This window comes from Macrobrachium rosenbergii, chromosome 8 (genome assembly GCF_040412425.1).
Source record: "Macrobrachium rosenbergii isolate ZJJX-2024 chromosome 8, ASM4041242v1, whole genome shotgun sequence".
NCBI classification, from domain to species: Eukaryota; Metazoa; Arthropoda; class Malacostraca; order Decapoda; family Palaemonidae; genus Macrobrachium; species Macrobrachium rosenbergii.
This window is the reverse complement of record NC_089748.1, coordinates 40,238,271-40,310,359: the sequence shown is the minus strand read 5'-3', so window position 1 is coordinate 40,310,359 and position 72,089 is coordinate 40,238,271. Positions and strand designations below refer to the sequence as shown.

The 72,089-nt window shown below is 37.8% G+C and overlaps 2 protein-coding genes and 2 long non-coding RNA genes across 5 annotated transcripts; 1 reads left to right on the top strand and 3 right to left on the bottom strand.

Moving 5' to 3' along the window:
* Positions 1–5,434: 5,434 nt before the first annotated feature.
* On the top strand, positions 5,435–11,728 carry LOC136840739 (uncharacterized). 2 transcript variants are annotated; one of them, XR_010853721.1, is made up of 4 exons: positions 5,435–5,942; positions 9,972–10,089; positions 10,486–10,669; positions 11,149–11,728. It is a non-coding gene; the product is annotated as an uncharacterized lncRNA (long non-coding RNA). The 2 variants fall into 2 exon arrangements; XR_010853720.1 differs by having other exon boundaries at positions 5,438–5,942; positions 11,155–11,726.
* A 57-nt stretch (positions 11,729–11,785) lies between these two features.
* LOC136840740 (uncharacterized) lies at positions 11,786–12,545 on the bottom strand. The gene is made up of 2 exons (XR_010853722.1): positions 12,436–12,545; positions 11,786–12,372 (listed from the first exon to the last, which is right to left on the bottom strand). It is a non-coding gene; the product is annotated as an uncharacterized lncRNA (long non-coding RNA).
* Positions 12,546–30,212: 17,667 nt separating this feature from the next.
* Ufd1-like (ubiquitin fusion-degradation 1-like) lies at positions 30,213–37,159 on the bottom strand. The gene is made up of 4 exons (XM_067107564.1): positions 37,010–37,159; positions 34,236–34,356; positions 33,797–33,951; positions 30,213–31,403 (listed from the first exon to the last, which is right to left on the bottom strand). Exons 1-4 carry the CDS (start codon positions 37,010–37,012, stop codon positions 30,771–30,773), a joined length of 912 nt encoding a protein of 303 aa, XP_066963665.1. The 5' UTR covers positions 37,013–37,159; the 3' UTR covers positions 30,213–30,770.
* Positions 37,160–39,446: 2,287 nt separating this feature from the next.
* LOC136840737 (mucin-2-like) lies at positions 39,447–68,500 on the bottom strand. The gene is made up of 2 exons (XM_067107563.1): positions 68,245–68,500; positions 39,447–45,777 (listed from the first exon to the last, which is right to left on the bottom strand). The coding sequence occupies exons 1-2, from the start codon at positions 68,250–68,252 to the stop codon at positions 40,410–40,412; spliced, it is 5,376 nt and encodes a 1,791-aa protein (XP_066963664.1). The 5' UTR covers positions 68,253–68,500; the 3' UTR covers positions 39,447–40,409.
* Positions 68,501–72,089: the final 3,589 nt, after the last annotated feature.

The window sequence follows — 72,089 nt, the reverse complement described above, 5'->3', positions numbered from 1 at the left end:
GAGATTCTGCTAAGAGAAAAGATAATTAACAGTTTGTGCAAGTACAGTTCATGCTGCGAACCGTGCCCTCACTGGTGATACCATCCAGCTCAATCTAGCCACTGGGCCAGAGATGAAAAGGGGTAGTCAGAGAGAAAGTGTTATAGCAGCAAGTCCCAGTGAGTAGGAGAGCCTGGAGAGGAGGGGAACAAGTTCCCTTTGGATAAAGTGGCAAGCTTAAGATGAAGGCACACCAACAGCAGATCGTAGTCTCAGTCTTGAGATGAGGAGACTGAAAAGGAAGGGAGGAATGTGAGAGGGAGAAAAAGCAGGTCATGGTTGACCTTAATGAAAGAACAGGGGAATGATGGTGGTGACTGGTGGGTGATGCTGGTTATGTTTAGTGAATGGCTGATGTTCTTCGCTTATACGTAAGATGGCTGTCTGCCATCCCAGCCTTGCTTATAGAGCAGCCCGTACATCTTTTGTTTTAGTGGAATGTGGTATGAATGTCTGGGAGGTGCTTTTTGAAGGGAATGGTTGGGTCACTGTGGATGAGAGGGAAAAAAAAATTTATAAAGATGTAAGTAAAATCAAGGAAATTTACAAGTATGAAAATACTACTAATGATAATAATTCTGAAGATAAGAATAATAATGATTGACCTCTTAATTAAAAGAAAAACAATATGCGTAAACAAGAGATGAAGGATCGGTTGCTGCGATGTTGAACCATTTGTCATCTGTGCAGGCTCTGCAATTGGGAAGAAAGTAGCTTGCTTAGAAATCCAGTGCAAAAAAGTTATGTATATCTTAGATTAACCAGACCACTGAGCTGATTAACAAAAATATTAAATCAGCAACAATACTGGTAACTATGGTATTTTTTTAAAGTTTTAGACTTTATTACCTCGGGTCAAATCAATCACACAATTTTGGTTTGTTTTGCTGAAAAATGTGGGGCATAAATCACAGAGAATGGTAAAATGAAAAATACCAGAATCTAGCGCTATCATTTGAAATGTAGTTTCTAGAAAGTTAATGTATGACACAATGCTGAAAATAACAAAGTGAATGTGAAATAATTACACATAGTCTTACCTGCCTAGTGTATTATATGTAAAAAGACTTTAAAATTGCAATAGGCTATTCAATGCAACTTTCAGCGCTGAATAATCCTGATGGGTTCCGGCACTTGGTCTTCAAGACCTAAATTTCATATTCAATCAATGCAACTTTACTTTTTTGGGCGACCGGAACTGTTAGGCTTTGCTGTGAGGATAATCGAAAGTACATGCTTATTGAACTGTAACATTTTTGTATTTTTTTCTATCTAATATGTGATTAATAGAGGGTAATTTTAAAGCATTTATGGTTAGTACGATCAGAATGTTCCCTAATGCAAGATTTTCATCTTCGTTCATGCTTGAAAGAAGAAGAATACTTTCAATGACGATTCCACAGCTGGCCTAAGGGTAGAATGTAAGTATTTCAAAGAGGGGTATTGCAAATATGGTAGAAACTGTAGGTACAATCACAGAATAAGAAGTCAAAATAAGGAGATAATAAATGAAAGGGGAAATTACTCAGAAAGAACCAAGAGCCAAAACAAAAGAATGAGATGGGATGAGGATGAGGACATGTGCCAGTACTACATAAATAGGGAGCCATGCCCATGGACGAGAGAGGGTGCCGTTTCAGGTGTTACAACACACAAACCCTGAAAGGAGTAGCCAGATAAGGAAAACAACTCAAGAAGACACTACAAAACAAGAAATGGAAAGACTAAGAGAGAGAATGGAGGAAGTGGCGCACAAGATCCATTTTTTAGAAATGAGGAATATGCAAGTAGAGAAGCCAAACCCAGCTTCATGGGCAGAAGTACTAAGAAACCCCATAATAGACACAACACGAGAGGGCAATACCTAGAGAGAAGACAGTAGAGAGAAAAAGAGGACAAGACAAAAACAAATGTAAGAAGACAAGAAGAAGTATAAAGAAAAAAGACTATATACGAACTGTAGAATATACTATGTAAATATTAGGCATAAAGTCAAAATTAGAATCCCTAAAAGAAATAATCGAAAAGGTGGACCCAGTAATTGTGTGTTAACAGAAACTCACTTACATGAAAATGAGTATGTGGAAATAACTGGCTACAAAGTATTTCATAACAATAGAAAGAAAGATGGAGGAGGAGTCATAATAGGCATTAAAATGAGCTGGCAAGTGTCACACTTCAAACCAAAGGAGAAAACATATCTCACGAATCCATCTGGGTCAGCATTAACAATGGCACAAACAAGATAAGACTAGGTGTCATATATGCCCTCAGGAAGGGAAGTGCAAAATGACCAGCTGAAAAGTATGTACTCCTCAATAGAAGAAGAAATAAATAAAGCAGAAGAAAACAGTGAAAAGTCATGATCCTTGGGACTTCAACTGCAAAATAGGAAAATCATCTCTAACAATAAGGAAGAAGTAACAAAAGGAGGAAAAGAATTGCTGAAACTTATTAGACAAAATAAACTTATGGTGATAAATAATCACAGAAAGTGCAAAGGAACATGGACAAGAATACAAACACACAGAAGTCTATTATAGATTATGTAATGATAAAAGAAGACGATGAAGAAGGAATACAGATAATGGAAATAGACGAAACAAAAGAAATAACTCCCTACAGAATAACATCTGAACTGTACACTCTGACCACTGTGCTGTGAGTGGTCATGAACTGAGATTAGTGTGGGAGAGAAGCAGGAAGAAAAAATACAGAGTAGACATAAAAAAGCTAAAAGAGTGCAGAGACAGACAAGCCTTGGTAGACATAGCAAGAGAAAAAGGTGACATAAAAAAGAAGTACACCAAATGGCAAACAGAACTAGACAAAATATTAAGCAAATGCATGAAAAGATGCAAAGAGAAAAAGGAAAGAAAAAACAAAAGTATTAAGAGACCTAATGAGGGCCAGAAGGAGGATCAAAAGAGAGAACAAAAAGTCTAGAAGTACAGAAGAGAAGAGGCTAAGGCAAGTACAGGAGAGATTAATAAGTGAATATATTATTAGAGAGAAAAAAGGAAGGTAGATGGAATCAGGATTAAGGAAACAGCAGCCGAAATAAAATCGAAAGGGGGAGTAAATGGAGCAGCCTTCTGGGACGTCAAGAAAAAAACTTGACGGCACAAAGTCAAACAACATGGTGGCAATAAAAAATAAGGAAGGGAAAATAATAGAAAACGTGAAAGAAATTAGAAGAGAATATGAGCAATATTACAAAGATTTGTTCATATTAGACAAACCTGAAGATAAAGTAGGGAAACTGGCAGAAGAAATTAATATACAATACCAGAAATGGACGTCGCTATGCGGGACGAGAAAAACGGAAAAAATCCAGATCCAGAGGTCAAGAAGCATTCAAGAAGTAGAAAGAGCAGTAAGCAAGCTGAAGAATAAATATACCCCGGACAGCCAAGGAATAAATAACATAATGATAAAAAGTATGGGACAGAAATGACCGAAAGCCTGGCACTCTTAATTGGGCAAATAGAAGAGGAGTTAAACACTCCTGACGAATGGGAGAAAATGAAAATACTATCACTTCACAAAAAGGAAGCAAATTAGAATTAGAAAACAAGAGAGGAATATTTATCACGAGTAACATAAGCAAGGTATTTGAAAAAGTGAGGTTGGAATTAACAAACGAAAAATAAACCAAAAGATAAGCCGATTCCAATGTGGTGGCATAGAAGGAAGATCCACAGTTGATCACCTGCTAACCCTGAACGCAGTGATTGACTACAACACAGTGCTTGGAGCCCGACGTACATATGGTTTGGAGATGCGTATAAATGTTTTGACAAACTAGACCTGAAGGACTGCATTAAAGAGATTGGGAAAATGATAGGATGGAAAGATGCACTGTTGATAAGAAAGATGAATGAGAACGGCAAAGCAGTCATAAGATGCCCTGTGGAGAAACAGGCGCTATCGAAATTACAGAAAATGTAAGGCAGGGTACAATTTACGGCCCAAAACTATGCAGCATAGCAACAGACAAAGTGAATGAAATAAGCAGGAAGAACATAACAATCATAAGGAATATAGAAATAGAGTCCCTAATATTTGTTGATGATATAATGTTCCCCCACCAGCAGGAAAGAAGGTATAGAAATGGCAATTGGCAACTGCCGCAGCCTGGAGCAACTGAAAAGTTCAAATTTAACACTAAGCCAAGCAAGTCAGCAGTGCTGATAATAGATAGAAGAACAAAGGCCAGACAGTCCACATAAGAACAGAATTAAAAACGGCCCAATTAGTAGTGTAAGCGAATATAAATACCTAGGAGAGTGGTACAACCAAAATGGTTCACAAGAAACAAGTATTAAATCGAGAAAACAAAAGTAGAGTACCTACTAAGAGAAATAAGAAAATATGAAGACGTAAAGAAAGTTGGAAATATGGCATTAGAAGTAAGGAAAAGTTCTATGAAACAGTGGTGGTCCCAACATTATTTGCCAACATAGAGACCTGGAGCAACTTAACAGAAAACGAGTCAAACGCTCTAGAGCAAATGCAATACAGGATCCTCCGAGGAATGTATGAACAGCCAAAGGGCACGCCCTACTGGGGAATTTTAAGGAGTCCGGCATATGGCCAGTTGCCTATAGAATTGAATACAAGAAAATAATGCTATTCCACAATATTATAAATTCAGACAAGAAAAGGCTAATCAAAGAAATAGTAGAAGACCAGTTAAGAGCTTCACGGGCTGTAAAGGACAAAAGGCATAGAAAAGATAGGTAAAAAGTACAATATAGATATAAATGGAATGGGAAAATACAAAAAGAACTGAAACAGGAAGTTAAGAGAAGAATAACGCAAGATATCGAAAAGACATTGGAAAAAAGAAGAAAGAAATGAAGAAGCTGAGATTCATAGATAACTTTGAAGAAAATAAGTATCTAAGGGAACTAGAGACAAAGGGATGCATGCTTATTAATGAAAACCAGGCTGAATATGTTGGACCTGGAAAGCTAACTACCGGGGAAGATATAATGATGAGGTCTGTGATAACTGCAGAATAGAGGAGGACAGCACAGAACATTTGTTCAGGTAAAACCGTACAAAAATAGAAAACTTAACATTAGAGACTCTGAAAGCCCTGAACAGAAAACTAGTGAATACATAAGAATAGCCATGAAAATAAAGGACGTCACCAACCCAGAAAACAACGGCACCAGTTAAAAAGCAACAGTAACAAAAAAGGAGGAGTCATAAAAGTAAATAAATTGAAATATTAAGGATCATTTGGGAGGTTAAGGGTAGGGTGCTAAATTAAATGAAAAACTGTTAAATAATATATATAATGTAAAGAAAAAATAAACTGAGAAAAATTGTATTGATATAATGTAAAGTAAAAATAAAAGTGTAAAAATGTATTCAAGGGAATAAAGCTTCGCACCTCATGAGAATCGTGTAGTGTGCCCGCAACTGTGTTTGCGGAGTGAGCGCTTAGGAACCAGAACCTAATGCTCAAGATGTTTCTATTTGTAGTTTCTTCATTTCGATGTAGTTGATAAAACAAAGTAATATAAAATAATTTGTTATAAGAAGTTTAAATAAAACTATATTTCGCTGATACAGTTTCGATAGTTCAGTATCTGTGGGTTCCGCATCTCGGCAGAGATAGTCAATCACTCGTTTTCTATTCATCTTTGTTCAAGACCATTCACCCATTTCCTTCTCAAGATGAACTGAAATAATGAGGGTCTCAGGTGGCGCTACCTGTATCCCAAGGACATTAAAGAAAACTTCGGAACTTTGTAGTATCATAACTTTTTTTTTTCGTCCTTGACTATTTGCTGTGAGTCGCCTCCAAGAGTTTCTTCCATTCTACAACTTCGTGTCGCCGGCTAGTGATGGAAAGTTTCTTATGTGTTTAGTGCCCTTTTGAGATATTGGTAAGTCCTCCATAAGATTGATTTTGTATACTATATAAGTATGGGTATTGTGAAATGTGTTTGCTAGTTTTTACATTGCGTTGAAGATTATTCCTTATCGATGCTGTTCCATGGGACTGTTGTAGATTTTTTCATGAGTGTCGGGGGAGACCTTTTTTATTAGTTGTGTAATATCCACTGGACTTGCGTGTATTTTTTAGACTTCAGATTTGCGAAAGAATGGGAATTGAATTTGAGAGATAAACTGTTGCAGGAAGTCGAACTTCACACTGTTTTCAGTTTGTATTGATGAATAATTTTTATAGGATTTGAGAACTTCAATCTAGTTGACTGGTGTTTTAGGCTTCCCTGTCTAGTTTCGATTAGTTTTACTCGGCCGAAGGCTGTCTGCAGGATTCGATCGTAAATATATCCTGCATATACACGACAGGTTATAGCAATCTTAGTGTTTGGTTGAGGTATTCGACGTTGGAAAACGTGATTTTAATGGTTTTGTATAGTATGGCACCGATGCGGACTTTGTTTTGGAGTGTTTCTAGAGTAAAGATCACGTCAAAATGACTCGTTTAAGTTATTTTTAGTTTAATGTAGATATCCTTACCCGTGTAATATCAGTTTAGTCTGCGACATACCAATAGAATACTGAAAGGTAACGATAGTTGTGTGTAATTGGGAACTCATTTTTTTATTACTTAGATTGGTTATCTCTATCCCTACCCCAGTGTCCGAAATTCCTCAAGATGGTTCGAGTCTCCAATTGCATTACTTGTTATAAATTGAATGAGTAAAATTAACAATTTTGTCATATCCATATTGCAGACTGATAATTTCGTAGCGGTCTTGGCTATGTCGATCAGCAAACCCTTCCGACCATTTTACGTTCACGTCAGTTTATCGGCTCTTACATGTTTTTTGATGGTAAAATACTTTCTGATCAGACTTTACGAAAGCTTATGATGATTTATGATCACGTGATTATAATTGAATTCCGTTTTTGGTGCAATACGACTAACTTCGAGTTTTAATGCAAATACATTAGTACTAAGGAGTCGGTGTTTATAGTCTCAGTGAATTAGTGAATGGATGCGTGATAAGCTTCAGAATATTACTACGAAAAGTTATGTGAAATATTTAACGAAAAACATGGGTTTATTACTGGCAGAGACTTTGCAGTTCAGAGGCATCTTGACCTACATGGAATAGCCTAAGACAATGGTCTCTTTTAAAATCGCTTAATGTAACGGTAATTTGAATGGAATCTCGGATGCGTCTAAGTGTAGGAGCATACTTTTTAAAATTTTTAGGACTGCTTCAAGAATGTCTTAGTGTAAGAACACTTCGGCTAATATTAGCTTGTATTTAAAAGCTTTTCAATCAGTGGTGTTCAGTCAGTTACTGTGATGTTCGGAATTTTAACATTTTTGCCTTGACAAAAAGCATGACGGTGTTTGACTTTTAACTTCATGTAGGCTGCGGTCGGGCTGTTCTGGGTTATAAGTCCAGCGTAAATGGAGTACATAACGAATGTAGAAGCAATGCTAAACTACTATTACTTAGAATTTTTACTGTATTTCACGAATTGCCAGAGTTCTTATAAATTTAAAAGAAAGCTTTTAAATGTGGCAAAAGTGTTCCATAGGCTAATCACATTTAGTGCGAAGTATCGAGATTTTTGGTATTAGATTCAATTTCAAATTCTGGGTTCACTGGTATCAGAATAGTGGCTTTGGATCACTTTTAGTAAATTTTAGTTGAAAATTGATCGGCCAGCAGATGCAGTATAGGACTCACAATACTGGAATGCGTTTTTTTGATAAGCTGCAATTTTGGTAGCCCGTGGTAGTTACCTAACACGAGGAGTTAAAAGAACATGCCTAAAATTAGGCTTTTGTAAATTTTGTTACAACTTTAGGCTTAAAATAAAATTTACCGTCAAAGTTAAAATGACTCATGAGAGAACATTTGCAGTATTATCGTGCTAGAACAAACAATATTTACAGGTGTCTGTGATACGTGACGCCATGATGAAAAATACCGTGGTTAATGTACAGCACCAGAAAGCGATTTAAACTACTGGACGTACTTATAATGTTGTGCTGGGCTAGAACTTGCTAAGCATTTGCTAAGTTTAATTGCCGGAATTCTAAGCATTCACGAATTATGTTAAACCGTTGATGAAAAATTAAGAATTACCGAATAATTTAGGTTCAGATGGCTGTTAAGGTGATTTTGGCCTAGTTATAGGTTGGCTTTACACAGCATTGTTGACAAACCACGACCCCTACATAGTAAGCAGAAGGCTTTGTTAAAACAGTAATTTGTAATTTAGAAACATTTAAAGCAGGAAAGGAATTTGAACTTGCAAAATAGGTAACGAAGTTGATCATCTGTGATTTGAAGGCATGCTAGATATGTCTTGAAAGTGATTTGCTGACAAGCACAATGTAATATTTCGTATCTAAATACTTTTAAAGTCCTCAAGTGCATGCAGAATTGATGGTTGTGGTATTACAATTAATAGCTTTGATTAATCATTCTTGAGAAGTACGTTGCAGAATTGATGGTTGTGGTACTACGAGTAATAGTTGTCTGGTAAATCATTCTTGAGAAGTACATTGCGGAATTGATGGTTGTGGTATTACGATTGATAGCTTTCTGGTAAATCATATTTGAGAAGTACTTTGCAGAATTGATGGTTGTGGTACTACAGTTGATAGCTTTCTGGTAAATCATTCTTGAGAAGTACATAGCAGAATTGATGGTTGTGGTATTACGATTGATAGCTTTCTGGTAAATCATATTTGAGAAGTACTTTGCAGAATTGATGGTTGTGGTACTAAGAGTGACAGCTTTCTGGTAAATCATTCTCGAGAAGTACATTGCAGATTTGATGATTGTGGTACTATGAGTGATAGCTTTCTGATAAATCATTCTTGAGAAGTACTTTGCAGAATTGATGGTTGTGGTACTACGAATGATAGCTTTCTGGTAAGTCATTCTTAAGAACATTGCAGAATTGGTGGTTGTGGTATACTACTAGTGATAGCTTTCCGGTAAGTCATTCTTAAGGACATTGCAGAATTGAGGGTTGTGGTACTACGAGTGACAGCTTTCTGGTAAATCATTCCTGAGAAGTACATTGCAGAATTGGTGGTTGTGACATTACAACTGATATCTTTCTGGTAAATCATGCTTATGAAGTACATTGTAGAATTGAGGGTTGTGGTACTACGATTGATAGCTTTCTGATAAATCATTCATGAGAAGTACACTGCAGAGTTGATGGTTGTGGTACTACGAGTGATAGCTTTCTGGTAAAACATTCTTGAGAAGTACACTGCAGAATTGATGGTTGTGGCTTTACGGTTGATAGCTTTCTGGTAAATTATTTTTAAGAATATTGCAGAATTGATGGTTGTGGTACTACAAGTAATAGTTATCTGATAAAAACATTCTTGAGAAGTACATTGCAGAATTGATGGTTGTGGTACTACAAGTAATAGTTTTCTGGTTAGTCATTCTTGAGAAGCACATTTCAGAATTGATAGTTGTGGTACTACGAGTGATAGCTTTCTGGTAAATCATTCTTGAGAAGTACATTGCAGAATTGATGGTTGTGGTACTATGAGTTAAAATTTTCTGGTATATCATTTGTGAGAAATGCATTGCGGAATTGATGGTTGTTGTACTAAGAGTGTTAGCTTTCTGGCAAATCATTCTTGAGAAGTACATTGCAGAATTAGTTGTGGTATTACGAGTGATAAGCATCTACCAGAGTCATTTAGATGAACTAATTTTCATGTGTTAAGTTTTCTGTCAATGTTTTTAAACCATTACAACTCAAAATTAGACATAATGCTTTATATAAAATCCTAAGACACCCTTAGTAAAATGCAAGGATCACTCCTTAATGACAAATTAATTGATGGTAATATTTGACTGTCAGTCTTTCACCCTGAATTAACATTACTGGAACAGTAATACATAACATTTTGATGTGAATAACTAATGCTCCTTGAAATTTTGCAGAGCTAAACTGCTGTTCTCACCAATGCCTGCTTTAAGCTTTGTGACTACTGGTAACGTGGCAACTGAATATAGTACTGCAAAGAATATTGCTAAACGCTTGTGGTTTCGGATGCTTAAGGTAATGTATCACTTCACCCTAACAGGCCCTTAGGCCTAGTCAGTATCAGTTTCAACAGTAGATATGCCCTACAGTGAGGCAGAACTGCCAGAATGAGTAACCGGTTGGGTAAACTGAAGTAATCCAGTGTTTTCTTGTTCAAATTCATACACAGTATGACCAGAAATATGCTAAGAAATATTTAATCATCTCGTAAGTCATTTAAAATTGTTTTAAGAATGTCAGTTTTAAAATTCAGACAAAAATCAAAAGTAGATCTTGTTTCATCTGCTGCTCATGAGCTGAAGAGAATATGCTGCATTCGATATCATCAGTCGGTTCGTCATTCAGAATTAACATTAATACATCTTTGCCAAATATTTTCATGGATGACTAATGCCCTTTGAAATTTTGCAGAGGAAGCTTTTCTCACCAACGACTGGACAGTTGACGTGAACCTTCGTGGGTAATGCTTTGAAGATATGGAGTACAATAGCAATAGAATGTTTACGAGTCAGTTTCAAGTAATTTCCTGAGAAGGATCAGATTGGTTTTCATATTTCTACGTTGCGTTGATTTCTGCTGTATGCTTTGAATCAAGGTAATGTGTAGTTTTCCTGGTATGAGGTTTATTTTACATAAAGTGTTCATTGTTATCTATGTCATTTTAACAAGCTTGGCAAAATAATGTAGTTTCTTGAACATAGCTGAAGGAGGCAAACTTAACTTTAAATTTGATTGTGGAAGAGCTATTTGCCAAATTCTGGACATTAATAAAGTTTGGTAATTTCTTAAATTTTTTAACTTGTGATTATATCTAAAATTTCCATATGCTCATCTTTTACATTTTCATAAAATGAACAGTGATATGCACATGACAAAGATTTTACGGTTTTCTCTCCACGAAATAATTTTATTATTGACAGAGGTAAATTTACATGAGGGGTAAGTTGTAGCTTAAAGCCGTGGGAACTTGACAGTGCAAAGATTTTTCAAAAGCCCTGGAAATTTAAGACTTAACATTTAAATTCTAGTGTACAAATGTACTGAAGATCTTAAAGATATTTTTACTCATTTCAGGCTCAGGCTGTTGGCTATACAGAAATGGAACGGAGCATTTGGCAAGTTGTCTATCACATCTGTATTGCTGTGGCTTTTCTAGGTAACCTAGAGATAAAAGACGGTTGCTCAGCGCTGCTGCTGTTAACGTGCAGCAGAGTTCTGCAGGTGTAGAAATCAATCTCCGTTGTTCTGGCTCATCTTCAATCACGAGATAACATATCCTCAGCGCTTCTGCTGATAACGTGCAGAGGAGGAGACCGGCAGATTAAGAAATCTGCTCCTGCAGCAGTGACCTACAGGCGAAGAAACCTGCTGTTAACTGCATTGTTCCGGCTGCTCGTCATCAATGAAGCTTTTGAACGCTGCTGCTAACGTGCAGCAGAAATTTCTCAAATAATTGAGATTATCAACTGAGGGGGAGTTTAAGAAAATTCGTGGAGTGGGGAAAACAAGGACGTGGTCATCTTTGTAAGGGAAAACCTTATGATGACCACGTGGTTTTTACCGTGCTTCAGTTATTGAATACTCTTTAGTTCACCTGGAAACTTAATACACAGCTATTTAGAATGTTAAATTCTTTAATGGGAGACTAGAACCGTCAGCGTTTTTGATGTACCCCGACTATTCTAGGAGCTAATAAATAAAACCTTGGATATTGCAACTTCATCTTTTATTTGTCCATTCATATAATACACCTAAATTAAGTATGTAAGTAACGACAAAGAGGAACTTATTCCCAAAGAAAAAGAACCTGCAGGATTCTTCCTTAAAATTGGTAAAAGTCTTTGATTGGTAAAAGACAAAGACTTAGATATCATCATCACACAGGAACTGTTGTTAACTGATACTCAGTCTGGATCTCTGTCTGGAGAGATCACATTCTTTTCTTTTCTGTTGAAGTATTAGCAATCGGTGTTATCTTCATTCGTAGGACTAGACTGGGGAGGAGTTTCTACAGTTGGGTCCCTTTATACTCACAGGACCACATTCGCTGCTTGACAAGTGTAACTTCAAAGTAGGCTCATTAACCCCCTTCACTCGGACATCGAGGATTGCTGGGGGCACCTTTCAACTCTTAAGTCTTGATGTGGATTTTCAAAGACAAGGAAATTTCTGCCCCTTCAGGCTGTTGGAGTGGCATAGCCTCAAGTATTCAGCCTTTCCGAAGTGCAGGGCATAATCAGTGGCCCTCTCACGGGATTTGTAGAACCGCCTACGCTGCTCCTTAAAATCGTTCATGACCTCAAACTGGCCCTCTGACAGGATTGTAGAACCACTTCCACTGCTTCTAAAATCGTTCATAACCTCAACTGTCTAGACAACCACACAGCATGCTGACTCTTAGGTTTGCTTGAAGGTCTCTGGCTGATCATGGTCCTGCCTCTTCAGTTTACGCCCCGGAGATCCAGACTTTGATACCTGGTGTTAAAAAGGTAGCTTTTAGAATGTGCACGGGGCTAACTGCAGTTGTCTATTAAAGACTGAATTAAGGACAAATTTGACTTTGTATTCAAATTCCTTACTAAATGAACATTCAAGTTTAACAATTGAAAAGTTCACGCAATAAATCTCAAGTTTGAGAGTTGAAAAGTACAAAATTCCTTACTAAATGAACATTCAAATCTTGTTTAACAATTGAAAACTTCACGCAATAAATATCAAGTTTGACAATTGAAAAGTACAAAATTGAGGTAATGTTTTTCAAGAAATGCAACAAAAACACACTACATGCAGCCAAGTACAAGAATACATGAACCTTAATACAAACCAGTTCGTTTGACGGCCTGATTAATGAAAAGATTAATGCCTACTAACTTTTAAAACTGTTCAATGACTACGCCATCTACCTACACCAGTTGAGTCTACTTACACTTGTCTACGATTTTGTAAGTAACGTAGCCAAAAGGAACTCTCTACTAAAACTAGTTTCAAGGTCCACGATACTTCCTACCATATATTTATTCAGTGGGTGAGGAGGAGCTAGCCGCCTAAGTGATTCTCATTCTTTTAGGTAGTTGCTTTAGCTGAAGTGCCAGGCTGCCTCCTATTTTCATTTATTTCTGTGATTGAGCTTTCGACTCATGATGTACCAAGCACAGGTTGGATAAGACTTGAATCGACATGAATAGAAGTATAAACCAAATCACTGTCTATATAGCTGACACAAGCCAAGCGAGAGGTATGTTTAAGACTAAGGTTGCAATCAATCAGGTGAATTACCCTTAGGAAGCTTGACCAGACAAAGCAATATTTTACCTCTCCATAAGACAACACTCAGTGAAATGGAGTCACTCCTTCACGAGGTGAAAGTGAAACAGTCTTACTAGCTAGTTCAGATTACACTAGCCTTTATTAGCACAGGTACCCTATTCAGAGGAGAAATTTCCATGATGTAATCACTTGGAGAATCCAGAACTGTGAAGACAAATACTGCAACTCAACTGTATGGCAAAAAATGAAATCCATTACAATAAGCTTGGAACTTTAAAAAGACTAAGCATGACTGAGGGAAAAAAAAACCATTTCAAGAAATCTGCATGAAACCGGAGCCTTAACTGATATGACACCATAAAACGGCATACAACAATATCCCATAATTGAATCAACCTGGAAACTATACATCAAGAGTTCTTACATCATTCTGCAAATAAGGCGCAAGATAAAACCGTAAGAATGTGTCATTTCACACATTGACAAGAGCAAAAGCTAATGAGAACATTTCACAAAGCAGCCTACGAAGATTTACATGAAGTCTTGGCAATAAAGCCTATTTAGAGAATCACAGCAGTGTGTATACCAGCAGAGAAACGCCATCAACTGTACATATTAGTAAGGACACCAAAGCCAAAACCCATTACAGCATTTTACTTTAGAAATATGTAAACCACGTAAACATAACCCGATACCACCCCTAATGCAAAGAACCATTTATTTACCTTGAACCTTTATTGGAACACAGTTACGATTTAAAAATGCAATTTCTATTTTGTCCATTGGTTACCCTCAGCTGGATATAAAATATACTTCTTTGCAAAATTAGATAATTTTAAGACGCCATACCAAAAAGCCTTCGGTCCAATCTGATCTATAAATGGCAGTGCAGTGGTTGTGATGCCACTTACAAGAACTACCAGATCAACTAGGATGAGATGGCTTGATCATCTCGGCAAGTCATTTTGTATGGTTATCTTTCAAGACCTAGTTACTGTGCAAATTAGAGTACACTGCGAGTACAGTAGACTGATCACTTTACAGATTTTTGTTTTAACCACTGCTCAGTTTGCTGCAAACCTCGAAATTTAAGAAGTACTATACTCCAAGATAAAAGCCTTCCTTGGCTAGAAATGGGGCCTAACCTCACTTTTTAGTCTGCGTTTTACAGGTTTGTATACTAGTGATTTTGTCTCACCTTTGTGAAACTATTTTGCTTTTATTTTGATTAGCCATCTTTTAAACCTTTTATATTAATTCTCCTGTGTTATGAATTTTATTATAATTATAATTTAATTTTAATTTGTAGACAAAGTACTGCTCGAAACAACTACCCCAATAAAGGTGTAAAAGTATGTTCGGGTTTTGGCCTTTGACCTTACTATTTAGACAATTTATTAAGCAGCGTTGTCATAACCGTTAAGTGATTGAAGCATTTCAAATGAACTCCATTAGCTGTACTTTCAATATTAGTGGTGAACATTTTGCCATCCAATTAACAGGACTCGAAAACTGAGAACAAGGCTCAAGCCAAACTTTGCTCTCGATTAAAAATGTTGCTTAACCAAACAGGGCTTCCTCCCCACCCACCTGTGAGGCCATTCCTGTTAGTAATGTTCAGGAAATTAAAATTAGTACAAATGCCTTCCATAAGGACACTAAAAAGAACAGGTATAGTATCCACATTAGAACCAACGGATTAAGTAGTTTGACTCCTCAACGTTTTGGGTAACCATTCCGTCGAGAAATAGTACACCACCAGACCAAGGTGGACAGTGACACCAGGTAATTTACTGTGGTTTAAACCACAAGATAGAGGAATGGAAACTCCAAGCTCAGCCCACAGTTTTATTAATCAAAACCATTTGGTGGTGTTGGGTTTACACTGGCATGTCTCCATCCCAATGAAAACTCAGAACTGGTGAGGGGTAACAGCTGCATATACTCAAGGACTAGTATTTACTAATGCCTTCAAATCATGGCCGTGAAGACCAGAAATATTCTGTACATTAAAATTTTTATAGTACCATTGTCCATTGTTTAGACAGTTTGGGGCCTTACCATGCCCAGAATAAAGTTTTTAACTTGACAATTGAGACCAGCCATCTAAAAGCACTCCACTTCTCTTACAACCTAATTCATTAACTACTGCATGCACATAACGCTGCATTGAGCAGGTTTTGTTAGTTCAAATGACACCTAGTACGAAATTTTATTAAAAGTTTGCCTGCAAATTCAAGTCCCTGAAACCTTACACTGAAAACTCTGGTACTGAAAGAGCAACGCCTTTACTTGGATTTTAGAAGTCTACAAAGTATTAAGTTGTTTTACTGTTCAAGTTTCAGTTTCTACCCTAACTTAACCTCTTATTGTTCAAAATTACAGAATAAGGTCTCCGTAATTTGAACTCAGATGATACAGCTTCAAGGAATCATATCCAGAAAGCATTCTGCTTTTATGCACGTTCTTGTCTATGCATATTTACCTGTTTGGCCTCCACAATACCTGGATATTTCGTTACCTAATTTTTCAGCAGTTTTAAGGAACACTTAGCTAAAATTTATTATAAAAGAAGTCATTAAGTGTAGCTAATTAGCAAGTTGCCTAGCCACAAAAATATTACTTTAAAACCATTTAAACATTAAACTCGTGCATATTCCTCAGAAAGTGGAAACCAACAGCAAAAAATTTGAGTCTACAAGATTTTGTATGTTCAAATTACCCTATTTTTGAAAGTTTACATTAACGTTAAATCGTTCACCATATATAGGTATAAACGTAGCTAGGACTTCAATACAAATTTGTTACACTTATTCCTAGTTCGACGTCACTTCTCATACTAAATTACTCTGCAGTTTATACCAAATTGCTTAGCTTCGAGACTCAGGATTGAAGACCACTACACGTACAGAATACCTTAGTATTACACTAAAATCCGTGCAGGATATAAGCATTATTTATAAAGTTCCAAGCACATCTACTTCCAGCAGTGGTTAGAATAAGTCAATAGGTAGTTCATTCAGTTTATCTACACCATCCACTAAGAATTTGAAAGCCACTACAAGATTTCGTATATTCAATTAATACATTTTTTTGAGAACTTACATTAAACCCTGATTTCACCATTAAGTGTGGTATAAGTAACCTGACTAGACAATTTTGCACTCATTCCTAGTTTGGACTCTCACTTCCATATACCAAATTACTGTGCAGTTTATGCCAAATTAGAGCGGCTAGAATTTGAATTTGACACCCACACATTAAAAATAATTCCTTGTACACGCTACAAAATCCATCCAGTTTTATGTTATTAGATAGTAATGCTATGCCCACAATAATATTAACAGGGGTTAGAAAGAAGTCTACAGGATGTTATTCAGTTTATTAAACTATTTACATCCATTTCTACCTGTTCCAGCAGTCCCCTCAAGGGTAACTTGTTCACCTTAAAATTATATTCCTTTTAGGTTCGTACTCATGAACTGTTCAATAGCCAGTAGTTGAGGCTGGAAGTCACAATGGGTCTCACTGACGTTCAGTCCTTGGGTTCCACCATTCACAAGCTTCTCAGTGGTACAGCAATCAACACCTGAAAGAAAAAACCAATTAGGCGAGAAGTATTTTTTTGGCACGTTAAATCAAACAGCTATCGAAAATTCTTTAATACACTACCTAAAACAGTGAAGCCTGCATTATCTGCAAAAATACCAAAAATTGTAGATACTGCAGTTTTCCCTTGCCCTTACTGATTTTGCAGATACTGCAAATGGGGCCCCAAATAAAGCATTGAAGAATCATTCTGAAACTGCAGTAACTGTACAAGTGTTTCACGAGCCCAGTGGGTGGCATTTCCGAAAATTTGCAGATAAAGCAGTTTTTCCATTTTAGGCAGTACAGTAACCCTATGCAGGAATATTCTCGAGTTTTGACTTTCACTTATCAATTTTTTCTCCTAATCATTGCTGCCTTTTACACTTACTAAAACTATGCTGCATCCTGTTATAACCTAAACATACTTCGTTATTCTTCCAAATTATGTTTATGGCCCAGAATGGGTATTTGTCTAATGCAAGAGATCTAGGAACAAGTACTTTTCACCTTCATTGGGGATTTATACCAGTTATCAGTTATAACATAACAGGTATTACAAAAGTGAACTGGAACTTTACGTCATACTTTTCCGGGAAATTTCAACATTTAAACAGTGATTAAACTACAAACGCCTGAAACTAGTCAAAAAAATGTAGCACAAACATGAAAGTCACCAACTAAAACCAGGCAGAATAAGCATGAAAACCAGTCACTAAAAATGCACAATAAGCATGAAAACCAGTCACAATACTAAAAATGCACAATACGCATGAAACCAGTCACTAAAATGCACAATGAACACAACACGCATGAAACCAGTCACTAAAAATGCACAATGCGCATGAAACCAGTCACTAAAATGCACAATACGCATGAAACCAGTGACTAAAAATGCACAATACGCATGAAACCAGTGACTAAAAATGCACAATAAGCATGAAACCAGACTAAAAAATAACACGCATGAAACCAGTGACTAAAAAGCACTGTCACAAATGAAACCAGTCACTAAACCACTAAAAATGCACAAGCATGAAACCAGTCACTAAAAATGCACAATAAGCATGAAACCAGTCACTAAAATGCACAATAAGCATGAAACCAGTCACTAAAAATGCACAATAAGCATGAAACCAGTGACTAAAAAATGCATGAAACCAATAAGCATGAAACCAGTCACTAAAAATGCACAATAAGCATGAAACCAGTCACTAAAAAATGCAATAAGCATGAAACCAGTCACTAAAAATGCACAACAAGCATGAAACCAGTCACTAAAAATGCACAATAAGACTAAAGCACACCAAACCAGTCACTAAAAATGCACAATAAGCATGAAACCAGTCACTAAAAATGCACATAAGCATGAAACCAGTGACTAAAAAGCACAATACGCATGAAACCAGTGACTAAAGCACACTAAAATGCATGAAACCTAAAAGTGACTAAAAATGCACAATAAGCATGAAACCAGTGACTAAAAAAGCACAATACGATGAACCAGTGATACGCATGAAACCAGTGACTAAAAGCACATGAAAACCAGTCACGACACACATGAAACCAGTCACTAAAAAATGCACAATAAGCATGAAACCAGTCACTAAAAATGCACAATAAGCATGCACACAAGCATGAAACCAGTCACTAAAAATGCACAATAACATGAAACCAGTCACTAAAAATGCACAATAAGCATGAAACCAGTCACTAAAAATGCACAATAAGCATGAAACCAGTCACTAAAAATGCACAATAAGCATGAAACCAGTGACTAAAAAGCACACACGCATGAAACCAGTCACTAAAAAATGCACAATAAGCATGAAACCAGTCACTAAATACAATAAGCATGAAAACAGTCACTAAAAAATGCACAATAAGCATGAAACCAGTCACTAAAATGCACAATAAGCAAAACCAGTCACTAAAAATGCACAATAAGCATGAAACCAGTCACTAAAAATGCACAATAAGCATGAAACCAGTCACTAAAATGCACAATCATGAAACCAGTGACTAAAAAGCACAATACGCATGAAACCAGTGACTAAAAAGCACACACATGAAACCAGTGACTAAAAAGCACAATATGGCATGAAACCAGTCACTAAAAAATGCACAATAAGCATGAAACCAGTCACTAAAAATGCACAATAAGCAAGGAACCAGTCACTAAAAATGCACACAGCATGAAACCAGTGACTAAAATGCACAATAAGCATGAAACCAGTCACTAAAAATGCACAATATAAGCATGAAACCAGTCACCTAAAAATGCACAATAAGCATAAACCAGTCACTAAAAATGCACAATAAGCATGAAACCAGTCACTAAAAATGCACAATACGCATGAAACCAGTCACTAAAAATGCACAATACGCATGAAACCAGTCACTAAAAATGCACAACACGCATGAACCAGTCACTAAAAATTACTGTCACGCATGAAACCAGTCACTAAAAATGCACAATCGCATGAAACCAGTCACTAAAAATGCACAATACGCATGAAACCAGTCACTAAAAAATGCACTGTCGCATGAAACCAGTCACTAAAAATGCACAATACGCATGAAACCAGTCACTAAAAGATGCTGTCATGAAACCAGTCACTAAAGATGCACAATACGCATGAAACCAGTCACTAAAAATGCACAATAAGCATGAAACCAGTCACTAAAAATGCACAATAAGCATGAAACCAGTCACTAAAAATGCACAATACACATGAAACCAGTCACTAAAAATGCACAATACACATGAAACCAGTCACTAAAAATGCACAATACACATGAAACCACTCACTAAAAATGCACAATAAGCATGAAGCCACTCACTAAAAATGCACAATAAGCATGAAGCCACTCACTAAAAATGCACAATAAGCATGAAGCCACTCACTAAAAATGCACAATAAGCATGAAGCCACTCACTAAAAATGCACAATAAGCATGAAACCAGTCACTAAAAATGCACAATACACATGAAACCAGTCACTAAAAATGCACAATACACATGAAACCAGTCACTAAAAATGCACAATAAGCATGAAACCAGTCACTAAAAATGCACAATAAGCATGAAACCAAATCACTAAATGCACAATACATGGAAACCAGTCACTAAAATGCACAATAAGCATGAAACAGTCACTAAAAAATGCACAATAAGCATGAACCAGTCACTAAAAAACAATAAGCATGAAACCACTCACCTAAAAATGCACAATACGCATGAAACCAGTCACTAAAAATGCACTACGCATGAAACCAGTCACTAAAAAATGCACAATACGCATGAAACCAGTCACTAAAAATGCACTGTCGCATGAAACCAGTCACTAAAAATGCACAATACGCATGAAACCAGTCACTAAAAATGCACAATACGCATGAAACCAGTCACTAAAAATGCACAATACGCATGAAACCAGTCACTAAAAATGCACTGTACCATGAAACCAGTCACTAAAAAATGCACAATAAGCATGAAACCAGTCACAAACTGCAAGCATGAAACCAGTCACTAAAAATGCAATAAGCATGAAACCAGTCACTAAAAATGCACAATAAGCATGAAACCAGTCACTAAAAATGCACAATAAGCATGAAACAGTCACTAAAAATGCACAATAAGCATGAAACAGTCACTAAAAAATGCACAATACATGAAACCAGTCACTAAAAATGCACAATACACATGAAACCAGTCACTAAAATGCACAATACACATGAAACCAGTCACTAAAATGCACAATACATATGAAACCAGTCACTAAAAATGCACAATACGCATGAATCCAGTCACTAAAAACGCACAATAAGCATGAATCCAGTCACTAAAAACGCACATAAGCATGAAACCAGTCACTAAAAATGCACAATAAGCATGAAACCAGTCACTAAAATGCACAATAAGCATGTAACCAGTCACTAAAAATGCAATACGCATGAAACCAGTCACTAAAATGCACTGTCGCATGAAACCAGTCACTAAAAATGCAATAAATGAAACCAGTCACTAAAATGCACAATAAGCATGTAACAGTTACTAAAAATGCAGAATACAAAAACAGTACTCCGTTAAAACGGTTCAGCACATCCGTGTTACTGAAGAACCCAGGACAAGTCACAGGAAAAAACGTCAATCTTTCCTAGATTGACCCCCAAGGATTTAATCCGGTATGTATCCACCTTTGCGGCGTGTTTAGTACCAGCACATTGGTACTTTTTTTAACTTGTGTATCCACCTTTGTGTTTAGCAGTACAAGCCCGTTGAGGGTTACCGTAAAAAACAAAATACTCTATACCAAAGATAATGACCAGGGAAGTGAATATTTCCCTATGACTATTGCCGGCCACCATACATTGACTTATACCTGTGACTTTTTGCTGCCGAAAATTGTGACTTGTAACTTTTCCCTGCCACCTTAAAGTGTTACATCAGTCGCTTAAGCGACATAACTAGCACATGATCTTGATCGAGTCATGTCATCCGGTTAAAAATGAAAGGACGGAAATGAGCCATGACGTCCTAGCTTGAAAATTATAGATTAACCACTTACAATAGCGTTTATTTTTAATTACCCTTTATCAACTACAAATATGCATAGGGAAAATCAGTTTAATGACAAAACCAGCACTGAACAATTTTATAACGCTAAAGTCAGCACGCCACCAGAAACGTGCCCTAAAGCTTTAGACTAAGCGTTCACTTCTAAACACTGGCATAGACCATATTTTCAGGCTGACTTGTAAGGTACGGTAAGAAACTTTCGTAGCTCTTAGTTACGACTAATAGTTAAAACCTCATGGAGACACACTGAATGCTAGCTGAAAAATTAGTCCACAGTAACTATTATAAAGTTTTCCACAGGAAAAATAAGAGCGCTTTACACCACAGGGCAAAAGTTTTAGTTACTCAACTATTCAACTAACATCGAAACCTTCCCACCAAACCAAATTATCAAAGAACCAGCCAGAGCCATGAATTTTTAAAACTTAGCATTGAAACTAACGAAGCCCTCGAATCTGTACATCTAAGCAAAATAGGTAGTATACTTCACGGGTTTACTCTAAAGGCTCAAGGTTTAGAAATCCTACGCAAGAGAGTCCAAGTATCTATGAATAGTGAACAATCTTCTATTGCTGCAGTGGCCATGTGGTGGATATCAATAATACATCTAAGTTCATTTATCCTGGAAGACAGTACACAACTACAAAAGGCTGGGAGTACACAACTACAAAAGGCTGGCGAGAGCGACTTAACAAAAGGCATTAAGGGAAGACTAAAATGCACAAGCGTACCTCAATTGAAAGCGTTACATTCACTAAATACTGACCAAATTTTACTTTCCTAACATTTTCCACTGCATTACAAATGAAGTTAACTTTTAAACCTAGTTAAAAGCCACTAAAAGTTAAATCATTATCCTAATTTAAAGCCACTTATGAAGTGTAATCTCCTTACTCCAGTTAACCCCTGCTCTAATAACTCGGGACTGGCAACCATTCAAAGACCTACACTCCGCCTAAAAACAAGGCAACATGTTACTATAAATATCCATTTTTTAATCAAGGGAAAACCTGATTTTTAGTTTAAAATCCAAACTAAGTTATGAACTTTAAAATTGTCCGAAATGGTCCTGTTACTCCAACGTTCAAGGTTTTAACTGCATAAAATACAGCCAAACCTACTTACACCTTCAATTGTCCACAAGACTAAAGCTTTAGGACCACTACAAGACTGAAGAACCCCGTATTGTGTAATACATTCAACCACAGTAAAATACCATCTCAAACGCATTTAATCGAATTAAGTCAGCATGTTAAGGGCTCAACCTTTGCGTAAACTTTCCAATTTCCTACTAAAGTGATTTACAATCTCAAAATGAATTACCGCAGAAATGAGGTAGTTGGTTCTTGAAACTATTCGGGAAAAACAAAACTTTCATAATTTTTAACTTATATAGCACGCCCACTTTAACTTTATTTAAACCAAATAAGTTAAAGATTTCAAAACTTTTAATCATGCGCAGATCTTAAATTTCAAACGGTGTTTATATTGCAGTAAAGGTTGCCTAGCATAACTTATTCAGGACATTATGACACCTATCTTAATCCTAAATACTCCGAACCTTAGTTTTAACCATACTGGGATCACTGCTTATGACCCAAGGAGGTAGAATACCACATGCTTCAAGTTATACACAACACTGCTTTGAAGTTACTTCAGCATCCAGTAATGGGTAGATCTTCCTGTCTTGCTCAGTGTATGGAAAATCATTAACTTGTGAAAACAGCCACATAAAAGTACGCATACAAAACTGCTTAGATTTTGCATGCGAGAACACCGTGCGTTCATTATGCATGGTCAAAATAGTTTAAGCATTATAAAGTACCAGATTTTACAGTGGTCGAGCAAGAGTTCCTCTGGTGTCAAGCAAACTGAACAAAATATTAAAACTGCCATTAAAATGGCTCGCTTGTTTTCCAACAGTATCTTCATTAAGCAATAGGGTACGTATTGTCGCACATTTAAGCTTACCTTAAGCCGGACCCAATTACTACACTAAAAATTTTAAAAAATGCTTAATTACAAACTCCCTGCATAGAATACGACCGTATGATTCTGACCAACTGGCATTTCTGCATATAGTAATAGAATGCTTTAAAATAAATAAATCCACTTTAGTCAAGCAAACTAAATTTTTCAAAACCTTGAAAGGCTTTATGAGCTAGCCTAATAAACTGGTAGTTTTAAATTTCGCATAATTTCTTTCTACATGGATTGGGGTAAACTTAATGTCCTACATCAATTTCACACTTCCCACCAGAATACAAATAACCTTTAATAACATTACAATACTGTTCCACCATTGTACTTAAGAACCTTATCTAGTAATAGTTTGAGACTATCTGAAAGTTAAAACTTCCTAAGCTGAAACTACAACCACTTTAGTTTTAATCCCACTCAAACTAATCACCTAACTTGATTCCCAAAACCATCCACACCATGGTATTCATCCCCAAAGGTCCTAAAACTCAATGGTATTCATCCCCAAAAGCCCTACCCCTCATTGGTATCCATCCCTAAAAACTATGGCCTCTGGCCAAAAACTAAGTCGATGATGGAGGAGTCGGGCCAAAAACTAAGTCGATGATGGAGGAGTCGGGCCAAAAACTAAGTCGATGATGGAGGAGTCGGGCCAAAAACTAAGTCGATGATGGAGGAGTCGGGCCAAAAACTAAGTCGATGATGGAGGAGTCGGGCCAAAAACTAAGTCGATGATGGAGGAGTCGGGCCAAAAACTAAGTCGATGATGGAGGAGTCGGGCCAAAAACTAAGTCGATGATGGAGGAGTCGGGCCAAAACTAAGTCGATGATGGAGGAGTCGGGCCAAAAACTAAGTCGATGATGGAGGAGTCGGGCCAAAAACTAAGTCGATGATGGAGGAGTCGGGCCAAAAACTAAGTCGATGATGGAGGAGTCGGCCCAAAAACTAAGTCGATGATGGAGGAGTCGGCCCAAAAACTAAGTCGATGATGGAGGAGTCGGGCCAAAAACTAAGTCGATGATGGAGGAGTCGGGCCAAAAACTAAGTCGATGATGGAGGAGTCGGCCCAAAAACTAAGTCGATGATGGAGGAGTCGGCCCAAAACTAAGTCGATGATGGAGGAGTCGGCCCAAAAACTAAGTCGATGATGGAGGAGTCGGCCCAAAACTAAGTCGATGATGGAGGAGTCGGCCCAAAAACTAAGTCGATGATGGAGGAGTCGGCCCAAAAACTAAGTCGATGATGGAGGAGTCGGCCCAAAAACTAAGTCGATGATGGAGGAGTCGGCCCAAAACTAAGTCGATGATGGAGGAGTCGGCCCAAAAACTAAGTCGATGATGGAGGAGTCGGCCCAAAACTAAGTCGATGATGGAGGAGTCGGCCCAAAACTAAGTCGATGATGGAGGAGTCGGCCCAAAAACTAAGTCGATGATGGAGGAGTCGGCCCAAAAACTAAGTCGATGATGGAGGAGTCGGCCCAAAAACTAAGTCGATGATGGAGGAGTCGGCCCAAAAACTAAGTCGATGATGGAGGAGTCTGCCCAAAAACTAAGTCGATGATGGAGGAGTCTGCCCAAAAACTAAGTCGATGATGGAGGAGTCTGCCCAAAAACTAAGTCGATGATGGAGGAGTCTGCCCAAAAACTAAGTCGATGATGGAGGAGTCTGCCCAAAAACTAAGTCGATGATGGAGGAGTCTGCCCAAAAACTAAGTCGATGATGGTACCACTATAAACACTAACTCGATGGTATTCACCTTAAGTTCTGTTCGGCTTGAACAGCCTTACTATTTACACTAAAGTGGTATCCACTAACCAAAATTGCACTGGTATATATTCCTAAAGCAGACTAAGTATTTACAAGCGCAATGACACTTCACTAACCACTAATAAAAACTAACACTTTCATGTGTCAAAATGTATGAAACGTGGCCTGTCCCTTGAATGTGATCCACTCCTGCCTGCACAATATTCCAACTGAACTTGAAATAAAAGCTACCCATTTTGGAAAACTTTAAATATGGCCCACGGCCAAGCACTGGGATCTATGAACAAAACCTTCGCGGTCTTCCAACACTAAGGCAAAACACACTGCCTCACAAAAGTATAATCAACAAATTAAAACCTTACAAGAAAAACCTCTAGTACTCACCAGTAAAACAAAGTTTCTTGAAAATCAACACTGAATAAACCACTAGACACAAACTACTGACGAGATCCAACGGCAGAGACGATAAGAAGTAAAATGACCGACAGTGCCTGAACCTCCTCTGAAGTCGACTATTATTATTATTCAAGGACGAAGGAGAAGCGACTTCCCACTTCCTGTTCTCAAAAAGGTCTCTGGGTTTCATTAGGGTCCTTGGGAGACACTTGGCGCCATCTGTTAACAAGTTTCATTCAACCCCCTGAAAGAAAACCGAATATTGATCCTCATATGGGCAGCTTTCTTTAAACAGGAAAAAAGTTAACGAATCAACGGTATTGAGATGTGGAACTCTGAAGCAGTTTTAGCTTAATTTCAAACAATCATTTATATCACATAATACTGTGCTACCGGCAATATCGAAACAACAAAGAAAAAACAAATATTAAAAATAATCTAGAGGAATTGTCGCAAAATATTCGAAATGGTTCTTCTTCCCTGAATGAGTAAATATGGAAAGCTTGCAATTGTTAAAATTAAGATGCATAATATTATTGCATTATAAAGAGAATGAGTGTGACTAGGATTAGGATAGGAGAAAGAGAGAGACGTTTTGAAAATGGGGTAGGCCTACAGTAAATGGCAAGAAGTAGGAAGACTTGGACACACCCAGTTACAATCTCTTAATACTCGTTTTTTTTATATTTTTTATGACAGACTTCTGTAACTGAACCGTGAAATATAACTGGTTTTTATAGGCTTAACCCACTTTTCTTGTATTTTGATAATTTTTTTTAAATGTTTCATCTTTCACATGCTTTTGTACCATCATCTTGAATATTTACACTAATCTTGATTCTTTAACCTATATTCTTACCTGTTCTGATGTCATTCTGGCCGAGGTTCCTCTGAAGTCACATATGGTGCCACTCTTTTTCACCAGGGGTGATCAGGACCCTCATTTGTGCCTCTTTTTCATTTTCAGTTGCTACCTCAGTGAACGTTTCCTTCAATTTCTGCTACTCTTTGAAATGTTCTAATATTAATTACAACCTCTCTGTATATTCTACGAGTTCTTCTGGCAGTTGATATGAATTTGTCCTTAGTTTCCATTTTGGAATGATTGCATTTTTCTTGGTTGTGCATCTGGGGTTTCAAAGACGACGTCTTCCGATACTCTCTCTCGTATAAATACACTACTGTAAATTTATGACCTGGCTTCTGATTTCTGGATTTTCCTTTCTCAACCTTCCTGTGATCTTCACGGAAAGTTAGCAAACTGGGATGTTTCACATTTGGTCCGCAATTTAATGTTTGAAGCTGAATAGGCAATGTAATGAAGTATGAAGATTTACTTGTCCCTTAAAACAGCAAATGCTCATCTAATGTACTGTATTTCTGATAAGTTTTAGGTCTATGTGGAAACTGTTCAGTATTAAGTAGTGAGGTTAGACAGTGTGATTGCTATTATATTTCTCATTTCTGCAATAAATAAACAAAAGTTGTAGAATTTTTTGTTTTTTATTACTATACCTCACTTCAAGTGAAAACTGAATGCAGCAATTTTTATTTTTTTTGCACTACTTTTGACTTCCTGGTCCTGCAAGGAATGCAGGAATTTAAAAGGGCTTAGTTTATTCATTGCCTTCTAAGAAAACCAGCCCTCTTTTACTAAATATAATATTTAAGCTGGCTTAACTAAAATACTCAGCTTTCCAAAACATCAAAGATTTTATTTTTGGAGGGATAAAGTCTCAAGGTATTTCCCAAGGAAAAGATTTTTTACACTTACTTTCAGGATTCACTTACCTTCAGGATTCCTAGGACGATCATGGGTACCATGATAATGAGAATTTGAAAGTCACTTCACACAGATATAAATATGCTTCAGGAACAAAACTGTAGGACTGCCATAATTTAAATGTGGTATATGTGAATTTAATGAGTTTCTTTGGAAGTACAGCAACTATCTCTTATTACTTTAAAGACAGTAACTAGCTCTTTAAGACAACTATCATTAAACAGTTTGCATTCGAGGAATTAATATAATAAAAGAATCCTCGTCTCACACTTCTACCATTCATCGAATTGGACACCAAAGTTATGTGAAAAAAAGAAAATGTTTGAGACGGATACATGATCACTTTGTATACTGTACAGGTACCAATTCAAGTACAGTCAACATCAGTTTTACCATGACAAAATTTTTCATTGATGCGTTACATAATGCCTGTTAATCTAATTTTAACTTCCATAATATAACCAAGACATCTGCCAACAGTAATTTCGTTACAGATTATTTCAAAAAGAAATATCAAGAATTGTAAAGTTTTTACCAATACAGGTTTAGCAGCATTACTACTGGGGACACGAGCATGTGTTTTTCCCATTATTTTGCATGGCTATATACTTCTATTTAGGACAGCTGTGTCAATCATGCACCATAATTAGTCATGCAGACAACATAATCTGTGTTTGAAAAGAGACTGTGCCACTGCTTCTGCACCATGGCCTTCAAGTATTTCATTTGTTTCCTTGTACTGTAAAGGTTATATTCTGGTGGACTAATACTTGAATATCTATAGAACCAATTTGTTTAATTAGCTATTAATTTACTACATATCCTCATACGCGTTGAATTTCATCCAGCGAAAAATGTCTAGTTTGAAGTAAATGTTTCAGGTTTGTTTCACGAAAATGGATATACATAACATTGTATTAAAAAGGAAAAGTATTTGGACACCCAGGGTTACCATTTCTGGTGCAATCACTTCTTAGAAATCTGAGAAGAGCATAATTTGCATATCTCCTTGACAGCTGTATAGTTTCTTTGCAGAGGATTACTGTACAGTCTGGTGAATGAATGGCTCTACTAAAAATTTCTATTTGTGGTATTTGCACAACTATGTTGCCTTTGCAGGATCAAATGGAAAGGTTATTAGAGTCGAAACCAATGACCATCACTAGGGAATACACCTAGACAAAATCTAAGGATTAACTGATTTATGAAATTTTAGGCACTGGGACACTTTCAGCCATCCAGCACTTAAGACAGTGAAGAGGAAGTTGGAGTGGCTGGACAACAAGATAAAAGAGATCCTGAAAAACAGAGGAGATGAAGTACAAGGATCTGAAAGTGGCACTGGGCGAAAACCCCACAGACATAGTTAGAGAGGTTGGGATGGAATGGAATATAGAGTTCAGCCCAAATGCCAAGCACCGGGACCTACGAGGTCATTCAGTACTGGAAAGAAAACTGTGACTAAATAGATAGGCTGGAAAGGTGTAGCTGGAGGAAAACCTTGCAGTTGTAAGAGGGAAGAAAGATAGTATGAACAGAGGTACAGTAAAAGGAATGAAAGGGGTTGCAACTAGGGGCCGAAGGGATGCTGCAAAGAACTTTTGGTAATGCCTACAGTGCACCCCATGAGGTGCACTGATAGCACTACCCCTCTATGGGGATAGAGCAGTCGGCGAGCACGAATTAGGCAAGGAAGTGAGAATGGAAGTAAAATAAAAGGGTAAAAAGTGGGTACAGCCAAGGGCTGAAGGGACACTGTAAACAACCTTTAGTAAAGCCTACAGTGCACCATGTGAGGTGTGATGAAGGCACTAACCTCCTGCTATACGGCAAATCTAGAGAGATCACTTGCTGCCATGAACTATCGATACATATTTATGGGGAACCACCTACTAAGTGGAAAGATAAACAAACACAGCTAAAGACTTGGGTCACTGTAACTTCTACCGAATCAAACTGTTAGAATTTTAAAGAAACTGTCCAAAGAATTTTTTCTAAATGGAAACTGCAAAAAGAACAAGGTAAAGTTAAAGAAGTTAAATCTAAGTAAACAGTGATCGAAAAGAATGGGTGAAAAGCACAAGGTGTGGCGCAATGCAGAAGGGATGCTGCAAGCCTCAGTACCTTAACACTGCGACAAAATCACATGGTATCACCCCTCCTAAGCAGGGTTCAGAGTGATTCCCAGAGTAATAGAAAACTGGGTGAAAAAAAGGAAAACACTAATTTTCCAAGTCAAAGTGAAAAGAAATAGTAAATCACAGCCACAGAACAATTTCATACATAGATTCCTCTCACTACTCAGTGCCAAAGTGACAGGCACAATAGCTTATGCAGTCCTTTGTTTGAATACCTAGGTACTAAAGTGAGTTAAATATCAATACACAGTAGATTCTCACCTCATCAGACATCTTGGGGGTCTGGCCTTCTAATAATTGGCTAAACTTCTGAAGCAACACACTTTTACAGTATAGCCTGTGCAGTACTTGAACATTCAAGATATTCAACAGATACAAAAAACTCCATAAAATTTCTAGCCTAATTTGCAATTATAATTTAATTCAAGATATTTATCCACACAATGCATCCCTTTTAAAAAGGTGGCATTGTAAAAAAGGTATTAACACAGCCATTCATTTTGACAAGGTGGAACCAGATAGGCAAGTGGGCTACTATAAATATACAGGTTTCTTGCTTGAACAAGTTTCAAGTTACTAATTGCAACTTACACTTCATGCAAAGAATGATTCCAGTACCAATAAACTGCAAAGATGTTACCTTCGTCACCTTTTATTTGCCTATTCAATAAATATCACAAAAAATGGTAAATGCAACTAAAGACTAACATGAAATCCTACTTTTCCATGAGTAACCTTTTGCCTGTTTTTTTTAGTAGTCTTAGGATTAAACTTTACACTTCAACAAATGAAAGGTTCAGAATTTTACGTGAAAAATAAAAAAACAGAATTTACTGCCAAACAGCTGCTGTTACAGATAGCCAACTTAGGTTACATGCTGATTACTGTGAATGAACAATGTTATTTCTTTGGTGTGACAAAATATTGCAATGATTCTTCATGAAATATCAGCAACTCTAAATTTGGCAGTAAGGCAAAATCAGTAACAAAGTCCTTTGTTGAAATTCCCAATCACTTTGCGGTCTTACATAGTACTGTACTGTACAGTACTCTTAATCCTAATCATAATAACTTCCATATAAAATCCTTATCTTATTTTTACAAAAATCATACATTTAAATACTAACACAGTCTAATAAAAAAAAAAAAATTCAAGAAACAACATACACTATGTAACAGAGAGGTTGCAAATGATTATTTTCTAGATTTCGCTTGCCGGAGAGAGGTTCCTTCACCCTGGAAGGACTCAAACTCTTCAGACTCCTCTTGTTTGGCTTCAGTGTTGTTAGCTTTTGGTGCCTTTCTCCAAAATTTGATAAATCCTGGTTCATAGTCGTAGTCTGGGATACCACGCTGTCTTGGGAGCTTCTTGAGCAACTCCTCTTGGGGCAATTCCAAATTCTTTTTCTTACCATCCAGTCGGTTGCCCGATCCTTTGAAGGAGTAAAATCCACTGGGCTCAGGCATGATCTCTTCTTCGCTGTCATGAGGAATATCAGACGTGCTGTCCATTCCCTCTGGTTCCTGATACCCCACCGGTGCGGCGAACTCCACATTCATGTCACATTCTATGATGCTGACGGCATTACCGGGCCTCACTTCCAGAACACGCATCTCGTATATTCTGTCGTTGTAATTGATGGCGATGACATCATCGGTGGTTAAGCATGCGAAATTTCGTAAAGCATTTTCTAACACTGCTTTAGGATTTGTGATGTCCAGAAATTCCACATTCTGAGGCTCAAACTTAGAAAACGTGGCAACAGGGAGTGACTGAGACTCGATATGGACTAAATCTCCTTCGTCTAAAAGCAGGTTCCTCATCATCTATAAAGAAGAAAAAACAGCATAAAAATAAAGCAAAATGTAAAGCAATAAATGAGTCATGCAAGCAGTAAAACACCATTCATTTATGTAACTAACATTCAACACTAAATGCCTTTACTAGCAGTCACTACGGCATTATGGATTGATAAGCAAGAACAAACAGCTGCAGCACACTTGCGCTGAGTACTCTTCATAGAATTTGTATTCCTGTCGGAACAATTAATATTACAGGTACTTGAATTAATAACACTAAATGTTGCATAGAGGAAATAGTAATAATGTGGAAAGAAAAAATAAGAAATGTATACCATCACCTAACTGACACATGGCAACAATGCAAGACCTGTAAGAGCTCAGATTTTCTACTGTCTGTAAATTTTGTAAACAATTACATTATTTCATGGAATTCCCTGTCTCACTTACTGTATATCACTCAGTTACTTATATGTATTGTAATCTTGCATATCATGTTCATATTCCTGCTATCTTTCAGTACTGATAATGAAATGCTAGAAAAATACAAAAAGAAAATGGTAAAAAATTAAATGGAAAAAAATGCCAAGTCCTTTGCAAGTTAATCCTTTCAGTCACTATACCTTTGTAAATCTTCCATGTCCCAAAGCCAGAGGTCTCTCTCAATTTAATCAAGATTACTTGCACCTTATTGTGTTATATTCAAGGAAAGCAAATAGAATACAATAGAATATAGAATTTAGGCCAGCCAAGCGCTGCAACCTGTAAGGTCATTCAACGATGAAACTGAAATTGACAGTAAAAAGGTCTGAAAGGTGTAACAGGAGGAAAACCTCAATTGCACTACGAATCAATTGTTAGGAGAGGGTGGAAAGTAAGAAGAATGACAGATTATGAACGGAGGTACAGTAATAGGAAGGGAAGGGGTTGCAGATAGGGGCCGAAGGGACGCTGTCACTGACGGCACTAGCCCCCCTTATGGGACAAAAAAAAAAAAAAAAAAAAAAATCAAAACGACAAATGAATGCTGACAAATATTAAGTCAGACCAACATGACTGATGTTGGATTTTAAATAATACATTACAAAATAACCAAAAGGTTATTCATAGGATCTGTATCTTGGTTTTATTCTTTAACACACAAAACAACAAAAACATGCTGCATTTCACGCTTCTGAGGCATCATCCAACCTACTTTGACCGAGGAGGCTAAATTTCTTGTCTTCTCTGTTGACAGACTACCAAAAGTTAAAGAAAAGTTAATGTCAAAAATATGAGGTTACAGCTCAATAATATTGCAAGGGAAACCTGATCAAAGGCATTACCTCCTAAAATCTCTACTTCCATGGTAAATCAGTCAAGTGCTTTAGGATTTGGTACCTGCTGCAAACCTCCAGGTACCCACAACCCAAAGTTAATCTTCCCTTATAAGGTAAACTCAGCACTTCTACTTTTACCTCTGCGTTCTATAATTCCTATAAATTTTTTCCTGATGAACTGGCTTTTAATGGAGTTAATTGCCAATCTTTTTTTTTTTTATTCATTTAGGTTTGGGCAGACAAGAGGCACTGAGATGACAGCCTTGTCTACTTTAACAAAATATTGTAATATTCATTAAACATTTTGAAAAGGCCCACTGAGATGAAAGCCTTGTCTACTTTAACAAAATATTGTAATATTCATTAAGCATGTTGAAAAGGCCCATAACACCAATTAATCAAATCATTTCACAACCAAAGAGTAAGATAGGTATGTCTGCTACTCTAAAATATCATTCAAAACAAAACATGACATTTGGACTGGCGAAGTGTTTTACACAGGCCAATGAAGACTTACGACCATAAAGTTTTGGATATATCTCACTGAAAGCACATGACTTTTTCACAGTTCAACTAAAGGACTTGTGTTTATCTTAGAAAAACTGATTCACCTTAGACACCATTTACCATTCTAAATGTGGGGATAGTGCCCACAATATACTCTGTAAGCCTGTGGCTTTTAAGAATCTTTGGAAAGCTGCATTACTTTTGGTCCTTTGTTTTCCATCCAGTACCTCTGCATTCTCTCCAACCTCCATCTCTCACTATAAGTTATTTCCACAGTTTTTTCATTAATATACTTTATAAAACCAACACAGCTCCATATGAACACATCTGAAAAGTATCTGAGCCATCCACACTTTTGCAGCAAACTTTCTTTTGCTTCCATAACAAAAACACAGTAATGTACACTGAAAGAAACCAGCATTACTCAAATATTTACAAAAGATTCAAACTAAAGTGTAACTGAGGTTCCTGACCAACCTTTTAGGCACTAGAACTATTATAAAATAATTATAGCTCACAAGTTCGGTTCAAATATGCTTATTGCTAGCAAAACGAATATTGTACATATACTACAATATTGGAAAAAACCCCTACCCAGTATGGAATGTAGACCTTCCCTTCATCTGCAACAAATTCTAAAACACCACAGTGAGTATGACGATTTCCTCGCCGGTTTGTAAGCTTGAAAAGCATTGGATAAACGATATTCAGTCGAGTGAGGATGTCAAGTGCAGATGGTGGCATGATAACTGAAATTAAAATAGTGAATATAATAACAAGGGCATTTCTTCAAACACATGAAAAATATAAATTCTTATATTAAGATTTATTTTCTAAATTCTTACCTCTCCATTATACGGCTTTTACTGCTGCTGGCACAGAAATAAAAGCTACATAATGGAGAGGTAAGGTTCATTTAAAAGATGTTCTTTATGTATCATCAAAATATATCACCAACCATATTTATCAAAACTGTTCAATAATTCTGTAGTTTAAAATAAAGTAACCTCAACCTCAATGAAAATGTACTTACTTTTGCCACCATTTTCAACTGCTTGTTTATCTGCTCCAGGAAACATGGACACTGAATAGCACCGATACTGTGTGTTGAAGGGGCGAGGCTGAAGAGGCTCGCCAAACATATTGAAGCTGAACTGTAAAATGAGTTTGAATCAAGAGATTAATTCTTTATATGTTGGAAATAAACACTGTAACTTTAATGTATGTATTTTATCAAAACAACAAAGTTGCTAGTAAACACAAACACAGTTTAAGCAAACAATAATCCTTCAATCATCACCTTCTCAGTGTGAACATGTATATGTACTTAACTGCACCAAATAGTAAAGTACAGTGAATATGGATTTTTCTAGATGAGAGTAAGTGCGTAAATGTACAAGGAGTTTTCTTGATGGGAGAAGCTGACTGACTCAAGGAAGGTTGTGTGCTGATGGACTTACTGAGGTGGGTGGGGGGACATAGATAAGAAAGGAGTAGGTGTATGGAAATTTGCGTGCCTAATCACTGTTCCAAAGCCTGCGATTTGGACATATTTGCACTATCCTTGGATATATTAGTGCTGCTAAAAGGCAGGTTACTGTAAAAGTGATTACAAATCAAATGAACCAGTTACAAGAGTTTATCAGAGGCTATGAAGAAAAGGAATACTTTAGCCTAACTGAATCCTATGTCAGTACTGCTGAAACTTTGACTTAGCATGGGCAATGTATGGTTAGGATGTACCCCTGTCATTAGCACAGTGACAGCTTTATCTTTGCAGTGTGCTCTGTGAATGATACTGATTAGCAATGTGAACCATATACTTCTCTGACTGTTTACTGGGTAATTTACATATCTTTAACCATTCCCGTTATTGCGGTTCACTAATTTTTAAGTGGTTTGCACCAACAATAATGGTCAAAAATGTAAAAAATAAATGATAAGGCATCAAAAATCTATATGGCTTGCGTATAAGGCGAGGAATTGCCTTAACATACATAATATTACCAAGCAGCCTCATATCCTTTGTCGACCGTTGATTATATTCGTTTGCTTTTCATCAGTCAGAATTAACAGCTCATAACAAGCTTATAAAGTCCATATAACTTCATGGTTGACTTAAGTACTATAAAAGCAGAAATAAATTACAAAAAAAGGCCATCACAATAAAATATGAAGTAAGGACAATGCCAAAAAACAGCGCCATGTACTTTGGATATTAGGCTATTCAGTTAGGCTGATTTTGGTAGGTAAGCCCTATACCTTAACTTAGTCGAGAAGAAATATAGGTACCAATTACAAAATCGAACATGCTATTTCTGTGGTGTGTGCCCAGTTTAAAAGTAGATCAAAGACATAGTTCGACAAGGATATATCCAAACCTAACCTTACCTTAAGCTAGGCCACAGCATCCCGACATGTGCATGACAGAATGACGTACGCTTAGGCTGTACATGTCGTTCCGCAGCAATACTGAAAAATGTTCTATACACATATTGCCTATGCTTACACGGTATTTGGTTAGCCTACAAGTTTGATTTGTAAAATCTTATTCTAAACCATTATTGCATCTGGGACCTAACTATAAAATTTTTCTATTTTAATGCGTGCTTCGAAGATTTCTGATATTCCTTTCGGTAAAACCACAGGGTAACACCACACGGACTACCATGTCGTTGTTATGGAGTGGTTCCGAGCATGCGCAAGTCATTAGGAAGCCAAATGTTGAAGAAAGGACTGGCCAAGGAAGCCTATTATAAAAGGAACTATACTAACCTAACGTACCCTAACCTAACCTAACCTAGCAGGTCGTCCCTATAACACTGCGCACGAGCGACAGCATTCCAGGATGGCCAGCATACAAAAACGCATCGGTTCTGATGTTAATTACAGGTTAATTACACTTGACCGCCAAAAAATAATGGTAAATTGTTAATAAGCAACCAAAATACTACCGGAAAAGTCAATTTCCAAGGTAATACCCGAAGCGGAGCAGCCCCATAGTTCTACCGTTTTAATGCGTGCTCTGAAGATTTCTGATATTCCTTTCCTATGCATAGACTTAGCCTGCCTCACTTGACCTAACCTAATCTAGGGTACGAGGTCCTTACCCTGATGCGTGATATTGGTTCGAAAACATTTTATAGCCTGACCTTAAACTGAATGAAGTTATATCGCTGGAAATAGGCTCGCCTAAGGTCATTGTATTGCCCATGTTTTGTGGCCCCCTCCCCCCCCCGCCAAAAATAACCCAAAAATGCTGCTTTCACCCTGTGGCCGCCCCCCATTGTAGGGTAGCCTATACATGTGGGCCCCACTGAGGTGCCTTGAAAAGTGATCTCTTAGGAATAAAACGAATAACAGAAACGTTAAAAAAAATGTTATAATAAAGGAAAAAATGATAATTTCACATCCAAAGTACAATAATAATAAAAATAAGTAAAATAACATAACAAATAGCACCTATAAAAAGTACGTTTATATATATCATGAGCTACGATACCTATTCAATGCTATGTGGGAATAGCCAACATGGCTTACATAGCACCACATAACTGTTAAATCAACCGTTAATAGTCCAAATAATTACATAGAGTCTTAGGATACATAAGAAATTACTTAATAAGATGAAATATAACTCGGGTATCCATTACGCTCAACAGATGTCCTGCAGGAAAATTTCCATCGGCCCGGGCAAAGTTTGGCCTTAATTTGGTCTAAATTGCCTTAATTATTCAAAGAATTACTTAAAATAAGAAAAGAATAGGTAAGGAATTATATTTTCAGAGATATATATCTATACATTACCATGGTGAAGTTATTTGGCGATCGCGAGAATGACTTTTTTATTTTGGCTGTTGGTGAACAGCTACGTTCAGGTGTGTGTTGTTCTTAGGGGGGTTAGTTTACTCTTTCTGTGAGGTGGAGTGGGAATTTGTCCTGTTTTCTCTCTCTCTCTCATTGTAGAGAGAGAGAGAGAGAGAGAGAGAGAGAGAGAGAGAGAGAGAGAGAGAGAGAGAGAGAGAGAAAGAGAGAGAGAGAGATTACGTCCTTAAAACATTCTTGTCTGCTGCATTTTTCCAGGAGTTGTTTGTGCACATCGATAACCATGACTGTTGTACTGTATATATATATATATATATATATATATATATATATATATATATATATATATATATATATATATATATATATATATATATATATATATAAATATATCACGTGTACAAAGTCAGCTTCTTTGCAGAGAGAGAGAGAGAGAGAGAGAGAGAGAGAGAGAGAGAGAGAGAGAGAGAGAGAGAGAGAGAGAGAGAGAGAGAGAGAGAGAGAGAGAGAGATATTACGTCCTTAAAACATCTTGTCTGCTGCATTTTTCCAGCATTTATTTGTACGCATAAATTGGGCCCATTAGGGTATTGATTTTCTGATAAGTGACTCGGTAGAATAAAATAGACAAACCATTAATTAACATATTTTTGATTTTTCGAATCGAGGAATTATACCCCCTGACAAAAATTCAGTGCTTGTAGCGTCTTCAAACCTGCACAGGAGACTCATCAACGGCACAATGATCTTTTACTGTGCTCTCAGCCATTTCTTGCAAGCAATTCCTTAGCCTTCGGGTACATGGGACCTTCCTTCGCAGTACTTGAAAAGAATGCATCTTCCTATTACCTATAGAGTAGTTGACCTTTCAACAACTCTCATTACCAATACTCTAATCGTACATATAATTTCAACAGCAAGCGCTCTCATGAACTTAATGCTGTCATCATTTGCTTTTGGTTTTTCATAGAATCTTTCAGGCCATTGTACAAAAGCACACACACACTTATCGAATAAGAGTGTGGGTTTTGCTATAAATTCCATGAAGAGGGTATGCGACTTTCTACGATTATTTAAAATACAGTTTCCGGGTATAGGGCATGTTCTACTTCTACTGGTGCCATTAAACGATAAAATGAAACAGCCATACTGTGAGATGAGAAACAATACCAATTAGAAATCCACATCTCGAGGCAACAAAGAATGTAAACAATGTGTAGGTTGCGTTTGTTTAGCAAATACTCAGTATTTTGCACTTCTGTTCAGTGTTTATTCCTTTCATCGTAAAGCAGCAAATTATGAATGATGTAAAATTGGTTGTAGGCAGGCAAACTAACCTTGAATTTGGAAAGCTCCAGTCAAGTACCTGAAATACAAACAGATGACGTTGTAGACGAATACTTGCACAATTTTAGGAGGACATGACGTCACAACAGACCCCTAAACATTATCTTTCATTAAAAAAACCATACTGTCACTGTCACGCTGACGATCAAACTAAGTATCATTCCGTAAGGATTGTTCGTAAGTTATATGGAATTTCATCCGTTTACATAACCTATGGACTAGTAAATGTTAATACAGATTTACAAAACCTCCACTGAAAATTTACGTACTGCGAACTGTTTGTTTCAACAACGATAAATGTGCTCTTAAACATTTACCACAATAAGACAGCGTTAGTTATGTTAGAATATAGTTTATTTGTTAGGGTACTGCTTTATTGGTGACTGGCATATTTTTTTTTTTTTTTTTGCCTTGGGAATATTCTCACGCATGGCCTGTTGTGGCTTTTACAGTAGGTGATGCAGGTTGGTAATGCGTTTTCTTTCTTGCAAGATGCAAGGTCTGCAATAGAAAATCTTGCTAGGTCTGCAACAGAAAATCTTGCTACTTTTAAATCTAAGTAATCCTTAGCATCTCTTAGCAAGATAGCAACGTAAAGGTATCTTAAACCATAAAGAAACAAGTTACAGATGGTCTGAAAAGTAGTAAGTTAATGACATGACAAAAAAAAAATCAATAGAATTTGTTCTATTCATTTATAGTATTGTGACCATTTTATCTATTAAAATAATATTCAAAGGATCCAGCCATATTTAAGTATCAAATGTTACCCGCTAGAACAAGACACTGACTAGTCAAGACCATTTTATGACTAAGAATACTAAGAGTAATATAGAAAAAGTTTAAAATCTGTAAACTATAAACTTATGGAATGGTAATACTGTTAAAAATGTTCGTAAAGCCTTTCAAAGAATACAAATAAATAACATTTTCTTGCCTATGTCAATTATAATACTTCCATTTGGCACTGGGAACAAATACTGAATACAAATAAATTTCTAACTTTTCTAGCCATAACTTTGTATGGAAAACACAATACAGTAAATAGTATAGGGCTCTAAAAAAAGTAATCTTATATATAAAAAATCTTTATTCCTTAAAAATATAATATACAGCTTAAATAACAATATTAGTGATTCCTTAACAGAGTGACTACTATTCTGCTTAGATTGAGCCTCCCTTTAATGACAACAGACCTGCTGTGTCATACAGTGGGGTTAAATAAATTACACAAATGTACAGAATATGTACTGGTCAAGGACACTTAAACACTGGTCAGCCCTTTCAAAATAGGTGTACATTGCAAAACTTGATAATCTGCCATTTGTCTTTACAGCACTTGGTTCAACAAAAGTTTCTGAAGATCATAATAATTCTAACGTTTCGACCAACATTTCCTAGACAGAAAAAATTTTGTGGTGGGAATCTGGATAAATGGCAGGCTTACTGATATTCAATTTAAATTTGATATAGCTTGCATATCACCCATAATTTGGATTAAGACTTTGTATGTATTTGACAGTATATGACAGTATGCCAAGGCATACTTCATCAAACTCATCTTTTACCATAAAAACACACATAATATAGATAAGATATAGACTGGGGAATTATCAAAATACACACCCAAGTCCCCTACTGTAGTTCACATTCCTCTATTCACAAAGCATAGAGAAATGATCCAGATATACTGTTTATAAAAACATGCACCTATTATGGAATGCCATATTTACATGGTATGCTTCATGAGAATTATGTATATATCTGTATGTGAATATATATATATATATTATACCTACTTGCACATCTACTACATGAGTACTATATATTTTGGCTTCTTAACAGGTTGCCCTATTAGGCAACAAGAATTAGAACTGGTGTCTTGAAATGAATGGCAACTCTTAATAGAAGAAATAGGGGGATTTAGCTTAAGGAGGTAGTTTTAAGAAATTCCAATTTTCTGATAAGAGCATTATGAACTTATCTAATATAAAAAATGCAACTGAAGTCATAAATAAAGATTCAAGAATGGATTTCATGGCTTGTAGTTGCCACGCCTTCTCTGTCCTCGTGCTCTGACACACTGGTTATCTCGGAAACAGATGACTGGATCAGAGGAACGAATCTCGGTTACAGTGGACTGGCCAAGAATTTTAGGATGTCTACCAAGTTTCTTTATGGCAACTTCTGCTTCCTTCTTCCCAATGCTCTGGAGGCGAGCATATAATGGACGTATAGAAGCAGGTCTTGGTGCTGTTGTCGATGAGGTCCCTACATTAGTGAGTACTGGAACAGTTGTGGTGGGAGGAACTGTTGTTGTGGGAACAGCTGTGGTGGAGTTCTCTGCGGTTACAAAAGATTCAGAGTAATCTAGTGTAGACACAGGTACCTCCTCCTCAGGAATTTCTGTTACTATATTATAGTAAGGAGTTACATCCTCATATTCAACTTGGCTTTCAGTAACTGGCTCGTCTTCATCCTCATCCAACGATGGATATTCTGTAGTAGCATCACTCCTTTCCATTCCAACTTCTAGTTCTTCAGTTGTCATAAGAAATGCCTCTTCAGTGGTTGGAACAGCAACCTCGGAGTCATTTACTTCTACGTTTTCTTCTGTACTTTCAAACTGTTCTTGTATCCAAGTTGTGTCCTCTGGATAATACTCAGTGACTGGCACAGCGAAGACCACTTGTGCACTGCTTCCTCCGAAGTTCTGATCGACGCCCTCTATGCTGCCCTCATCTTCGTAGGAATCGTATTCATAGTAGTCGTACTCCTGCGACTGGCCTGGGGAAAGAGCAGTGAAGTAATCATTAGGGAAAAGCGATAATATTTCAGGAGGCTCTGTACTGTACTCCTGGTAGGAATCTTCCCTATGTTCCTGAGACTCCCCATCCATTTCCCCTTCAGCACCCTCCTCCCCCTCCCCTCCTAGCTGATGAGTTTCATTGTCAATCTCAGAGCTATTATTTTCATGACTAAAATTCGTTCTTTTTGTTACAGATTCATATTCATTTTCAACATCAACTTCAATGTCAAGATTTGGTTCATCTGTCTCTTTGTCTATGGGAAGAAGCGCTACAAGCTCATTCTCGTCACTACTCTCACTCCCTACATACCTTTCTGTGGCGTCCTCTACTTCATCTACTGTGTGATCTATAAGAGTTTCTACGGGGTTTATTTCAGAATTCTCTACAGAGGGAATTTTTGGGATAATGAGTGGGTGTGAGTGTGCAGGGGTATGTATAACTGTTTGTTGGGTAGGCTGAGGGTTGGGGAAAGAAGGGGACTGCCTACGGGGCTGGTCATGGGTGTTATACGTCTCTGATGTGTCCTCTGTGTCGTCCTCATACTTGCTATAATCGGCTACATACTTGTCTGATGGTTCAGGCTCAGGCTCTGGTACTGATTCCGTACTCTCATAAGTGTAGTCTTCGTAAGATTCAGCAGCATCTTCCGGTTCCACTGACACGCCTGCATCTGCACTGGCAATACTATCCTCTGGAATCACACTAGATTCATGGTGAATGCTGGAATTTCCATCGGAGTAATCAGTGACAACTTCAGCAACTTGTTTCTCATCTGGCTTAATTTGTTTTTCTTCCTGATTTTGTTCCTCATATTTAATTTCCCCCTCCTCATCTAATACTTTCTCAGTTTCTTCGCCAATTACAGCACCTGAAACTGCGTTTTCTAAGGGCCTGCTGAATACAACTAAGGTTGACTCTGCCCCACTAAATTCATTGTTTTCTATGGCATCTAAAGGAATATCATCCTCTAAGAAATCATCAACAACTCTGACATTTTCAGTTGTTGTACTAGAGCCACGGAATCTGCCCCGGACTCGCCTTCTAGCTTTCAGCCAATCAGGCAGCTCTCTTGCTCTATTGCTAACTGGTCCTCGAGCCCTTAGCCCACTAGGTCTTGGTGATTCAGCATCTGACTCGTCATTAGAGCGAACAGAAGGTGACTTTGTACGAGGTCTGATACGCCTACCGAAAGTTCCTGACGGAGGAACAGTTACCCCAGATTCACCAGCTGCAGAACTTTTATCAACTTCTTTCTTATCTTCACGCTGGGGGTTAAGGGTACGTGCTACTGAAAATGGAGGGAATAGGGTAACTGGTTCTGTTTTCTTGTCACCAGCATCCTTCTCCTTTTTATCATCCTCTTCTGTTGGCCTCTGTTTTCTTCTAAAGAATGGACGCCTGTTTCCAAGATTAAAGTTAAACTTGGGTTTGAAAGTGGTAACCTTCACTGTTGTAGGCTGAGAGGGTGTAGACAGTGTGGATGGTGTAGTTGTTGGTATAAATTCAGTTGTCAGTATCTCTGGTTGAAAAGTCTGATCTTCTTCCTCTGGTACAACCGTGGTTACTCTAGGCCTCTGGAATCTAGGGAATAATGGTAATCGCTGCCTTCTTCCAGTCTCTTGAATTTCCTTGGAATTTTCATTATCAGCAATTAGTGAAGGTGCAGGTCTTTGGAAAGCAGGTATTCGTGGTGACTGAGGCCCTGGAAAACGAGTGAGTGTTGTTGTTTGGGGTCTTTGGAATGATGGGATGCGTACAGTTACAGGTTCTTCACTGGGTGTAAATTGCGGGCTTACTGGATCCTGAGGATGTGCACTTTGAACTTGTGGTTCTTGTATAAATGGAATTTGAGGTTCCTTGACCCCTGAAATATCAAGGCTCTGATGTTCATGAAGTAGAGGGGGTAAAGTCTCCAATTCAGTCTCTTCAATTCCAAATGTTTGCTGGAATGGATTCCTAGGTGAACTAGTTTCAAATAATGGAAGTGGCGAGAAGGTTACAGGCTGAGGATTTAGTGAGGAAAAGGGTGGCTGCGAAGAGGTCAATATTGGCCTTGGAGTTATGATAAAAGATGGCGTTGGGGTTGTGAAAGGAGCTGGTCTTTGGGTTGTGAATGGAGCAGGCCTTGGGGTTGTGAATGGAGCAGGCCTTGGGGTTGTAAAAGTAACTGGCTCTGGTGTTGTGAAAGGAACTGGGGTTGTGAAAGGCTCTGGCCTTTCAGTTGAAGAAAAACCAGATCTACCAACCGTGTGTGAATCTAGAAACACTGGGACAGGTGTAAATGTTGTTGGACTACGGCTGGAAGAGAAAGGACTTGGGGATGACAATGGGATCAAAGCAGGTGGTTCTGGTGTTGAGAAGGAAGTAGGCCTTTGAGGAAATACTGGGGATTCAGTTGAAGGGATTGGTCTGGGTGACGACTGGAAGAAAGTTGTGGGTGTTGGAGAGCCTGAAGGGAACTCCTTTTGAGGGAATGGAGAGATCAGCTGTGGACGAGGAGTATTCTGTACAACTGACTTAGGGATAGAATGAGGGACATTCACAAGTGGTGGAATGGTCGGAAGTGATGGTGATGGAGATGGTACTGGAGTAACTAACTCTTGATTAAAATTTTCGGGTTGGTTCAAGGAATTTGAATTAATGTCTGGGAAATCTGACTTAACTGGAGCATTGGGGGACCTGAAGACACTTTGATTTGGATTGGTGTTGACAGGTCTCTGGCCAGGGTGTGGGAGAGGGTGGTTTGGTTGTTGGAAATGTTGAATTATTCTTGGGAAACCCTGACCAGGTTGCAAGACCGGTTGTCCAGGATGCAAGAATTGTTGATTATGAGGCTGACCTGCCTGTGGGAATGGTGGGAGTGGCCTTGGGATACCTTGATTTGGAAATACCTGATTTGGCTGGACAAAATGATTCTCTGGCCTTGGGGTACTTGGGTTATGCTGTACAAATTGCTGACCTGGTCTAGGGAAAAGCTGACCGGAATGTGGTAAAGGTTGAACTACAGGTTGTCCTGGGAATAAAGGAAGAGGTTGACCAGGTCTGTGAGCAAAGGGATGTGGCTGATTCAAGTTAGATAAAGACTGTTGGGGAAAAGGAGAAGGTTGGCGTGGTGGAAAGAATTGAGTCTGAAAACCATTCTGAGGACCATTCTGAGGAAGTGGAGCTGGTCTCTGTGGAATAGGACGCAGAGAGTTCAGAGGTCCTGGAAGGGGCCTAGGTTCAGTAACTGCTTGATCTGATGGAACCAAAGACTTAGGCGGAACTGTGGGTTTTGATTCCTCTTTGGGAATAACCTGAGAAACCTGTGCACTGGAAACTATATTTTTTCCTGTCCGTAAATTTTGGGCCTGGAAATTCAAAGCAGCATCTGGACGGATGGGACCTGGAGTAGAAGAAATGGTTGGTCCACTGAATATAACATTCGGTTCTACTTGCGAGTTTGGAACCACAACAGGAATGTCCTTCGATAATTTGCTAACAGTTGATGGAAGGTCAAATTTGATAAAACCTGGAGGAGGATTACGTGAGTCTGGTGTAAGAAATGTGGGTGGAAGTGGTTCATTTCCATTTCCATGAGATTCTGACTTTCCTTGAGGAACCAGAGGAATCTTTACATAACCAGGAGGTGGGGGTACGTGTGATGGAGCAATGAAAACTCTTGGTAATTTTTCACTCTCTTGTTCAAAGGGAGCAGATAAAGCTGCCTCTAAAAGTTTTAACTTTTCTCGGGCATCATTTTCGTGGCCACGTGTTGTAATCAACGACATGGGTAAGGAATTAGTTGCTCCACCAGACACAATGCGTCCTTCGTGGTCACGCTTCTGTTTATCCGAAAAGTCAATTGACTGAATAACTTGTGGGGAAGGCAACGGCGGAAATGAATCAATACTTTCTCGTATTTGGTTAGGGGCCTGAGATGTAGGAATGATCCTTGCAGCGTTGGCCGAAGAAAGTTGTTGAATGGAACCTTCTGGAAGGTACACCAACCGTACTTGGTTGATTCCATTAGCACCTGGCACAGCTGGCGTTAAAGGAAAACCTGGTTTTATTGTTGGTGGGAATGAAATAGCAGGTGTACGAGGTGGTGTAGATGGGACCAAGTTTTTAGCACGAATTTCAGAAGGATTAGTCTTGAAAATAGGTGGTCTAGTTTTGACAAAGGTTTCAGGCTTGATCTCGGGGAGATTTGTCAGGAAAACAGGTTGAAGTTGTATCACAGAGGAAGAATCTTCAGGTTGAAGTTGTATCACAGAAGAAGTATCATCAGGCGGAAGTTGTACCACAGAAGAAGTATCTTCAGGCGGAAGTTGTACCCCAGAAGAAGAAGTATCTTTAGGGGGAAGTTGTACCACAGAAGAAGTATCTTCAGGCGGAAGCTGTATCGCAGAAGTTTCATCCTCAGATTGTGGCAAGACAGGATTCCTTACAGCCACTGTAGATATCTGTGCAGGCTTAACTTCCAAGATCCTTGACTGTCTGCAGGTAGCGCATGGTGCAAGGATGGGCTGCCATTCGCTGTAATCCCACTTGACTTCTCTAGGGAGGCCTTGCTGACCTAGACAGCTGGCCACTGTCAACACCAAAACCAATCTGGAAAAAATGGAAAGGATATAAATACTTTGTAATGAAGAAATTTATCTCGCAATCTTTGAAATTTAATTCTCCACATAAAAAAAATCTTCAGTCGAATTTCCCACGAGTAAATAATTGTGAAAGAGCACTTTTGTTTTCTGCTGACATACAAACTCGATAATAATATTAATTTAATATGCCAACCATTAAAAGCAACATACGCCACTATACTCTTCAGTGTAACTAAAAGACATATTGAGATAAGACGAAATATTCTAAAACACTAAAACATTCCATCTCATGTTAAAGAGTATGAGAATATGAATCAAGAGATGATTTCATCTCTGAGACAAACTAGTCAAAGTCAGAATAATCCTGGATTAATGAATTCTTACTGCATTTCCTTCAACCACACAACTCTGGCTCCTTATTTTCCCGCCAAACCATAATTCCGGAAGTCCCTATGCAAATTGAGCTCAAGAGCTCGAATTATACAAGGCGTGGTAACAATATCGAAGGAAGGTAACGTACATTGGTCATTCACTCCCACGCTTTCACCAGCGGGTCTGTGCATCGCCTTTTTTTTGTACTGAATGACGTCCCTTCGACAGCAGGAATGTGATAGGCATTTATTTGGTTGCTGTTGGTGTGTGATGATGTTGGCGGCTAATGCTAGACGGTTATTTAAGAAATGAAAGATGTCACGAGATGAATAATGATTAGAAAAGGCTGAAAGGGCTATTTTAATGTAATACAGGAACAAAAGTTCTGCGTTCGCGGTAACTACAATATATTCTGCTATATGCTCATTCATATAGAGTATACATATATATATACTATATATATATATATATATATATATATATATATATATATATATATATATATATATATATATATATAAGAGAGAGAGAGAGAGAGAGAGAGAGAGAGAGAGAGAGAGAGAGAGAGAGAGAGAGAGAGAGAGAACCATCTTTCTGACAACTCTTTTCTTTAATTTAGCAGAACTTTTCCACCAGCTTATCCACCTATTGTCCTCCATTCTCTCCACATAATCAAACCACCTTAAACATTGATCTATGTTTTCAACTACTTCGTTTTTGGCCCTTTTTGTTTCTTGTGATTTCTCGCGATTTCCGTCTTTCCTGCACGCACTATGTAAATAATCCATCTCAATGGCTCTTGCTATTTCATTTCATGTGCAATCAACACCAGCTCTTCATTTCATAGAGGAAACATACGTAAATAATTACCTTAAATTTTCACACTTCCAAAGATGCTTCTCTTTTTATTTTTCAACAGCTGTTGCACACAAAATTAATCCTGTGGTTTTATTTTTACAAAATTAATCCTGTGGATTTATTTTTACTTCACTTATTGTGTAACTTTCATCCCGCCAGCATGCATTACACAGGCTCCTAAATACCGATATGATAGCACGTTGCAATAGCAATTCAGGCCTGTATGAAAAGTGCATAAATGCAAACATCAGAACTAGAACATAAACTACCACGAAAACGTAAGAATATGACGTCAAGTGTAATTACCATGTAATTGTTATATATCGTAATGTCGCGACCACCACTTTTAGAACTAAATAAACAAAAACATTGCTTAAGAATGCTGAGTGTCGTTAATATAACGGTCCTACTGCTTTCCCTTACGTGGCGAGGGGCTGGGAACATATTCGGGTGTATCTAAAACTAAATTTAAAATACAGGTACTCGTTTTGGAATGAAGTTTCTTGCCCATTTCTTTCTTCTACTTTGGTTGCGTCCCACAACAATCGACTGACCACTGTTCAGGTCATCAGAGGTACACTGGGATTTAGTGGAATGTGCCGAAAACGCCCTAGCTGTTTTCAGGATCGAGTCCAGAACCTTTCACTGGCAAGGGAAGTGTCATAAACACTGGGCTACAGAGGTGTGTGTATATATGTACTGTATGTGCATAACTTCAAAGTTCCCGTAGGTGGGTAGTGCCGCCAGTGCACCTCATGCGGTGCACTTTAGGCATTACTTCGCCAGTGCACCTCATGCGGTGCACTTTAGGCATTACTTACGGTAATTTGCAGCGTGCCTTCGGCCCCTAGCTGCAACCCCTTTCGTTCCTTTTACTGTACCTCCCTTCATATTCTCTTTCTTTCATCCTACTTTCCACCCTCTCTTAACAATTGATTCATAGTGCAACTGCGAGGTTTTCCTGCTGTTACACCTTTCAAACCTTTTACTGTCAATTTCCGCTTCGGCGCTGAATGAGCTCATAAGTCCCAGTGCTTGGCCTTTGGCCTAAATTCTATATTCAATTCAATAAGTCTTACATGGCCTTAATATACCACAGAGAAAATTCCAAGACCATACATTTAATTTCTTTTTCCCATTTCAGGTCAAAGGTCAGATTTCTCTTATGTAACCTGGAGTGATAAAGGGTGACGCTTATGTTTCCCTTTTAATATTTCATTGTGTCGTCGGGTGTGTAACACAGATTAACACGTACATACCCGTCCACACTCAAATTCCATTCATTTAGCTATTCTTGCTCGCGAACAATGAAGAAGAACATGCAGTTGAGACCTGGAGAGAGAGAGAGAGAGAGAGAGAGAGAGAGAGAGAGAGAGAGAGAGAGAGAGAGAGAGAGAGAGAGAGAGAGAGAGAGCGCATGACAGTATTAAACAGTAACATTAATGCTGCCATCTAAGTCACATTACCATTAAAACCCTGTAGGTGGGGTAATGCCATCAGGACACCTCATGGGGTGCACTGTAGGCATTGCTCAACGTTCTTTGCAGCGTCCCTTCGGCCCCTAGCTGCAACCCCTTTCGTTCCTTTTACTGTACCTCCATTCATATTATCTTTCTTCCAGCTTGCTATCCACCCTCTCCTAACAATTGTTTCGAAGTGCAACTACTTTGAGGTTTTCCTCCTGTTACACCTTTCAAACCTCTTACTCTCAATTTCCTTTCCAGCGCTGGATGACCTCATAGGTCCCAGTGCTTGGCGTTTGACCTAAACTCTATATTCCATTCCACTTCACATTACCATTAATCGTAAATCATTCCTAGGTTGTTGATAGCAATTTCCCAATTATTAAACCCATGAAAGGAATTCAGTTGATTCAGTTGGTTGTTAACTATAAGTTTTTATCATATTTTCTAACGGACAGGTTCTCTTGGACCGGAAATAAAAAAAATCTCCAAAGTAGTGTTAACCATTCCGTCTTGTTAGCGCTGTCTGATGAAACTCGCTGGGTTCTGAATTCTCCTGATATCGAAAGTGATGACAATCAGCAAGTTTAGTTGCATTTGATGTATTACGTAATGGTGCATCTCACCAAACGAAAAATTACCTCTCTTCATCATCTTAATTACGTGTCCATAACAATGAAATTTCCTGTTATACCGCCCTAAAATGGAAAACTGCAGTATCGGCAGTATTTTCGAAATTGAGATATGTCACCTGTTGGGCTCGTGAAACACTAATACACAAGTTACTGCAATTTCAGAAAGATTCTTCAATGCTTTCCACGAGTATTTAGGGGGTCCCATTTGCAGTTTCTGCAAAATCAGTAGTAAGGCAAAGGAGTATATACCATTTTTCTCAGTTTTGTATTTTTGCAGACACTGCAGTCTTCCATTTTAGGGCAGCATAGTCATTACTACGCCACATTTACATTCTATTCCAGTTAATGTCTGGGACTAAGAACAAGTATTAAGTCAGTGTTTAACAGAAAGGAAAAATATCTTGTTTACGTTTTCAGATCCAACATAAGCACTGTCAAGTCATGCAAAACATTATGAGAACCAAACATACGGTACATTCAAAAGTCATCTCAACGTTCACGCCTGTATAGAGACCAAATAACAAAAAAAAACAAACATAAGAAGTTAATCGTTACTTCCGGTATTCACCGAAAATGTTCTGTGGTTTCGCAGCAAGCCAGAGATCTTCGCTGCGTAGCGCATTCGAAAGTGAAAACTGATCGGTTCCAAGCTAACGTGTTTATGTCGCATCTAATGCTAATGAGACGAAAGTGCTTTTTAAAACACCTCTGAGTAAGACGAAGACATATGTTCGTCCTCGAAGACTTCTCGAACGCAAAATAGTTTCTCCCAAATGATTTCTATTAACAAATGTTGCTGGAAAGACGTGAATCTTCCCTGTTAGTGACTTGGCTTACCGCAAGGGGGGCCTCTTTCGCCTAAGCTTAAAGATTCATTTCTTGGTGGTGAGCTGTATATCTTTTGAAAGCTTGAGAGTATGAAACTGCAGTTTAATTGTCAAGTATATCTATCTTGGAACTCAAAAGTTGTACCGTTTTCCCCAAGCTAAACCTCTTTCTCTATGTCCCTCTCTCTCTCTCTCTCTCTCTCTCTCTCTCTCTCTCTCTCTCTCTCTCTCTCTCTCTTACACACACACACAAAGACACACACATTACATATATATATGTATACATACGTATGTATATATATATCTGGAGCGAGAGAGCGCTTTAAATAGTTTGCACTTCCAGAAATCATCCCTTAACTTTCAAAAGTTGCAAACGACAAAATCAACCGGCCACCCCCCCCCAACGCCAAACATCTTCCGAATTGCAATCGAAGCCACTGAATGCTTGCTCGGCGTCTGCAATGGTCGTTTACTAGGAGATAAAAGCTGCGTTCGTAATCCCTTTGTGAATCAACTGCCGAGAATGGACGGTGGATCACGTATCAGAAAATTGCCACGGGTCATATTCAGTGGAGTTTGGTCGAACGCCGCTACCACAAGATTGGTCAAGAATATACTATATTCCTACCTTTCTATTATTCCTTGCGCAACCTTTTTCCCCTCTTCCATTTCCACATTTACTCGTAGGCCAGGCCTGAAGGCACAGGGGAAAGGAATGGGGAGGGACAAGGGGCGATGCCTCAACTGTGTTCTGACCATTTGAAAGTGAAATGATTTCTTTTTTTTACTCAACTAAACGTTTTTCCCCTTACTTTGCCTTGGGTTAGGAATCAAGGTTGGTGCGAAGTTTTTCCTTGAATAATAAGTATGAATGACACCACTGAGAAAAACGAATGTAAATATGTGATTATTTTACTTCGGGGAACCACAAAAACTTTGCAAAAGTAACATGGAAAGAGGAGGTAATGTTTAACTTAAAATCGTTTTAATTTTTGCAACTTGAGACAGGTTACAGTGCATTATGCATAATGACTATGAATGACACCACTAAGAAAAACGAACGTAAATACGTGATTATTTTACTTCGAGGAGCCACAAAAACTTGGCAAAAATAACATGGAAAGAGGAGGCAATGTTCAACTTAAAGTTGTTTTAATTTTTGCAACTTAGGTTGCAGTGCATTAAAGACTTTTTGCAACTTAAACAGACAGGTAGATATACAAATCATGCTAAAACATTAAGCACAGTAACTGGTAAAATGGTTGCAACAGAGTCACACTGAAACAAAATGACACAATGTAATATAAAAGTTAAGAGCAAAAACTGCATAAATTGTAAATAACGACTGTAATCACTTGCTCTAACTGAGAGCATTTCCATTCCATGATTTACATTGTTTTTGAGCAATAATTCTTTCGAAGAGGTGATGATGATGATGATGACCTCAGCTGGAACATAACTGCACCGGTTATTTTATCGGATCAATAAATCAACACGTTTAAAGATGTAAAGTTGCATTTGAACTTATGTATTCTTTTAAACAAATCTTAGAAGAAGAAGAAGAAGAAGAAGAAGAAGAAGAAGAAGAAGAAGAAGAAGAAGAAGAAGAAGAAGAAGAAGAAGAGATGAGAAGTTGCATTTGAACTTCTGTATTCTTCTAAACATATCTTAGAAGAAGAAGAAGAAGAAGAAGAAGAAGAAGAAGAAGAAGAAGAAGAAGAAGAAGAAGAAGAAGAAGAGATGAAAAGTTGCATCTGAAATTCTGTACTCTTTTAAACAAATCTTAGAAGAAGAAGAAGAAGAAGAAGAAGAAGAAGAAGAAGAAGAAGAAGAAGAAGAGAGAGAGAGCAGATTCGCAAAGATGGGAACATCGCAAATGAATGCAGGCAAAATGAGCTATCTTTCCTTCTCACCCTGAAAAATATATACAATACTTATATATATATAAAATCACGACCTCCCACAAACAAAATCGTCTACACAAAAACACAAACGAACAAAAACAAGCACGCGACCTAACAGTAGCCCGGCCAAGGGTTCGAAGGAATGCAGGAAAGTTACGGAGCAATCTGTATACAGACGGCCACGCCTCCCACGAGTCACTGCCGCAGGCCATTGCCTCATTCTGTTACGACATTTCTTCCATAAAACTCTTTAGTTACGCTACGTTACGAATTTACCTGAGGGGGGGAAACAGGAAGGTTGCCATTCAGAATGGAAGAGTGAATTTTTATTTTTAAGCAACAGCTTGATGGGTTGAGGAGTTTTTTTCCCGTGGGGTTTAACTGAAAATGATCGTCAAAACATAATGTAAAAAAGAATAATTAAAAAGATGGAAAAATAAATGCGAATGATCTAAGAATTCACCTAAGAGATGGAAAAAAAGGAAGGTTCCCATTCAGAATGGAAGAATGAATTTTAAATAACAACTTGACAGATTGAGGATTTTTTTCCTATGGGGTTTATTTGAAAGTGGTTATCAAAACATAACATAAAGAATGATAAAAAGATGGAAAAAACGAAAGGTCTACGAATTTCTCTGACAGGGGAAAAAGGGAAGGTTACCATTCACAATGGAAGAATGAATTTTAAATAGCAACTTGACAGATTGAGGATTTTTTCCCCATGGGGTTTACTTGAAAATAATTATGAAAACGCAAGAAAAAAAATATAAAAGGATAGTAAAATAAATACGAAAGATGGGGTGGAACTTCCAAGCAAGATAACCATTAAACATTAGTTCTGTAATGTAATCGGTTTCACCTTCGTTTTCTACGTAATACGAAAATAAGAAACACTACCTTTCCTACCTCAGTACAGAAAAATGAAAATATACAACATTAACTTCAATAAAAAAAACATTTATTTCTCACCAGGGGGAAATGCTGAAAATTACTTCCTTTCTCCTTGAAAAGAGAAACATTACCTTTCCCGATCGAGGGGCGACAAAGAAACGCCAAAACCCGGCAAATCAGTTACGCCCAAGACGTAACTCTTAGTTCTGAGGGAACGAGTGAAATGGAAAGTGATTTGTCGGCTGAATTGTTACAGCAAGAGAAGTCGCCACTGAGGAAGAAGAATGACAGTTTGCTATTGAGAGTAGAATGACAGTAGGCAACTGACAGTTGTAATGGGTTCCGGAAGTCTGAGAACCCGGTGGTAAGGTCGTAAAATCTATTCAGTTGAATTTCTTTTTTTAAGTTTGTTGTCTTCAATTCAGACTAACCCACTGCTCTTGTTCTTTTTCAATAATCTTGTTGTAGGTTATTTCCTAAGCTATATTGTTACCAATTTAATGTGGAAAACTATTTCGTTTGGATGTTATACAAATCATCAATGTACAGTCACTGTTCAACTGAATATGTATGTTATAAAGAAACACACACACACACACACCTATATATATATATATATATATATATATATATATATATATATATATATATATATATATATATATATATTATGCATGTTTACGACAAAAATTAACATTATCATCGCCACCCTAAAAAAAACGCTTGCCTAAACACGGACAGCGTAGAAAAAAATATGCACTATAAATGTCTAACCTTCAAACAGGAAACGTTAAGCTTATTTAAAATAACGTTCTGGTAAACCTATACATGTCACAGGGAATATGTGAAATTCAGGGATTTCACGAAATCCCAAGGGAATTTGTGACATGTCCAATTCGCTTAGGAACATTAATCCCGAGGGGTAGTACTAAACACGGCGAAACAGTGATTCATCTACAATGTTTCGCCGTGTTTAGTACTAGCCTCTGGGGGTTAAATGCCACTGAGTGCATTTGATCCCCCAGGTGCTAGCACTAAACATGGCGAAACACATTTGACCCCCCAGGGGCTGGTACTAAACACGGCGAAAGTGTGGATGAATCAGTTTCGCCGTGTTTAGTACTAGTCCCTGGTGATCAAATGTTCCTAAGCGCATTGGTCATTTCACAAATTCCCTAGGGATTTCGCGAATACCTGATTTCACATATTCCCTGTAACATATAGTATGTCCCATCCGGGTACCCACACCCCTCCCCCCCCAAACAAAGAGAATACTGCCAATATAACAAAAACTTCTTTCGACTCTTTTCTCCATCTTTGTCATTTCTCCAGAAAAGAAAGAGGAAAAGAAAGAGGAAAAGAAAGAGGAAAAGAAAACAAACGCAGGATGTGAGGTAACGGATTAAGATGACAGATAATGAAATGATAAGACTTATCTTTCTTTGTAGTGACATAAACAGAAAATTAAAACGTGACTTGTCATTTTGAGGTATTTTTGGTTAACTTAGATACATTCAGATCTCTGTACAGATAAACACCATTTTCGTAATATCTACTTGCTTCAGAAGTAACGATACAGCAAAAAAGGTTTCCATCTGCAGTGAGAATTATTTCAACCTCGAGCTGTGAAGGGCGTATAAATTTGAAATTAGAAAGCAGTCGCTATTACTACTTTTAATACAGTGATGCTCCTGGTCCCGTTGCTATTTCACTCAAAATTCGTTCATTCCAGTCTATACTCTAACATCCCATACTGCAAAATTTTCATACCAGTCTATATTCTAACAGTCTTTACTTTTCAAGATGGATGTCCCCCACTAAGCTAGAAACTTTCGAGCCACATAATTTCCCAAACACAATTCTGTAATAACTTTCTTGGCCTTGCAATTATCATAGCTAGTAGCTCTTACGAGTGTCCATTGGCTCCATTACCTCATAATGAGCCAGTAATGCACAGCGGTAATTACAGCTGCAATTTACCTTAGTGTCTCTCTCAACCTCTGGACACAAAACCAGTAAGTCGAATTATCACTTTCGGCCGCGCTGCGCACGCAGTGGTTCCCGCCTGAGTTGGAAAGAAAGAAAAAAAAAAAAAAACTTCAGTACTCTGTGGTTTCTTTCAATCCTTTTTTCCTGGCTAACTCGCATTCCACTGCTTTTCTTTTGTTGTGGCAAATTACTTTCCTTTCCCTTCTCTCAAACGCCGCTTCCAAATTCGTATGATCTTCTCAGGTATACTCGATTAGAAAAAAGCATTTCAAGCATGGTTTCGTGTAAGGAATTGCAGCGGGAATATGACAGGTTCCAAACGTGTCGTTATATTTCCATGGCAGTTTGGGCTGAGCCTAAATTACAGCATGGAGAAGATAGGTGAGGGAGGGAGGGAGAGGGAGTGGAGGGTTACTGAAGAACTGAATTAAACTAAATATAGAATTTAGGCCAAAGGCCAGGCACTGGGACCTATGAGGTCATTCAGCGCTGAAACGGAAATTGACAGTAAAAAGTTTGAAAGGTGTAACAGGAGGAAAACCTCGCAGTTGCACTATGAATCAACTGTTAGGAGAGCGTGGAAAGTAAGACAAAAGAAAGAGAATATGAAAGGAGGTACAGTAAAAGTAACGAAAGGGTTGCAGCTAGGGACCGAAGGCACGCTGCAAAGACCCTTATGTACTGCCTACAATGGGTTAATGAAGAGAGTGCATGGCATATAATACCGCACAGTTTTTCAAGCTGACGTTTCCTTTGAAGTTATATTGTCATGCCATCTAATTAATTCAAACCGTCAATGAAATTTGTCATTAACTGAGGCATTACGCTGATTTCTTCCGCAGTGGCTGGACTGTAAAAGCAAACAAAACATGCATTCGAAATACACAAGACAGGACTGAAAAATGTGCCCTCCACAAAGAAAAAATTTAAAAAATGAAACCCCCATGCGAATACGGATTGCCGGAATCATATCCGCCTCCAACACCTCCACACAACAAAAGCAAGAACGTCCAGAACCTGCAAACCTCCGAAAAGGTAAACAATCCCCCCCCCATTAACAAACATCCCCCTAAAGTTACATTCTTATTTCTCCCAAAATCTTGATGTCGGTCACAAATAAATATTATCATATCAAGGTTCTGAGAAACTTCATGGAGACAGATGACGCATTGAAATCTCTCTAAATTCTGAGTGATTTATGAGGCGGGGACTATAAGAGCCCATTAGAAGGACAAGATCACTACTTCGCACGCATTTAAATCTCTCAACATTCGGAGTGATATATGAGGCGGGAGCTTTAAGATTCAATTGGAAAGTCTTATGGGGCCTTAACTACTCCAACCTTGGTAAGTCTCAGTGACAAATGCTTTTCTTTGTTATCTTGTGGGTGGGTAAGTAAAGGTTTGGAGAAGCACACTCAATAACAAGCGGGTGTAAGAGATTTCAGAACAGTCATATTTTCTAAATACGATTTCTGTTGCGTTTTAAAGACGAATGTATACAAGATATGTAACATTAAGTACAAATGTCTAGAAATAACATGTTTTTACATCAATAAATGCAGTAATTACCTATACTGAACCTTCTGAAGAACTGGAACATCAAATTGCACTTTTGGAGTTTCTTAAACACTAAATTCCAAAACCCTGCATCAACATACGAACGAATCTACAGAAATCTTAAATGACAAACTACGGAAATAACGAGCACACCATTCAGATCGTAAAAACGTTAGGGAAAATAACAAGGCGCCATATATAGCCCACAGCAGCAATTAGAGATGACGTTACCTCCCTAATGAGGCGATGACAGACAGGTGGCACAGGTAATCCACGTAATCCCCACCTCTTCCTTCCATCTCGCATCTCGTTCCCACGTTCTCAGCCATTCTTCCTCCTCCCTTCCTTCCTTCCTCCCTCTACTCATTCATTCTTCACACATACCGTAATATCAGCTGATGACATCACGACATCCGCCACTGGCGTCTTAACTATGTGGAAGGCTGAGTTACGACAGAGTGAAGAAGCTAGCCTTTGGAAATGAAGAGCCTTGGGTAGTTAAGTAGTTAAGTGCGCATCTGATATGACTTGAATGAAGCACCTTGGATTATTTATACACTTGAAGTGGATTAGTTTAATTAATAAAGTGGAGATGACGCTATATGTTTTGGTTCAGAATGCTGAAATAAGTTTTCCTCGTTGGTAAAAAAACTCTTAATTATTGCTCCCTTGCTAATGACCATAATTAAAAACGCATTAATATAGCCTCACTTAAGTCTTTGTTGCGCCTATACATTCCCAAATTCAGGCACCTCACATTTCTTGGCCCATTTGGCTACGAAAACTCAATAAAAAGAAGTTGTTCTGATATTGTTTTCTGCTTTCACTCGGATATTAATTGTTATTAGGAGAAACGCTATTGGATAATTACGCTGGATGGCCTAATTTTAGGCGGAAATGAGAATAAATTGTGAGCAAGAAAGCTAGAGAAAACGTTAATTTTCATTGAGTTCGAGAGAGAGAGAGAGAGAAAAATTTTGAGGCTTTAAGCTATCGTCGATTTTTTCTGTGAAAACCTCGTGGGAAGTACGAAATCAAATAAATACATTTTTTATAAATGCTTCTACGGAAAGGACATAGGACAAAATACCCCCCAAGAAGATGAGAGTCCAAAATTGATTTCGATATGAGAGAGAGAGAGAGAGAGAGAGAGAGAGAGAGAGAGAGAGAGAGAGAGAGAGAGAGAGATGCGAAAAACTGTTCAGGATTTAAGCAATCGTCGATTAAAAAAAAAAAAAAACTAGACAGAAAATACAAATAAAAACCTAGAGGGAAGTATAAATCAAATAAATACATTTTTATACATGTTGCTGCGGAAAGGACAAAGGACAATAAGAACCCCAAGAGGATAAGAGACCACAACTGGTTTCGATATGCGAGCATTTGAGTTTTTGCATACGAAACCAACACAGGAAAGCTGAAAACACCCGGAATTCGTACCGACTTTGCTATCATTTTGCAAAATTTGATATATTTTGCAAAATTTGATATCATTTTGCAAACTTTGATATAATTTTGGAAAATTTTATCTCATTTTGCAAAATCTGATATCGTTTGGCAAAATTTGATATCGTTTTGCAAACTGTGATATTTTGCAAAATTTGATATCACTTTGCAAAATATCATTTTGCAAAATTGATATTATTTTGCAAAATGTGATATTTTGCAAAATTTGATATTTTGCAAAATTTGTAAAATGACCTCAAATGGCATCTAGTTCTTCAGGTCGCATCAGCCATCCGTGGCTGCCACAATACTCAAAACCGATTTCTCTTTCCTTCAATTTTCTCTTTTCCTCTCCGTTATTTCCAGCTTCACTTTGGCCTTGTTCGTGTTTTTCCTCATTAGCAAACCAAGCAGCAACATAAAAGACCAACCAACTTTCACATGAATAACTTTCTTCAAAGCATCACGACGCAGAAATTAATGGCGACCATTACTGTTTTGAAGATTCGTTCGCTGCGAGAAAAATTAAAAAATAATAAAAATGACTAGCAATGCGTTATGATGCAGCATATTCGACAGACCCCCATTGGTGAAACACGCTCTTAAGTCTTCTCTCTCGATGCCGTGGAATGATTACGGAGAAACTTCTCTTTTTGGGAAACTCTAACTGAATGACATTAATCGACATTATAATACGAAAAATCAAAAGAGAAGAAACAAAAGAACCCAGAAGTCATTGTTGTGAAACACAGGAGGCGAGAAAGAAATTCTCTGTGCAAATTCTTTTTGCAGAAGTTCCGGTTACAATGTATGGGGAAGACTTTCAAATTTGCGTTCTTGATTCTGAATATTCTACACAAACGGGAGAGAGAGAGAGAGAGAGAGAGAGAGAGAGAGAGAGAGAGAGAGAGAGAATACTTTGCGGTCTACCAAGCTTAAAGCTGCAGACCAGAGAGCTGGACGCAGAGACCAAAAGTTGAATATGAAATGAGACTGGAGAAAGTGAAGGCTGCGGTGGAGCTACGCCCCCGGGGGAGAGAAAAAGAAAAAAGGATGCTGGAAGGGGTATACCGGCGTAAGTGGGAGGGGGGGGGGGGTTGACAGGAGAGGAGAATGACGCAACCCCTCGAAAAGGGAACGCAAGGGAACAAGAAAGGCACCGGAAATGAAAGACATGTTCGCTGAAAAGAAAGAAGGGAAGTGTTTCAGTAATGATGGAGACAGGGACTATTATTGCTGCTAATGTCGAATTAAGCTGGTTGCCGTTGCTATTTCTAATGTAACCTTTAAAATAAAATAATAAATAAAAACAGCTCTGGGTCAATGAACTTCCATAAAATATAATATAATACTTTTTATTATAAATTTCTACATCCCTGTCTGCTCACTCAACACTCCCATACTCCATTTATACAAAAAAATCCCTCCAAATATGTTAAAAAAAACTTAATATTGTTGGACTGATAGAATCCCGAGATTCTCAGCAAGAAGCATGACAAATATTTGACACGCCCTCTTTTTAAAATCTTTCATGTTTCACAGTACTGAATGCTAAAGAAGGGCCCCTGCTTCCACTGAACATCTTAAATAAACAAAAATCCCAACGAGGATTTATGCAAATATTGCTACGTAACCTTTCAGAAAATGCAAGGTTATGACGATAAAATATTCACTCATCCTTTAAGCAAAGCCTTCACTTCCTTTTCCCGTTCGTCAATCAGTTTCAATTGCATCCTTCAGAAATTGACCAGGGCCGTAAAATTCTCGCCAAAATCCTCAAGTAAATCTCGCTTTTCCTTTATCTCTTTTTATAAAGGATCTATGAAATCTCGAAGAGAAATTTCTCCTTCATCATCGCGCGCATCTATAAACATTTAACTAGCTGAGGAGAAAACACACCTTCCTAGACGGAGGTCAAGATAACAAGAGTCACCCCAAAAGCTACCAGATAATAAAACAAAATATGTGGATAAAGGCCCGACAGCTGATAATCCCGATAACGAGCGAAAGCTATGCTTGCGTGCTTTGAAAACTTTCCCGGGGTGACAAGCACCCAGAGGAATTTGGGATGTTTGTAGAGAGCCAGGGGATTGAATGCAGGCAGCAAATACCCTCCAGATAAAAAAAACAACATGGCATACTTCTGAAGAGTGAAAATATAAACAATATATTGTACAACTGACGACTGGAGAAAACATGCAAATCAAGCAGAACTTAGCTGACACATAAACATTTCAAGAGCTTTGTCATGGATGATGATGGCAGCATAAGAGCACGTTCCAATTCTACTGCATCATCATCATCATCATCAACATCTTTCCAATAAGTTAGCAAACTCACTACAGCAAACAGAACGAAAGCAAATGCATTTAGGGCAAATTTCCAGTTCTCAGTTCTAAACAGCAAACAAAAGGGCTTGAGTTCCGGAAAGGTACCCGAGTCTACTATGACAAAACAAGGACAAAACAAACATCACCAAGGCACTGTAGATCCTAAAAGAAAACAGTCAGCGAATAACTGTAAATACCACAGCTCGGTTCAAGAAGAACAAGGATTGAATAAAAGAATGCCAACAGCCTTCGTCCCAATCTACTGAACAAAGGAAGGTTATATAGCGCAAAAGGAATCCCGCAGAGCGCGCCTACGGTTGAAACGGATCTACGGTATGAGAGAGAAGAAAGAGAACCCGTGGGCAGGAGAAGAGAAAGTTTACCTGGGAGTCGATACACCCCGAGTTCGGAAGGACATCTCAAGAACACTTTCATTTTTGTTTTACTCTCGACGCCCTCTTGTAACGTCCAGAGGAGAAAACGGCGTTTACAGGAGAAATCTCGCTTCTATTTTATTTATTTATTTATTTATTTATTTATTTATTTATTTTTTGTCTTAAAAATTTTGCGTCTAACTTATTTTTCTCAGAGGAAGGTCACTGCATGTTCCTTAATTTATTTGATCTTTATACAAAACACCAATATTTTTTTTGAAATTATTAGAATCTGTACGGACGTACCAAGGTTGTTTTAAATTATTCATTGCTTGCAATACAATAAAAAAAAAAATCATTATTCAGAAGAAGGGCACAGCTCTGCTTTTCTGATTTCTTTGAATACAAACATTTGTATTTTGTATTTAACTCCCAGAATAATCACTTGTTTGTTTTACGGACATCTGTATTGAGTAATTAACTACGTATGAAATGTGAACTTCACTAACTTTACTGAATACAGACTTCTTGTATCGTTTCAAGATGTGAGAAACGCTTGTATATGGCCGCTCCACAAATATTTAGTAATCTAAAGAGGTCAACAATATGAAATGCCAATGTATTCACAATAAGAGTAGTTTTTACAACCTGCGCAGGAAGCGAGACCCAGTGAAAGCATATGCTGGTTTATTTTTAGCTAAAACAACAAACTGTTAACAATTTAATGACTTTTTGCTTAAGAAATTATATAATAATTGTACGAAAAATGAATGTAAATATATTTTAAGACTTTAGCTAAAATATTCTACAAACAAAAGGTTTAAAGAGGTTAAACATATATCGAGTGTGAAATAATCTGTCCTCAACTCGTGCTGTGCAAAATCATCGTAACAGAGAGAGAGAGAGAGAGAGAGAGAGAGAGAGAGAGAGAGAGAGAGAGAGAGAGAGAGAGAGAGAGAGAAATCTGCCTCAACAAGTCATGAAAGCACAAGCAGACGACAGAAATAAAATATATATTTCATATAAATTACCTTGAACAGGATGAAAGAAAAAGTCGGGAAGGAAAAAGAAAAGAAATAATAAACCACTTTCGAAAGAGGAAAGTGGGCATCCCAGACCCGTACCCCGGAGAAAGCGGCCACGAGGCCAGGGCAATAATCACGAACAAGAAAATGTAACCTGCTGATACCAGGGGAAGACGCACGCAACTCTTCACTATCGCAAATGGGTTTTGCATTTAATAATAGATAATGAGGAGACGTGGACTGGAATATATAGAATTTAGCCAAAGGCCAAGCGTTGGGACCTATCAGGTCATTCAGCGCTGAAAGGGAAATTGGGAGTGAAAACGTTTGAAAGGTGTAACAGGAGGAAAACCTCGCAGTTACACTTCGAAACAATTGTTAGGAGAGAGAATGTGAACGACGGTACAGTAAAATGAATGAAAGGGGTTGCAGCTAGGGGCCTAAGGGACGCTGCAGAGAATCTCAAGAAATGCCTACAGTGCACTGCAGGAGGTGCACTGACGGCACTAACCCCATAATTACAGCGCTCTCTATAAGTCAACTCAAACACTTCACTCCTTTCAATAGGTAATTCGGGAGTCAATTCACCTGTCATTTAATCCTAACTCTCTTAGCTATCCAACGCCACCACTGTTCTCTTGAAGTTGTCAGAATACTGAACCTGATTTCTATTTTCTATTTTCATATCTCTTACAGTATTCGGTATCTTTCCTGTAGATTTTATGATATTTTATTGCAATTCACAGAGAAAAATATCAAATAAAACATAATAATCATCATTAATATTCAGTCTAGTTGTTAATAATAATAATAATAATAATAATAATAATAATAATAATAATAATAATAATATGTACAAGCTTTTGCCATCAAGTGTCTTCACAGAAAGTGCAGGTAATTCTATTCTTTAATCGTATAAAAGGGACTCAAAGATGATTATCTGCTTTTTAGAATAAAGTAATTAATTACTAATAACTCATTAAGTCAATAATTGGGTCTAAATGGTCTCGAAAAACTGGATAGCTGAAGTCCTGGCAAAACAGAAAAAGCTGCTAATTTGTAAACAAACACTGTACCCATTAAAAAATACCCATAGTAGCATGAGTCTTGAAATGGAGAAACAAATCCACAGTTATGTATGGGTATACAGTATATATTTAGAAATATATCTCTACAGCAAGAGCTGTCTGTAGAGATTTATTTTTAAATATATGTACCCATACATAACTGTGGATTTGTTTCTCCACTAAACTCGTCATTGTTTACTTCTAAAAAAAAAAACATGAAAATAAATACTAAACTTAATTCTTCTTTCCTGGAAAAGAAAATCTGGAAAAAAATAAAAAATAACCAGTAAGTTGAAAAGAAAGTGAGAATACAAAAAAAAAACTCGTTGTTTCTCCACACTGTTTACTTCTAAAAATCATGAGAATAAATACTAAACTCATTCTCCTTTCCTGGAAAAAAAAACTAGAAAAGAAAAGAAAAAAAACCAGTAAGCTGAAAAGAAAGTGAGAATAACAAAAAAATTAAAAAAAAACCGGCTCTTCTAAATAGATGTCCCCCAAGCGATTACGAAACGGCCATTTCCCATCTCTTGAAGCATGTTCTGACCGGTCTCCTAACACTAGCCCCTCAATAAATAAAAGAAAAAACTTGCTAAAAAAAAAAAAAAAAAAGCCTTCTGGAGCAGGAAGCCCCAGTGCCCAAACCACTTTCTTTATAATCAAGAGTGACCGGTCGCGACTGGTAAGTGTAACCCTAAGGCGCCGGTCAAGAAAAAAAAATCTCACTTTCGCTGACGCTACAGAGAGAGAGAGAGAGAGAGAGAGAGAGAGAGAGAGAGAGAGAGAGAGAGAGAGAGCCAGCAGCTACGACACACAGCACTTCCCATTCCGTGGCGATACCATTTCTTCAGAGAGCGAAAGTACATCGTCTATGATTATTCTCGTCACATCTGCCTCTCTACGCCGTGAAGGAAATGTAACAGACAGAATAAAGAATGTCACAGTATAGAGAGAATGTCACAGAATACAGAATGCCACAGACAATGTCCCCCTCCTCCTTTTCAGTGGGAGGCACTGTGTTCTCCATTCTCGGGGGTCCTTCCTTTTGCACCAACGGCGTGGCACCTAAAAGGGTCAAAAACCCGAAGGAAACTTGGTGGGGGTTTTACTTCGATGCGTTTTTCAAGCGCTTGGCAACTGGCGGGTTGCAGTGCTTTCATGCGTGGTGCTGGATTGCATGACCTTCTGGAAATGGGTGTAGCGCATGATTTTCAAACCACTAAGGTATTTCATGATTATCTAAATAAAATCTGGTTTTAAATTACTTCGATACTGCACCGGATCACAAGGATAAATTGGTTTTATAATACACTGAGTTTAGAATAAATAGATATTTGAAGCTAATGGGGTTTAAAAATGTTGAATGTTTTCAATTTTTTCAAGTTAGAAAAGTCTGAAGAAAAACTGGATTCTAGAGAGCACTCGGCGTTAAGGTATCTGAAAAACCCGATTTTACCTAGACCAAATAATTCTTACTTGGTCTAGGTAAAAAAGTGGCCTGAAGTGTGAGCGTGGAATAATGTTTTATATTTCAAGTTCCACGTTTTCTAATATATATAGCATTCTGCACTAAAATGTCGTAAAACAGAACAATCAATTCCGTGATTTTTAAACTTTACTAGATAAAGATAATAAAATGACGATATAATATATATAATATATACATATATATATATATATATATATATATATATATATATCTGTATATGTATATATATATATATATATATATATATATATATATATATATATCTATATATATATATATATATATATATATATGTGTGTGTGTGTGTGTCAAATTGTTTGTTCTTGCACCCTAAAACTATTTTGGCTGCTGCGCCATAGACGTATTTCTATTCCAAAGGCCCTCGGATCTGCGTCACATTCTGGCTCCAAATCGCCTCCCTCCGTCCCCCTCCAAATTCGAGCTAAAAATTGCATTTCTCATCTGCGGCAAAAAACCTCGTTGCCCACTCGATCGAAAATCACGTGTGAGCCAGTGGCGCCAAAATCTTGTTACGGACTTCTAGCTGCGCGCGCGCGTTCCATTCGCGCCAAAAAAAAATTCGCCAGCCGAGATCGCGCGCCAAGATTGTTTCCTAATCGCGTCACAAATCCGGGTTACGTACTGGAGTTAACTACATGTTCCCGAGCGCTGACCAATCAGTTTTCCACTTGATGGGCTACGCGGTTCTTACATAATATACGCCAGAAGGCGACTCGCGAAGGAAGCTGAAATCACATACTTATTAAATGGCTGTTGATAAAACTAAGTTTCTTCGGCGCAATCGAGTTCTCTGTACAGCCGCTACAGCGTATAATCAAGGCCACCGAAAACAGATCTACCTTTCGATGGTCTCGGTATAATGCTGTATGAGCCGTGGCCCATGAAACTTCAACTACGGCTCAGTGGTGGCCTACCTATATCGTTGCCAGAATCATGAGTATAGCTAACTTTAACCCTAAATAAAATAAAAGCTACTAAGGCTAGACGGCTGCAATTTGGCATATTTCATGATTTGAGGGTGGATGATCAACATACCAATTTGTAGCCCTGTAGCCTCAGTAGTTTTTAAGATCTGAGGGCGGACAGAAAAAGTGCGGACGGTCAGATAAAGCCGGCACAATAGTTTTCTTCAACAGAAAACTAAAACGGCATGAGATGTCAGTTTACATTAATGTGTAACATAGCTGCGGTAAATGTAGTTTCCAGAAAATCACATCACGGCAGTTCAACATTACTGAAACATAGCTCGTACACCGTATGAACACAGTAAAGTGTAAATAAATCTTCCAATTATGCCAATTTAGATTGCAAGATAATTTGACTCACCTCTCTGTAGACAACACAAAAGTGAGCTTGATACTGATGAAAGACTTGAAAGAAAATAATAATAATAATAATAATAATAATAATAATAATAATAATAATAATAATAATTATTATTATTATTATTATTACTATTATAAGGTCATTACTGGCAACTGATCTCTGTTGCAGAAAAGCAATTGCAACAAAATTTGCAGCAAAACAAGGGCAAAAACTGTGAACGCATCAGGAGATTGATTGCAATGTCACGAGCTAAGTATTTTGTGAAACTGCAAAACAAAAATTACGGCTGATTCTACCATTGCTGATGGCAATCAAACTGACAAGATTAATATGTCATCAAAGTCAATCTTTGACAGCAGGGGACGAATTTCGTCACGTCATGTCATGTGTCATGCCTCAGAGCCTGCGAGTTATCGAGGACTTATAGCTATTTCATTGAATAATCTGAAATGACGTCGTTATTCATAGGTTATTGGTTATCTTCCCTGTCTGGTTTCATCAATCGGTTCCGTAGAATAAATAGTAAGATGTGGAATATGCGTATATAAAAGATAAAGGTGTTGTGTACACATTTATATATTTTCTCAACATTAAGAGATGATTCCTGTAACAGGGCGTGGCTTTGGGAGAAAACGAAGCAAGGACACTGGCACATTCATACTTTTAACTACTGACAGCTGAAATATAAATATATATATATATATATATATATATATATATATATATATATATATATGTATATATATATATATATATATATATATATATATATATATATATCCCACAATCATCCACAATCTACAATTTGTACCATCCGCATGTATCTACATACAATACATCCAAATTATAAAAATAGATAAAAAAAAAAAAAAAGTGGAGAAATTCGTGATTGACGAAAATGAGGATCCTACGAATTCTGGCAAGATTCCCACAGGACAATGGGGCCAAAAACCAGTACATCATTGTCTGTCGCAAATGGTGTGAATAAACGCCATGCTTGAGAGACATGCAAGTGTGCGTACTTGTAAAATCATGCAAAAATTAATTAAGAGAGAGACATCAACATATAGTATACCTTTCAGAGAATTGGCCATCAGCATATAGTAAGACCTTTCTGTGGGTGTATTCACCTATAGAGAGAAAGAGAGTGGTGTGTGTGTCTGATTATACATAAACATATAGTATATTTTTCTGTGTCCCGATATTCCCCCTGTAGTAAGAGAAATTTGCGTGTGAGCGAGAGAGAGAATAATAGATATACATATAGTATACCTTTCTGTGTACAGTTATTTATCTGTTGCAAGAGAGAGAGAGAGAGAGAGAGAGAGAGAGAGAAGTTAAACGACTTTAAATCATCAAAAACGCGTAGGTCTCGTCTGAGCAAAATAATGACTTCCACTAAAGCGCGCATAACATCACATAACGCTACTCTCATTACCCGTTATTATGCAATGCTGTCGAGTCTCCTACTTCCTTTTATATTCGCTTCCTCAAACAAAACAGAAATTAATTCGCGACTTGTTACGTACGCGTCTAATCATCATGGCTCCGTTCATCGCGAAATTACTCTCCTCTTTATTATGGTTATTGCGAATCATCTTCCTAATTCGGCTTTTGGTAATGGAAGGGGGGTGGAAAGGGGGAGGGGGGAATGGCTTTCAATCGACCATAAACGTTATTCAATTTCCTTTCCTAATTATGATGGATTTCCGTAAAAGGAATCCTGAATGAATTTACAAAGCACTACTGTCCGTGACGTCATCACTCAAACCGACTGCAATCCGCATTTGATACAACAAATTTTGCAATCATAATAAGCTCACATCGACTACAACAAGATATCGTCAACCCTCTCCCGGTGAAAGCTAGGCATTGCGCCATCGACTCTATATTGATTATCGAGAGATCTATGTTGTAAACAACGAGGGAGCGGTGGGATGATACGCGTTTGGTCATCTCTTCCGTATCTTCTCCTCTCCGCTTGTTGGCCTGTTTAATGGACCGTTCGAGAGATGGCGCTCGCTTCCCAAGGTTCAAAGGATGCGCGCGTCACATTGCATAGGGTTAACTCTCTCTCAAACTAAACTCATATAGTGAGAACTCACATAGTCACAATTAATATCAGCACGCCAATACATTAACCTTTTTTGCACTGATAACTGCAACTTTTTTGCCAATGATTATTGGTTGATATTTGTCACGAAAGCTTTAATACTTGTCATTCTATACGATATTGCTTCTGGTATTATCACATTCAGGGCGTTTACCCTTAGTTTTTGATGGTTTTTATATTCCTGTAAGTTTATATAGAAATCTGTCAAAGAACATTGCGCTTTCTGGCTCATTTACATTTACAAATTTTGATAGATAAATTTCAATATATTTTTTGTATAAAATTACATATATGAAACTGTTAGAAAAATATTTTAGATACAGATAAATATTTTCATTTGTCAAAATTGTAAAATACGAACAAATGCCTGTATTAAAATTAATTATGAAAGACTTTTCGCAATTCTGATCCCTAAACATTCAAAACAGAACGTGACCATTAGGACTTTAAGTTAATTTCAATAACCCTTGTTTTTTTTTTTATCTAGAAACATTACTGACTGACACAAGCCAGTCTGAGAATATAATGTCTACGTAACATCAAGTTTTCAAAACAATGTATCTGTGATTCATGTGAAAAATTTCCGACGGACAGTGAAGCTAAATAGATTTTAAAACTATGTATCTGTGATTTTTGTTTGTGCGACGTCTGTAGTCAATGAAATATATTCCCCAGCTAACACAAATTGTTTCTGTCTAAAGTTATGTTGTTGCCGGTCTCTGTGAAATAATAATAATAGTAATAATAATAATAAAATGTTCACAAGGGGATGCGCCTATACTCACAGCTTCATACTGGAGGCTTTATTCCCGTCAGGCCGAGAAAGAGTTCTAGCACATGGTACACTTCTCTCAAAGACACAAAAAAGATTCTTCTACGGATCGCCTCCCAAGAATATAATAAAGTCCTTCCAGAGATATACTGCTTCGGACACCACAGGAGAGGATGCAGGCAGAGGCCACTCAAAAGGCGGGACAGTTCACTTCGCCAGTCCGTCCCAGGCCACGTCTTCCGGACTTCTAAAGTCGCACTCTGTTCCCTCGCACGCGGAGACTACACAACGGTGGAAAGACAACCCTCTCCCCTTCCCCCCTCCCTTCTCTCCCTCCCGTCCCTCGGACCTCGAAAATACACCAGCAGCCTTCATTGGGAGAAAGTGGTTTAGATTTAAACCCGTCCGACGATCTGATTGGTGAAAGTCCCGCCCGGTTGGGCTACGCCTCCTCCGCGCCGAACGTTTTAGTTCGCGCGGTCGACGCTAGGCGGGTTCTGTCTCCAGAGGTTAAGGGCGGGTATGTGGTATTGTTGAGGGGTAGGGGCGGGGAGGGGCATGGGTCACTGGGCATGTCGTGAAAGTAGTTGAGGGCACCAGTCCACCAGAACTGTCATGTCTCGACATCTCTAAGGCATATTAGGTATACCCCTATCGTCATTTTACCAAACCGGCTTAGCGGTTCCCCCAGGAGGTCACTTACTTTCCCGAAAAAAAAACCTCTGGGACACCTGGGCACTGTGTGATCTGTGGGCATCGACCTCAGCGGAGAGGGAAAGTTGAGAGCAATTAGGCAGGGCAAAACAACGTTGGTAAGCCAGAGAGGTGCCTGAAGAAAGGAGGCATATTGCATCCAAAAGGAGCGTGCGCGCTGCCGTAATGTTTACATAATCGTGGAGAAAATCGGAACCACGAGACGAACATAGACACACACACACACACATCAAGGTTTCTCAAGGTTGATGGCGTGACAGCGAGGTAAAAACCCATAATCTTCCATAACGCGATGAAATGACACTTCTCATATTTCTTTCGGCATCGTCCACCCACCTCCAGAATCTCATACGACACAAGTTGAAGACATCACCATTCCCTCCTCCTCCTCCTCTTCTTCTTCTTCTTCTTCTTCTTCTGTCTTTCTTTCTACCGCCTCTTCCTCCTCTTCTTCTCAGAAATGTTTCTGCCTCTTCTTCTTCTTCTACAATTTTGTACCTCCTCCTCCTCCAGAGGACGACAAATGAGTTCCTACAGTACTTTACCCTTGAGATGATAATTAGCAGTCCCTTTCTGGCACCCGGAGGCTAACTGTCTAGAGGAGCTCATGTTGACTATAAATACATGTTTGTTTTTCTGATTCAAGTTCTCTCCTACCTATGGGAAAGTTTGCTATAATAGAAAGAAAAAAAAAGGACACGATTTCTCCCTTTTTCTTACTGTGGCGTTCACGAGGGCTACTTTTGACAGTAACAATTACAACCTAGATCAGATTATCTTTAGGGTTAACAGAGAACTTGATTATGCCAACAATAACAGCCCACATCCAATTATCTTTGGAGTGAATAAAGAGAGTTCTGCACAGACTTCAGTAACATTCACAATAAAGACAATAGGAGTTCTTCACAGACTTCAGTAACAATCATAATAAAGACAACTGAGTGAATGAAGGGCGTGGCTATTCTTCGCAGACCTCAGTAACAATCACAATAAAGACAATTGGAGTCAATGAAGAGCTTGGCTGTTCTTCACAGACTTCAGTAACAATAATAATAATAATAAAGACAACTGGAGTGAATGAAGAGCGTGGCTGTTCTTCACAGACTTCAGTAACAATCATAACAAAGACAATTGGAGTGACAGAAGAGCCTGACTGTTCTTCACAGACTTCAGTAACAATCATAATAAAGACAATTGGAGTGATTGAAGAGCCTGACTGTTCTTCACAGACTTCAGTAATAATCATAATAAAGACAACTGGAGCGAATACAGTGTCTTCACAGACTTCAGTAATAATAATAAAGACAACTGGAGTGAATGAAGAGCGTGTCTGTTCTTCACAGACCTCAGTACCAATCACAATAAAGACAAGAACTTGGGTACATAAAAGGCATCCGCCAATAAAAGGAATTCATTATCTTACACCATTAAACCCAAGAGCTTTCAACGCCAATCTCACAATGCCATCTGGTCACAATCAATCAACCTCCCCCCACCCCCCCTCTCAACCAGAGTGCCGAATTTAATCGGTATGTTGGCCCCCCCCTCCCTCCTCGCCCCCTAACCGGGTGAATGCGCCCATGACTTTACACATTTTTCATTCATTTCCAGTATATTTTTTGCATATCATTATCCTCGATATTTCCTGTGTGTGTGTCTGTCTGTGCGGCATAACTTTTACTTTTCATTCCGGAGAGAGAGAGAGAGAGAGAGGAGAGAGAGAGAGAGAGAGAGAGAGAGAGAGATCATACCAAAATAATATTATTATTATATATCTGATAAGATTGGAGAGAGAGAGAGAGAAAGAGAAAGAAAAAGACTGTGTGAGAGAGAGAGAGAGAGAGAGAGAGAGAGAGAGAGAGAGAGAGAGAGAGAGAGAATCATATCAAAATAATAATATTATTATCAAATATCTGATAAGACTGGAGAGAGAGAGAGAGATCATATCAAAATAATATCATCAAATATCTGATGAGAGAGAGAGAGAGAGAGAGAGAGAGAGAGAGAGAGAGAGAGATAGAGAGAGATCACACCAAAATAATATTATTATTAAATATCTGATAAGATTGGAGAGGGAGAGAGAGAGAGAGAAAGAGAAAGAAAAAGACTGTGAGAGAGAGAGAGAGAGAGAGAGAGAGAGAGAGAGAGAATCATATCAAAATAATAATATTATTATCAAATATCTGATAAGACTGAGAGAGAGAGAGATCATATCAAATAATAATGACTATCAAATATCTGATGATTAGAGAGAGAGAGAGAGAGAGAGAGAGAGAGAGAGAGGGAGAGAGAGAGAGAGAGAGAGAGAGTGAGTCTGTATAATCTCATCGTCAATGAAAAATTCATTCAACAATCACACACAGAAAAGAGCACCGGCCCTGAATAAAATAGCGGGTCCTTTCACGAGAATTATGAATAACAATATGGAATGTTAACAGCTCACGAGAAAGGCAGTAGCGGTTAGTTCAGGCACCGCCTCCTCTAAAAGGAGTGAATGTGGCCACCAAGATCTTATAAATTAATGCTACTAATCTTTGTGACCATATTTGAACAGAGGCGCGATTTGGCTGTGATTAATATATAATGCTTATATTCCGTATATCGTCTTGATTTGATCTGACCTTTTGTGCGGTAATAATAATTACAATAACAGTATCAGTATTCGTGGCGATGGCAAAGTTATTCATCTTAGTGGCAGTACAAGTATTACAACGGGAAAATAACGCGTTGATTATTATCACATGACCTGTTCGAATTTCCATGGTCTCTGTCTATTGTTTTTTCATGTAATTACGTAACTTTTCCTACGCTGATTCACACCGTATTATCATACTGATACCAATTGCCTTTCGAATGTTACCGGTAAAGTGAATAATAATAATAATAATAATAATAATAATAATAATAATAATAATAATAATAATAATATTTCAAGTAATTACATACCTTTTCCTACGTTGATTCACGCAGTACCATCATACTGATATCAATTGCCTTTCGAATGTTACCGGTAAAGTGAATAATAATAATAATAATAATAATAATAATAATAATAATAATAATAATAATGACCATATCGATAAATAATCTAAAAATAATCTAAATTCTATCTCTGATATGATATATTTCTATGATATGGAAGTA

Bases quoted from the DNA above. Each gene is read 5' to 3' on its own strand.
- Ufd1-like (XM_067107564.1), bottom strand. The intron at 33,952-34,235 runs GTAAGTACATTT...TTTTAATTTCAG, and splicing joins AGTTGAAAATGGTGGCAAAA to TTATCATGCCACCATCTGCA. The intron at 31,404-33,796 runs GTAGGGGTTTTT...TCTTCTTTATAG, and splicing joins AGGTCTACATTCCATACTGG to ATGATGAGGAACCTGCTTTT.